Source organism: Rhinopithecus roxellana, chromosome 1, assembly GCF_007565055.1.
Source record: "Rhinopithecus roxellana isolate Shanxi Qingling chromosome 1, ASM756505v1, whole genome shotgun sequence".
In the NCBI taxonomy this organism is placed as follows: Eukaryota; Metazoa; Chordata; class Mammalia; order Primates; family Cercopithecidae; genus Rhinopithecus; species Rhinopithecus roxellana.
Window position 1 is genome coordinate 197,240,791 of NC_044549.1, and position 72,089 is coordinate 197,312,879.

The 72,089-nt window shown below is 42.3% G+C and overlaps 1 protein-coding gene across 2 annotated transcripts; it reads left to right on the forward strand.

The window, feature by feature from the left end:
- The first annotated feature begins 3,303 nt into the window (after positions 1-3,303).
- On the forward strand, positions 3,304-33,560 carry ABHD5 (abhydrolase domain containing 5). Of its 2 annotated transcripts, XM_010374344.2 has the most exons (7): positions 3,305-3,469; positions 11,499-11,584; positions 14,463-14,835; positions 24,569-24,723; positions 28,699-28,810; positions 31,352-31,538; positions 32,135-33,556. In XM_010374344.2, exons 1-7 carry the CDS (start codon positions 3,423-3,425, stop codon positions 32,222-32,224), a joined length of 1,050 nt encoding a protein of 349 aa, XP_010372646.1. In that variant the 5' UTR covers positions 3,305-3,422; the 3' UTR covers positions 32,225-33,556. The 2 variants fall into 2 exon arrangements, with proteins under 2 accessions (XP_030791580.1, XP_010372646.1); XM_030935720.1 differs by lacking the exon at positions 31,352-31,538 and having other exon boundaries at positions 3,304-3,469; positions 32,135-33,560.
- Positions 33,561-72,089: the final 38,529 nt, after the last annotated feature.

The window sequence follows — 72,089 nt, forward strand, 5'->3', positions numbered from 1 at the left end:
TGGCAACACCCAGGGGATAGGTGGATAGTCAATTCTAGCTTGGATTTCTTGCCATTGTCGAAGATGACTCTTCATCAGTAGCAAGGTGAAGCCTGGGCCAGAGCTACTCCCAGAGTTGAGGAAGATCATGAAGTCCTATAGTCCTATGCACTGCTTGTCAGTTTCTGCATAAACTCTAGCATTGGATCAATGATCTCTTTCTTTTTTTCTTTCTTTTCTTTTTTCGTGACTGTGCAGCAGGCTCCAGGTCCATAAAGACCAAAGTGTTGCAGGAGTTGCTGCAAAATCCTAGGGTTTTATTACTGGACTCAGTACCACTGGGCTTAGACTGTGTTCCAGGCAGTAGGGTCTTCAACAAACACTCTGAGAGGTGCGATTGTAGGGGATCAGTTTCTGCAGATATACTACAAATGTCTGACAACATTCTTGTGGAGGCTAAAGTAACTCCATCTTGGATGCTAATCCACAATGTTGATTTCTGAGTAACCCTAGTTTTGGGAAGGCCTCCAAGTTTTCTACTTTATCTATTTTCCTTTTATAAGAGCATGTGACAGCTGTTCTTACATTGTTAAAAAGAAATACGGTTGGGTACAGTGGCTCACACCTGTAATCCCACCACTTTGGGAGGCAGAGGAGGGAGGATCATTTGAGGTCACGAGTTCAAGACCAGCCTGGCCAACATGGTAAAACGCTGTCTCTACTAAAAATACAAAAAATTAGCCCGGCGTGGCAGCAGGTGCCTGTAATCCCAGTGACTCAGGAGGCTGAGGCAGGAGAATTGCTTGAACCCGGGAGGTGGAGGTTGCAGTGAGCCAAGATCACACCACTGCACTCCAGCCTGGGCAACAGAACAAAACTCCATCTTAGAAAAAAAAACAAAAACACAAACAAACAAACAACAACAACAAAAAAAAACAAGAAATATCTGGGACTGGGTAATTTATAAAGAAAAGAAGTTAATTGGCTCATGGTTCTGCAGGCTGTACAGGTGCTGGTATCTGCTTGGCTTCTGGGAAGGCCACAGGGAACATTTACTCATGGCAGAGGGCAAAGCGGGAGCAGGTATCTTACATGGCTAGAGCAGGAGCAAGAGAGTGAGGAGTAGGGGCCATATACTTTTAAACGACCAGATCTCACAGGAACTTACTATTGCAAGGACAACATTAAGGGGATAGTGCCAAACCGTTCATGAAAATTCACCCCCAGGATCTAATCACCACCCATCAAACCCCACCTCTAACTCCAGCCTGGACTGGAGTTGTGGAAGTCACAATTCAACATGAGATTTAGAGAGGACAACATCCAAATTATATCAGAGCACATACTTACCTACCTGCCCTTAGGTCTAAACAACCTTGGTCTGGGAGGGTAACAGCACAGAGATTTACCTGTCTTGCTGCTGTCCAAGACCACGCTTCTGTCCATAAGTTCCCTAATAAACCTCCTTTTACTGACAAGCTGGATTTGTCTGCTTCATTCTTTAGTTTCTCAGCTCCTTCTGCATTTGGAGGTCACTTTGCATATATGGCCCTTTCATAAAACAACCAGAAATTCCTGTAAAAATGTTTTTTATATGTTCTGGTCTTCCCTAAAATATTTTATGAATTAGATCAAACACAATAAAAAATTTATTAGTTATTACTATGCCTAAGAGATTATAAGTGGCTTTCCCCCCTCTAAATTACAGAAGACACCATTCCTATCCTAGAGGACTTTCTCGTGTAGTTGGAAAGATATTCAATAATGTTTATTAAAAAGCTGTAACAATTACACAAGGCCGAGAATCTGAGAGCTAGATGGTCGATAAAGACACATTTACAGTGGGGCTCAGAGGAGACAAAAAGAGGGAGGAAAGTCAGGGAAGGAGAGCAATGAACTGAGTCTAACATAAAGGTTAATGTATTAGCATAGGATCTATCAAAACAGGAGCCACATTTCAACCGTTTGTTTTCAAGCACCTAGAACCAAGTGAGCCCATAGTAGATACACATGAAACACAAATGAATGAGCAGTAGTGGGTGGTAGAATTACAAAAGCAGGTTGCACCTGATGGTTAAAAGGCTTGAAAACAGGTCAAGAAATACTGCTATTTAGGTTAGTCATTTCCCCTCAATAACTCTAACTCTAAGTACTTTTTTTTTTTTTTTTTTTTTTTTTTTTGAGACGGAGTCTCGCTCTGTCACCCAGGCTGGAATGCAGTGGCCGGATCTCAGCTCACTGCAAGCTCCGCCTCCCGGGTTCACGCCATTCTCCTGTCTCAGCCTCCCGGGTAGCTGGGACTATAGGCGCCGCCACGTCGCCCGGCTAGTTTTTTGTAGTTTTTAGTAGAGACGGGGTTTCACCGTGTTAGCCAGGATGGTCTCGATCTCTTGACCTCGTGATCCGCCCGTCTCGGCCTCCCAAAGTGCTGGGATTACAGGCTTGAGCCACCGCGCCCGGCCTAACTCTAAGTACCTAAACATCGATTTTTTTTTTTTTTTTTTTTTTTTTTTTTTTTTTTTTTTTGAGACGGAGTTTCCTTCTTGTTGCCCAGGCTGGAGTGCAGTGGCCGTGATCTCGGCTCACCGCAACCTCCGCCTCCCGGGTTCAAGCGATTCTCCTGCCTCAGTCTCCCGAGTAGCTGGGATTACAGGCATGTGCCACCACGCTCGGCTAATGTTGTATTTTTAGTAGAGACAGGGTTTCTCCATGTTGGTCAGGCTGGTCTCGAACTCCCGACCTCAGGTCATCCGCTCGCCTGGGCCGCCCAAAGTGCTGGAATTACAGGCGTGAGCCACCGCGCCCGGCCGACACCTACTCTTTTCACCCTCCCAGGTATCTAGAGAGTTGGGTGGGAGGGAAATTGCTGGTTTGGGCCACTACAGTAACACCAATACCTAGAACAGTGTTCAACTGCCTGAAGGCTCCTGAGAGTCGCCCTCTCCCCCCGGCCCCTCAACCCGCAGGGAAGGGCTGGTGGGAGGCCCGGGAGGCCACACAGCACCTCGATTACGGCATTTCATTCGCCACTGCACCATCTATCGGACACTAGCTATGCTCTTCCAGGACCCGAAGCACCTCCGTCCCCAAGGTGCCACCTGACAGCCAACACTGACGGGATGATGCATGAATACAGTCATTATTCAAATTAGCTATCACCTAACTCAGTCGGGTGAGTCTCACCAGTTCTTCTGGGCTGACTGTACCGCCCCGCACTCACAACCCGGGGGCGTCGGGCGGGAGAACGCGTGCGCGCTGACTGGGGATGGCGGAGGCAAGGCCGGGCACGCGCAAACGCCGGCGCGCCGCCGGGCCGTGCTAGGGCGCGGAAGACGCATGCGCGGGCGGCCCGCGCGGCCTTAAGTGCAGCGCCGACCTAGGGCCGCCCAGTCGGCCTGTCAGCCGGCTCCGAGGTAAGTCCCGGCGCTTGCGCGGCGGCGGCTATGGCGGCGGAGGAGGAGGAGGTGGACTCCGCCGACACCGGAGAGAGGTAAGCGCAGCCGGCAGAGGGCAGGGGGCTTCTATGTGTCTCCGGCGCGCATTCTCCGCGCGGGCCGGGTTAGGGCCCAGCGGGCAGCACCAAGGACTCGCCGCCCGCCTGTCGATGACCGGCCGCTTCCTCGACCCTCCCCAGCATGACTCCGCGCGGAGCCCCGAGGCGTCCCGGCGCCGCTCTGCTCGGGATAGGCTCCCCTCAGCGCTGGGGCCGCGAGGTGTCTGAGCCGGACTCCGGCCGCGCTGGGAGGCCGCCTTGACCCCGCGCGGAGTGTCCGCCCCGTTGTTGTGTAAGCCGCCCCGCGGGCCGGCGACGGAGCTGGCCGCGGCGGCCGCACTGGCTCGGGCTCTGCCAAGGGACCCGGCCTGCCCCAGTGAGGCCGGCGGGCGGTGCCCGGCAGACCCTGCACCTGACTGCGAGGCGCGGGAAATGACCGGGTCTCTCTGTCAGCCTCCCAGCGCGGCTTCCGTCTACAGGTACTACCTGTGCTCTGTCCAGCCTCGGCCGCTGGGCGATCCTTCCCGTAGCCATGGGAAGAGGCGGCGCTTCCTTGGGGGGGTTATTAGAGGCCCGAATTCGCCCGGGAAGCGGCGGGAGGGCGGGGGTGCCGAGAAGGAGGGAGGGGAGAAGTTAGGGAAGTGGGTGTCTGGCTGTGGGTTTCAGATACTTCATAGAAAGAAAGTTAGCCCTTAAGATAGAGATACCACGTTCAAATGTGATAATTCATCTTTCGAATAAAGGTCTTTGGCTTGCAAGCTCCACTGTCCCTTATTTGTTTGCGCTTCTGAGGTTATTCTGGCTTTACTGGCGAAGTGTGTGTTGCATGTGCCTTAGAAGAACACACATAATGTATAGGAAACTGGAAGTTGGAGGGCAGATGTCTAATCTGAAACTTTTTGATATACAGGTGTAGTGAGTTTATTCTTTTCTACATCTAAATGACTTCTTGCATTTGTTAGTAGAAGAATAGTAGTTAATGAGTGGAGTAATTGTTACGAAGATTATTGCCTTGTTTCTCAAGACCTGTCATTTGTATTGGAAAGTAAACTTCCCCCATATATATTTAATTTTTTGACATCGGTTCTACTTCAGACCTCTGGAGAAATTTGCCTAGGAAGCATAACCTAAATGATAGAATATGGAGTACCATGAAGACAGGGATATTTGGAAAGATGTCATGGGGAAAAATTGTGAAATATTAGAAACGAAGTTATTCTCTTGAGATTTGTTTATTTGTTGAGGTTTGTTGATGAACTTCCTTGTTGCATTGAGGTGAAATGTTGAATGTTATGTGGACGCAAGTAGGAACCTGATTGGTAGGTTGTGTTCTCATCTGGTTTGTTACAACATTTTTGATTCTTGACACTACTTTCAGGTGGACTCTTTGGTTTTGATGTAGTGGGGCCTGGGAGTCCAGGACACAATCGTGAAAGGGTTTTATGGCTTGCAGTGATGGTTGGAGGTCATTGGAGGTAGATGATTAAAAAATCCTTAGCAGCTGATCAGCCATAGTTTCTAGACAGAAGTGGGCTTCCCTGGTATTCTTGGCAATATGCTTTAGCGGTGTCTAGGGACTATCCCTAGAAGTGATCCTGTGAAGTCCAAGGTTGACCCTGTGTGCTGGATATTATTGTTCCCATTTTGCAGTTGAAACTACCACTGGAAGGGCTACTGCCAGTCTGCCAGCAAGTAGCAGGGCTGGAGTGGAACCCTTTGAGGTGTCTGGATTTAATCTAAGATGCTTACCCTGTATCTCTGCTGCCTGTCACTGGAATTGGGACTCGTGGGATGTCTGACTCTTGTTTTGAATACAGTTCCCTAACCTTAAAACATTTGAGGTTTAGATAGGGAGATGGCATTAACAAAGGAAAGTTATAAAATGGTCATCTGATGGCTTTTTGAATATGATTCTTGTCCTTTACTTTGTGGCACTTAGTGAAGACAGGCATACTGGGATCCATTTTGCTTTCAACATCCAACCCCTTTCAGCTGCAGAACAGTTGAGAAAGCTAAAAGTAATGAGAGTAGAGTAGACGTCTGTGAATTGCTTTAAGTTATCCTAGAGAATGATTAAGTGACAATTGAGTTGAGAGGAAAGCTGTCACAGAATTGCCCAGTTGCAGGGTAGACCATAAAAGAGGTGATTTGCAGTTGTGTGCTGGAGTTGATTTGTACCAGCAAGCCATTGCTAAATTTAGGAATTTTGCCAACCGTTGGCAGCTTGAAATTGGCCATAGTGGGAGTATTTACGCCACGGAAATCATCAAATGCTATAAATAAAGTATAAATAAGGGATTTTTCTCTCCCCTCCCTGCTTCAGTCTGTTTGCTAGCTCCTCACTGGGTTTACATTAGACTGTGAATGTAGGTCTTTGCCTTGGAGATAGGAGAGTGGATTTCTCTATCTAATCTTTTTAAAAACTGGCAAGATATGTGCCTTTCTCTCTGCTGCCTTCTCTCCTTCCCAAACCTTTGCCACCTGACATCTTAAAAATCACAAAACTTTTCACTGCCACATCCCAGTGGCCTAGTTTTTTCAGTACTTCTTGGGTCCTCTTTGGTGTTTGTTATTGTAATGATAGCTACTACTATTTGAAACTCTTATTAGACATTCTAGCTCTTAATGACATTTTGCCTTTTATCTTACCTAAGAGCAACAATACTTTTATTAGTTTCTCCCTTTTTTTTTCATTCTCTAAATGTAGTCATTTTCCAGGATTCTGTCATCACCCTTGTTTTTATTTTTTGTCTTGTTTACTTAAACTCCTTGAACTATCTCGTCTGTGGAGATGACTCAGATCTCATTTTCTTCCTAGAGTCCTCTTCTGTACTCTGGTAATGTTTCTAATTGTCAGATGTTTGTGCCTGATTCCTCAAATTTAACATGTCCAGACCATGATCTTATTTTTACCTTCCTGCTCCTAAACGATATAAAAAGCTCAGTTCTTCCTCTTGAAACATTATATTGGCTTAAACATTGCCTTGACTAATTGTTAGGTTATTAGTCTAATCTCATGGTTCTGTAATTCCCACTCCTGATTGTGAGTTATTAAAAAAAAATCATGTAGTGAGATGATTCACTAAAACTGATTGTTCAGTTTGAGACCTAGGATTTTTAGTTTTATTCTCTTTATTATCTAGTGAATGAACTTATTTTAGAACTGATGCAAAGAAATGTAACTCACTTGTTAAGTAGACTACACATGAGGCTTCTTCAAGTGTGTTTGACAATGAGGTCATATAAGTGACTCTAAAATAGTTTGTTTACTGTGTGAAGGAAGGTAGGAAACAATGGGGAGATAAGTGTTACCAGCACATGACTTGTCTAAAACAGTTATACTACCACTCTGAGTCTTTAAAAGTTACAGGTTAGAAATGGGTGGGGGGGCAGTTAAAAGAGTATTAATGTAAAAAAAAAAAAAAAAAAAAAAAAAAAAAAAAAAGAGTATTAATGTGTTAACATATATTAGAGGGCATGGGTTGTCGTTGATAATTTGAATCACTTAAGTATCATTTATCCAAAATAAAATGGCATGTTAGTCACTTAAATTGTAGCTGTATGAGACCATATTCTTTTTTTTTTTTTTTTTTTTTTTTTTTTTTTTTTTTTCTGGAGACAAGTTCTTGCTCTGTCGCCCAGGCTGGAGTGCAGTGACACAATCATGGCTCACTGCAGCCTCAACCTCCTGGGCTCAAGCAATCCTAGCATCTCAGCAACTTGCCCTCCAGCCCCCGTATTCCCCCTCCAGATTGCTGGGACTACAAGCATGTGCCAGGCGGCTGGTCTTGACCTCCTGACTGAGCTCAAGCAATCCTCCCACCTTAACCTCCCAAAGTCCTCTTTTTTCTTTTCTTTTTCTTTTTCCCAAGAATAGAATTTAAAAAGTCAATTCCCAAGAAAGGTCTTTATTTACCCAGGTGTTACAATTTCCAATTTGGAAGTTTTTAGTCATTGGTTGAGGAAGTATCTCAGATAAATGTAAGTGTAAATATAAATAAATATATATATTCATACCTGTAATTAATTTGGATATTTATAATAAAAATCAAAGCCTCATGGTTTCTTTAAATGAGGTAGAATACTGTGCTTAGATTAGTTTATCAAGAGTAATAGTAAGTTTATATGATTTTTCTGTCTCAACTGTACTAGAATAGGAATGGAGGCCATTTTAAACAAAATTTTAATATAATGAAATCCTTTTTACTTATAACCTAATTAGAAATGTTATTTAAGTGGCCAAGAGTGTGTGGAAACTGGCCAGATTTCTGCATATTTTCTTCAGAATACTTTGAAACCTCTTTCACTGTTTCATAATATTTATAGATTGTGCAATTCAGGTTTGGTAATAGTATAGATAGTCAGATATGTTAAAGAACAAAACAGAGATTACCAGGAATCTTAAGTGTTGATGGTATAGGGTATAAGTACAATGTAATTTTTTTAAAACAGATTAGGTAAAAAGTTAATGGAAAAAGTGGTGTCTGTCTCTCACTCAGGATACTTAAAGTCAGATTCTTAGGTAAAATATACTCTATTAAAATATGTTAAGCATATCTTACTTGGCTTTCCTAAAAATTGTCACCTCTGATGTGATCTTTTATAACTTACTCAAAAGTCTGCTCACTAAAAAGATTCTCAGTTTACACTACAATGGTTATAAAACAAGAATCCTTTTTTTTTGTTTGTTTGTTTTTGTTTCTGTGATTAGATAGATGCTTTAGGGCTTGTATTCTTTGCCTTGCTAATAAGGTAAGTGCCCAACTGATGGGGCTGTGTAGAAAACTTTTTGGCTTGCATTGGTCAGCTTTCCCCATTTCATAGATGCTTACTATTAGAAAGCTATAGTTCCTGTGGTGAATGGCTTTTCTTTGTGTTATAGTTGACACTTTGGTCACTGTTGAATTTAGGCCTCAGTGATGGATGATAGTGTTTATTGCTTATCTCCTTAAATAAAATAGAGAAGTTAGGTTTTGCTTTTCTATTTATTTTCCAAAGCTATGAGGAAGAGGCATTGAATCTAGTTTATTGTTTTATAGGTGGTCTGTGTGAATTTAGTTTTTACCTTGAATTTTGTGACCTCAGAAGAATGGCAGGATATCTGACAAGCTTCAGTCGTGTGTCCTTAGTTCCAGTCTTCTATATATTTAAACCTAGGAATGCTGAACAACACTGAATGACATAGGATACCACTGGGAAGGGGGCAAAGGGTCTCTTTGAAGGTGAGATTAATTTACCCCAAAGACAGGAGGTAGAGTTGGATGAGTAAGTTTTAGAGGATTGAAGCAATAGAAGTTGCAAGGTAAGGTATGGGACCTTTGAACAAACAGGAATCAACTAAAGGATGGAAACGATAGGCCCTTGCTTTTTACTCATTGGAAGTGTTCCTTGGAGCCTATTATATGTATAACACCCAATCCTGTAGAGTGTCTCAAAGAAGTAGAGGATAGTTTCTGTAAAACATTTAACCATCTGGTTAAAGTAAAACTGGACAGAAACATTATCAGGGCTTAGGGGACGAGTGCTGTCTTTACAGTTCCGTTAAGGGTGAGAATATATTGCTATGTTTTGTTAAAGGTATATTTTTCTGTTAGAAAAAAACCCACTTTAAAAAAATCACCTGTTTTGATGAAGATGCTTCTTTGAAAACCTGAAAAGAGTTGGTGCCTCTTCTTATGGTTGAAGATCCCTACTTTTTAATGTAAGCTTACAAACATGAAAACATGTTTTGCCCCTTCTCTGAGTTGAGCTCGTCACTAAGAGGGAAATCCATGGACAGTCCCATTGTTTGAAAGCTGGTTTTGTGGTTAGTGGTAAGTTGATGGAGGTAGGCATGATTCTTCCATTACAGGATGGTATATAACTTTTTAAATTCTGGTGCTTTGTACATAGTAGGTATTCAGTGTCTGAATTATTTTTTGAATGTTGTTTCTTAAAAAAAGCATCCTTTTTTAATGCAAAGAATGCATTTGTTTTTTCTTTGCCCCAATTTGTCTGTGATATCAATTGGAGCAATAGTAGATTATACTTCATTTCACTGTAATTTTTTTTTGATTAACCTCTGATTCTCTCTGGCAAATAATTGTGGTATGGTTTGAGAGATGTTCGTTTAAGACAATGGATGAGATTGAGTTGTAAGTAATTTCATGTTGGTACTAGTTCATATTTTTATGGTTAAATATAGACCTAATGGCTGGTCAAGAACAAAAGAGCTTCACCTTAATGATAGTTTATTGTTTTTAACCTCTAAAAATCATGAGTTCTTTTATTTTTAGTGGCCTGTGTATTAGTCCATTCTCATGCTGCTATAAGGAACTACTTGAGACTGGGTAATTTACAAGAGCTGTGCAAAGCCATAGAGACACATAATCATGTGAAATTTTGGGAGCTATGAGGTACTGGAAAAAGTACAATGTATAAAGGAAAAGAAAAGATGGGATGGAGGTAGGCTGTGGATGGATTGCAAAGTACCTTCTGTGCAGGTCCAAGAAAATATAGACTTATCCTGTAGGTAATGGGCAACTCTTCAGACATTTTAAGGAAAGTAGTCATTTGAGAAAAAAGCACTTTGGAGTGGCTCAGAATCAAACTCAAATCTCTGCTTGTGTCACTTACTTACTAGCTGTATACCCTTGGACTTGGTGCTTAACATTTCTGAACTTCAGTTTTTACATCTATGAAACGGGGATAATTTGGACTGAGAATCTCCTGGATTGTGAGTGACTTAATCATTCAGCAAACATTATTTATTGAGTACCTGTTATACATAATATCCAGATAAATTCTACAGGGAAGGGAAGTATTGTAGGATGAATGTACAAAGGTTAGAAAGCTGGGTGTTGGATCACAACACTTCCAAAACTTAACATATTTTCCTACTCACACCTATTCTAACTCTTGTGTTGTCTGTCATTATAGTGGTACCCTAAGAGAGACCCCTGGGAATCCTTATTATACCTTCTTTATATCCAACCAATTATCAAATCCAACCTGTTTTCCTTTTAAATATTCTGTGACTACATGTGACTACATCTTCTTATCTCTATCCCTGTTGCCAAAGCCTTGTATTGGGCCCTTACCTCTCATCTGGACTCTGCAGTAGTTTACTTTTCCTCTTCTAATTCATTTCTTTTTCATCAGAGAGTTCTCATTTTAAATAATACCAGCCATGTACCCAGCCCTTGCTAACTGTCAAATGACTGCTGAAGCTCTACATTATGTCAGGTTATTACAATAAGCTTTTGGTTTGTAGCTGCCAGGCCAGGAGTTGAGGTTCACCCTCTCCTTTGTTGGCTACAAACAAAGTATGTCAGCTGCAGTCCCCCCAAGCCTTTCTTCACTAGTTGCCTCAGATCTGCATCCTTGTTTTTTGTTGTGCTGTCTTCCGATGGATGCTTTGGTCATTCTATTCATCTACTGTTTGCTGAAACCCAAAGCTTTTTTGTATTTCTATTAACAGTTAACCAGTACACCCCAAGGAGATTGTACACAGTCCAGCCCTTGACATTTGTGTTAGGGGTATGTTACTACTCATATGAGATTTGAAGCCTTTTTTCCCCCAAAAAATGATAGATCTCAGATTTTAATAAGGCGTCTCTTTTCTCAACCCCTATAGAGGTACCTTTTATATTCACTGTGAAACTATCATTCAAATGAATCTATTCCTGGTCTTTAACTTTTTTTGCACTTCTACTCCAATAAGAGGCTGTCTTGCAGTGGGGAGGAATGTATTTTTTGTGTTTTCTTGTTCTGCCCATTTTATCCTCTTTTTGTTTATTTGGAATCTGACTATCCATGAATAAGATAGACTTTGAGATCTACTTGTAAGTACACAGGCTGAAGTTGAATATCTGTATCCCAGTACTTACCACCATGTTTTGTGCATGTTAGGTCACTTTTGTCACACATAGCTTCACCATCACACAGGTAGTAAATTTCCTGTGCTGCCTTTCTTCTGTGCGTGTGACAATTGGTAGTTGAGAAGAGCATGAACTCACCTATTTGTATTTTGTTTTTGGTGCTCTAGGTCAGGATGGCTAACTGGCTGGCTCCCTACATGGTGCCCTACGTCTACATTACACCTTAAAGAAGCTGAAGAGAAGATGTTAAAATGTAAGGCTTTCTTCTTGTAAGTTAAATGAACTGTGTACTAAGATAGGTCCGATATATCTCATTGCCCTGAAACTAGAGATAAGATTTTGTGGTGTGTTCATTGTTAGCAAGATAACTTTTTTTCCTTTTCCTTGTCATTAGAAAGTACAGAAATGAATGTTGGGGGCTGGCAGGTAGGAGTTCTAAAACTTTTTGGTCTTGGGCCCCTGTTATACTCTTGAATTAGTAAGGACCCCAAGGAGATTTTTTTATGGGCTTATTATCAATATTTACCATTTCTAATTCAATTAGAAATTAAAATTGAATAATCAAAAATGTTAATTTATTAATTTCTTTAAAAATAATGGTAACAAACCCATTACAGATTAAAATAAAGTTTCTACCAAAAAAAAAAATACTTTCCAAAAAATATGTAATGAGAAGAGTAACAATGTTTACATGTTTACAAATCTCTTTTATGTCTAGCTTGACATAAGGTTGCTGCTTCTGCTTTCAGTCTGATGGGTAATCACATATGTGACTTCTGGACGATGGTATACCTACTAGAGAATGAGAGTGAAAAATACAAAGTCTTAGTATTATAAGTATTATGATGAAAATAGTTTTGACTTCCTGGATCCCCTCAAAGAGTCTCAGGGACACCCCCCTGACTATGCTTGAGACTATGCTTTCAGAACAGATTCTAGGTGTTTCAGAGCATGCAGCCTTGTATAGTGAAAGTACTGGACTGGACCCAGGTAACTTGGTCTAGGCCCAGATCTGCCACAAAATCTTGGACAAGTCACTTTGCTCAGCTTCTTATTTCTTGTAAAATGAAGGGGTAGGATTCTTGTAAAATGAAGGGGTCTTTAGAATTCCTTCTAGTTCTAGCATTCTAGGATTCTATATTTATGGTTGTGTGGAAGCCTTTTTTTTTTTCCTTCTTATGATCACTAAAATTTATCCAAACTTGTACCATCAGGGCATTCCAAGGTATCTGTGGGTATAGTTCTAAGCAGTGGTATTTATTGTGCAATTTTGTTCTGCTGATTCTACTTAAAGGAGTGGATTAAGGAGTACCGTTCACATTCATGTGTTATTTTTGTATGTAGGTGCAGATGTTTGTACATGTCTGTTTTTTGTTCTCTTTACCACTAATGAATTTGTTTGTGCATTTGAATGATTCAGGAGTCAGTGACCATAACTATATATATATCCTTAGGAAGGGATAATTAGCCATCTTACATGAATTTCTTTTTTTTTTTTTTTTTGAGATGGAGCCTTGCTCTGTTACCCAAGCTGGAGTGCAGTGGTACAATTTCAGCTCACTGCAACCTCTGCCTCCTGGGTTCAAGCAGTTCTCCTGCCTCAGCCTCCCGAGTAGCTGGGATTACAGGCACCTGCTACCATACCCGGCTAATTTTTGTATTTTTAGTAAAGACGGGATTTCGCCATGTTGGCCAGGCTAGTCTCGAACTCCTGACCTCAGGTGATCCACCCGCCTCTGCCTCCCAAAGTGCTGGGATTACAGGCGTGAGCTACCACACCTGGTTATTACACAGATTTTTAACATAATGAACTTTTATTCCATGTGCTTGGGTAAACTTGCTCTCTACAAAACTGAGAAAGTTGTCATTGTGATATACCAAAATAAAAAAATTCTTGTCAGGAGATAAAAAGAGGTGCTAGACTCTCAATTCATGCATCTAACAAACATGTTGATTCCCTTCCTTTTGGTTCTAGGGATGCAAATAGGAATGTGAATTTGTCTCTGCTTATCAGACATGAAAGTAAGCTACTGTGGAATGAGTTATCTGATAGTTTTACAGATGGTTTTTATGGGAATACACAAGACGTATGTGTTCAAAATGCTTAAGTGGTTTGGCTTGGTACTGAAGCCAAAGCAGCCCCTTTTCTAAACTAATGGTATTTCCCCCAACTTGAGGGCATGTGCTCTGTTAATAATCTGAATGAATGTTAGGTTTCTTCTTTGCTGCCACTATATGGATATAAAACCTGAGATTATTTCTTTGGTTAAAAGGCAGAAACTCCTGTTTCTTCAGTGTTTTGTCTACTGTATATGAATATGCATAAATAATTAAGGGGTATATCTGAAATGCAGCTATTCAGTTGATAGTTAAATATAAGTGAATTTCAAATTTAATTTCATTTTTAGGCAATTTTTGGGAGTGTTTAAAGTATTTAGTCCCACAGCATTGAAGGTAAAAAAGAGCTTTGATCTTTAAAATTGTGACTATTTGCTTTTTCTGGGAGATTACTAGAGTTGGACCCAAGTTACCTGGTGTGTCATGCTGAGGAGTTCCTACAATACTTCGTCAACTTTTTTTCTACTAAACTTTGAAATGACTTAATATTTCACTTATGTGTTTAATATAGATACCATTAATCCTTCCCTAAGTTCATGATTACTTTTAAAGGAAAAATGATGCCTTTGAGTCTGACTTCAATTCAAAGTTAACAAAAGAATACCACCTTGAAATTGTAGGACACCTGACAGTATTCTACAAAATGTCTGCAAAGCTAGAGACCTTAAAATAATGGATTCGGTAGCCACTAAGTTCCTGTTCACTTCTAGGAGTATAATACCCTCATTTGATAGACGTGGAAAGAAGTTAGAAGGTAATATGACTTGCCAAAGACCTTGACCGCAGGTTAGTTGAGTTTTGTCTGAGGTAGGTCTTCCGCCTTAGGTTTAAAACATAGTCATTTAGAATGATTTACTTCAATAAAATGTGTACTTTTAAAAAATAGCTGACAATAAAAGCTAAAATCATGAGATTGGATACTAGATGGTTTGTAATTTTTGATTGCTCTGAGAATACTTCCCTTCTCAGAAGTAATAAAATGAAACAGAATTTCTTTTTTATGTTTTCATTAGGTGTCCCTTGCACATACAAAAAAGAACCTGTTCGTATATCTAATGGAAATAAAATATGGACACTGAAGTTCTCTCATAATATTTCAAATAAGACTCCACTTGTCCTTCTACATGGTTTTGGAGGAGGTCTTGGTCTCTGGGCACTGAATTTTGGAGATCTTTGCACCAACAGACCTGTCTATGCTTTTGACCTATTGGGTTTTGGACGAAGTAGTAGACCCAGGTTTGACAGTGACGCAGAAGAAGTGGAGAATCAGTTTGTGGAATCCATTGAAGAGTGGAGATGTGCCCTAGGATTGGACAAAATGATCTTGCTTGGGCACAACCTAGGTGGATTCTTGGCTGCTGCTTACTCGCTGAAGTACCCATCAAGGTAAGTGGTAGTGACAGAAGAGTGGGATTAAAACTGTGCTTCCAAGTACCAGACTCTAGTTCTCATCTTTGGTGGTTTTAGTGTCTGAACCTTACAAGGCAGACATTCTCTTAAAGGACCCTATAGACCACACCACAACTGATGACCAATATAGTAGTTGAAATAATCATGTCAGATCTTCCTATTACATGTACTACACATTCATAGGCTTGGGAAAGGGCTTTCTATTTGTTAAACTTAGAACTGTAGAAACTTTAATGTGTAATTTTAAGCCACAAGTAAAAATTATTTGTTACTATTATCATTAAAATCTGGCCGGGCGCGGTGGCTCAAGCCTGTAATCCCAGCACTTTGGAAGGCCGAGACGGGCGAATCACGAGGTCAGGAGATCGAAACCATCCTGGCTAACACGGTGAAACCCCGTCTCTACTAAAAATACAAAAAAATTAGCTGGGCGAGGTGGCGGGCGCCTGTAGTCCCAGCTACTCGGGAGGCTGAGGCAGGAGAATGGCGTGAACCCGGGAGGCGGAGCTTGCAGTGAGCTGAGATCTGGCCACTGCACTCCAGCCTGGGGGCAGAGCAAGACTCTGTCTCAAAAAAAAAAAAAAAAAAAAAAAAAAAATCTATGGATCCAGCAGGCTTTGTCTAATGTTTTCTAAGTTATAGTAAGCTGTAAGGGGAAACCAGAAGATTAGAAGATGTAGGTACTAGTGCTAGCTTTATGACTTAGAGCAAATCACTTAACATCTAACCTTTAGTTTTCTTTTATCTAAACTATAGAAAATATAACTTCATAGCATATATCCCAGAGTTTTTTTATTATACCATACCCTAACCTTTCTCATTATAAAACATTGAATTAATGAATATTTGCTTCAAAGTCTTTCTAGCATCATCTCCTTTCTTTGTCTTTTTTTTTTTTTTAAGAGAGAGAATCTCGCTCTGTCACCGAGGCTGGAGTGCAGTGGCGTGATCTTGGCTCACTGCAACCTCTACCTCCCAGGCCCAAGCGATTCTTCTGCCTCAGCCTCTCGAGTAGCTGTGACTACAAGTGCATGCCACCACACTCAGCTAATTTTTGTAGTTATAGTAGAGATGGGGTTTTGCCATGTTGGCCGGGCTGGTCTTGAACTCCTGACCTCAAGTGATCCACCCCACTCGGCCTCCCCTCTGTGCTCTGGGATGACAGACCTGAGCCACTGCACCCAGCCTCTTTACCTTATTTTTAAATGCTATTTTCTGTTATTCATGTTACTACTGTGAGAGAAGGTCACATTTAAGTGCTAAGAAAACAGGAGAAACACTCATCTTTTGGAAAGAAACAACAAAAAATGAATACAGCATTTTCGTGTTGCCAGTGTAGTTTTCCATTGGACTGATTTTTAAATCCAAAATTGCAACTGATTTTGACTTTGAGGTCTGTGAGTGAGACATGGGATGATGGTTGTTTCAGAGTCCCTGTATATACCTATAAGATCGCCCCATTGCGTAACTCTGGGTGTGTGTTCAACACAGAATTTGATGGGTGAAGCAGCAGCCCTCTGTACCTGAGGTTCTCTTCCTCTGGAACAGCCACTTTTTCTCTATAGACTCTTTAAACTTTAGCATTTACACCTGATTTTTCTGATCTCATGGTCCTATATGTGTTAGACAGTAATAGTCCTGTCAACTGGTGGACCGGTTCTTTAAAAAGAAACGCAAATTTTCTTCTCCTGGTTGGCATTTTGGGGTTACTTTCTTTCTTTTCTTTTCTTTTCGAGCCAGTCTCACTCTGTCACCCAGGCTGGAGTGCGGTGGTGTGGTATCTCGGCTCACCACAACCTCCATCTCCCAGGTTCAAGCAATTCTCCTGCCTCAGCCTCCCGAGTAGCTGGGATTACAGGAGCCTGCCACCATGCCAGCTAATTTTTGTATTTTTAGTAGAGACAGGGTTCTACCATGTTGGCCAGGCTGGTCTCAAACTCCTGACCTCAGGAGATCCGCCTGCCTTGGCCTCCCAAAGTATTGGGATTACAGGCATGAGCCACCGCACCCGGCTGGGGTTACTTTCTTTTATTGTGTCTTACTGTTAGTGACAAACACCTATCTGCATTTATGGTGAAAGGAGAAGGAAGTAGATGCCTTTCTGGTACAAGTCAACAGGGCTATTTGTGGGAGTTGAACTTCCTTTGTTTTTTATCAGGTGTGTATTATGTCTGTGTCTGTCTTGTGGTATTTATTCTCTAGAGATGTGACATGGAACTCTGCAGGCTAGACCTTGGTCTTTAAACCCTAAGTCTTAGAATCCTGACCCTTCATAGCTCTCTACTGATAAAGTCAGTTGGTAAGAGTTTCATTTTCAATTGTGAACTGCTCTAAAGAAATAGGGGGTGAAGCCTCAGGATTCAGAATTGAATCAACACTTTAAAAACATCTATAAAAGAGAATAGCAAAAGGTATCTAAAAACAAAGCTAGTGATTCCTGCATTGGATTGATTATATTTTAGAAAATGGTTTTTGAATGTTTGTGTCTAATGCTAGAAATAAAACTAGAGTACTGTGTCAGGACCAAGAATCATAAGTAGTAGCAGTAGATGGATATGAGAATGCTTGAAATAATTAGCCTGTCTAAATTTGGCTGGTTGCCAACAAAATTTTGAACTGTACAGAGTGTGTTGAATATTCAAGTTTATATTCTGCATAAAACTTAAATTATTAAATACAGGTTAATTTCAAAATAATGATGTTTTCTGGATTTTCAGATATCTCCAGTCATGATTATGGCCAGTCAGTCAGAACACCACGGTTGGCACATAGTGGCTGCCTAGTAAATATTTCTTGAATAGGTGATTTTGAAAAAGAGAATTATAAGCTAAGTTCACCTTTTAGCTTATAATTTTTTGTTCTTTTCTCTGTTCTTCTCTTTCCATTTTGCACAGAAGTATCAAGAGATAAGAGCTGGTCATGTCATATCTTTCTAATTTATTTTTGGGAGAAAAATTAGTTTCAGATATGCAAGCATAAACAGGCAGAGATTTCAGTTTTATGCCTTTTGCCCAGTTAATCTACATCTTAAGTTACTATGTCATAAAAACAGAATACAGTGGAAATAAAGAGATCATTCTACATGTATGTGTGAGAAAAAGGTATTAGAATGTTTCTTCTAACATTTACACACACATATATATGTATATATAACATACATGAATATTTTACAGAATTAAACAAATTGACCAGCCATTTAAACCAACAACTTTAGTTAGTTTAGAAGTGTGTTAAATCTACTAAATAAAAGTAAAATTTTATAGTTTATTTTTTCCCTATTCTAATAGACCAGATTAATACCCCATTGTAGCATATAATATAGGAAGACTGGAATTAACAATCTCACGTGCTTCCCCTTCTCCCTAGCTTTTTTCCTTCGTTGCTTTTCAGTATGGCTTTCCTGGAAAGCACTTCTCTTTAAATGGAGAGGACAGGGAAAAATGAATATCTCTTGTCTTTTCTGCAAGGTGCATGGTCTCCTTTGGTGCCCTTTGGTCTTGCTGTCCACATGTTTATTCATATTACTAATAATGTTGCTTGTATTTGTTAACTTTTTATTAAAAGGAATTTTTTTCTCTTGATCCTGGTTGGGCAAATTTGTACAAATTTACATAGATGATCTGATAGTTAATAGTTCAGTAGACTCACGGATCCAAACATTAAACGGGATTAAACAGGACTGAGTACTATAAGTGTTCACCATTATAGCAAACCTCATATTAAGTGATGTTTAGTGTTTGGTGTGCCTTGAAGTTGGCATTCCCACTAAGCAGATGGGTAGTTGTCAGGGTTGCCTTCTGTGTGATCTGGAATGTTTCACCTGAGCTGGAGAAGCTTCTTTGCAGCACACACATGCTTTCTCTGGTGCAACAGAGCAGTCCGCTTGGTATCAACAAACAGGTACTGAACTACATACTCAGTGCTCATCCAGCTTGCTTTTGATCCAGTAGCATTTTTATTATGCTGTCATGAGATTGAAGTGAATCTTTGAGTTTCAGAAAGACTTTTGGTGGGACTGGGGGGAGCGCTAAGAGGAGGGGAAAAGTGGTCTGGAGATCAAATGAAATTCAGATCATTTCTTATACTCACTGTGCCTCTTTTGTCTCTCTTTTTTTTCGAAAGTGGACTTTGAGAATGTTACTTTTTTTTTTTTTTTGGAGATAGGGTCTTACTCTGTTGCACAGTCTAGAGTGCAGTGGCACAATCATGGCTCACTGCAGTCTTGACCTCCTAGGCTCAACAATCCTCCCATGTGGCTAGTACTACAGGTGTGCCACCATGCCTGGGTAATTTTTTAAATTTTATGTAGAGATGGGGGGGTCTCACTATGTTGCCCAGGCCGGTGTCAAACTCCTGGCCTTGAGTGATCCTCCGGCCTCCAAAACTGCCAGGATTACAGGCATGAGCCACTGCACCCAGCTGATAATGTTATTTTATTCTTTGCTTCCTCAGGTGTTGCAAATGTAATCTTTATTTTTTTCTTTTAAGTAAAATGACAGCTCCTTACTTTCTGTGTAATGCATGGAGGGAAAAAACACAAAAACAACGTTGTTTTATTTTTTGGGACTTAGTGTTCCAAGCCATACCTACTTCAGTCTTTGTCTTTTATGGGCAGCTCCATTCTTCCATTTGTTATTTTTATAGGATAGTTTGAGGAGAAGAATGAAAATGCCTAGTTTAATGCACTTGTTTAAGAAGGATTCTTACTCTAAAGAACAAATAAAAGCTGATCAGTTTTTGCCAACATTTGGATTACAGGCGTGAGCCACTGCACCCGGTCCAGTTTTTCTCTTTTAATTTTCCTTTCCTTCTGGCCCCTGCTGCTCAGGACCCCATTAAAAAGACTATCTATATTTTGAAGATATTTGTTATAAACTAAGGAAAAGGAGATTATAGAAACTTTAACTTAGAAAGTGTTTAGCAAAGAGATCTATTCCAAGTTAGATTAGAGTAAGTTTTGACTAGTCTTTATTTCTCTAGTGAAAAGATTTTAAATAATTTTATCTCGAATACTTTTCTTTTGCCTGGCTCTGTCTTCTGATTGTACAGAACGGAGTTGAGCAATTTTTGTTGGCCCTCTGCTGTTCTAGGAAAAGCTGTTCTACTTGATTTGAAGTTGAAGGTATTTATTTAGTTTGTTGTTCTCCAGGCCTTCCCTTTTCTCTCTCTGGTGGCTTGGAGCCAATGGGAAGTACCTGGGGCTAACTTCATTTTGCAAATGCTTCTTTGTGCAATGACTAGAATTCTTTCTGATTATTTTCCTTAAATTCCTTTATACACTTTGATCCTAGGTCTGATTGTTCTCCTTTCTTTGCTTCTTCCCGCCCCCCCCCCCCTCCCCCGAGACAATGTCTTGCTCTGTTGCCCTGGCTGCAGTGCAGTGGCACGATCTCGGCTCACTGCAACCTCCACCTCCTGGGTTCAAGCAATTCTCGTGCCTCAGCTTCCCAAGTAGCTGGGATTATAGGCGTGCACCACCACGTCTGGCTATTTTTTTTGTATTTTTTGTAGAGACGGGTTTTCACCATGTTGGCCAGGCTGATATTGAACCCCTTGCCTCAAGTGATCCTCCTAACTCAGCCTCCCAAAGTGTTGGGATTACAAGCATGAGCCACCATGCCTGACCTGACTGTTGTTCTTGTTGCATTATTTCCAGTTGGTGGCTGTCTTTAAATCTCATGAAGGTCAGGCTTATCTACCCTTGTTAGCATTTAGACCAAGTGAAATCAGGTCCCAGTGTGTTGGTACAGGTGTTGTCCACTGCTTTGCCCTTAAGGATGTACTCTGCTCACCATCTTCAAACTTAAGGCCAATTCTAATGACTAACGTTAAGAAGAATGCCTTTTTATATTTCAAAACTGATGAGCTGTTCTGTTGTTCCTGCTCTGCTGGTTCTTTATTTTTCTTGTGGTTTAAACCAGTCTCTGGTTCTTGACAAGGATGTCTAATAGGATGACTCAAATGTGCTGTCTGGTTGGACCCATTCTTTACCCTAACTGTGAACTAACATTCCCAGCAGGGAACCCTCTCTGGAATATTAAAGAGTAGGGTTTAGCTAATTATAGTTTAGATGTACATTAAAACCCAGTAACTCCTATCAAGTGAGGAGATAATATTTTTACTAGAAGTAGAGGTTAGAAGATAGCCTGGGACCTTGGTCTGGTGCAACGTTGTAGTCACCTGTGATCAAGCTCTTCTGAAGAATAAATACCTGTCTTTCCATGTTCCCTGGAATAAATTCTACTCTTGTAGTCTTCCTATTCTTGCTACTGTAACTATCTTACATTTACTGAATATTTACCTTTTGATAGCCACTAACCTGAGTGCTTTGCTTGGTCTATCTTATTTAAAATTCCTAAAACCAAAAATAAGGGGTTTTTACATGTAGTAGAAGCAGATGATATATAACTACAGTTAACTACAATTTAGATGTTGTAGAGTTTTAAAAAATGATGTTCAAACTTTTTTTACTATAGCCCTTCTATATTGTTTGGATTAGAAAAATACAATTGTATCACCCCACAAAACTTGTTTCAGACACCCATGCACACATATATTAATATAATTTTGTGGCCAATATTCAATGCTTATGATTTATTTTTCTGTTCCAGACAGTATAATTTTATTTAGAAAAGACTAGACTGGTTGTTGACTATCTAAATGGATTTTGTTACTGAATAATGAGATTAATAAATAGGAGTGATGTTCTGATGTCATCTGGGGGACCAGAAAAATCAAGTTGGATATGCTTATGCTATGATTATACTTTATAAAATTTGTATATGCTTAATAGACTAGGACCAAAAGAAAACGTGGAAAAGCATATTAATCCAAATGTTTACCAAGCATCTATCACGTGCTAAGCCTCATGCTAGGTTATGAAGACATAGAACTGATCAATTGTAGGGACAGTAGAACTGAGCAATTGTAGGGACATTCACTCCTTTTCAAAAAGGAACTGAAAGGTCATCTGCCTTAGTATATATACTTTGCATACTTTGTTAAACTGGCATTTTCACCTAGGGATGAAATTTTGAAGATCATATTTAAAAGGCAAACCAGAACTAAGGCAAAAATAGTCACCTAGAGACAGATGAGACTTCTGTCAAGTTTTCCTTTGTCCTCCTGTTTTTGGGTTGGCAGGTCAGAAAGAGTTTAGAGCAGACTGAGCAAGATCCATTAACAAATTTGTGATAAAAATTTAACAGTTGTTTAGGGTAGGGTATGTTTTAATGAAGAGTTCATTTTTCTCTTTGGGAAGTAAGTCAGTAGTGAATAATAGTGGCTGTTTCTTAACATGAATCTTTGCTGCTTTCAACTAGGTGGCTGTCTCGTTAGTTCCACTCATACCCCTGTTAGGCCTCTTCCTTCCCCTACCCCACATCTTATTGTGGGCTGTAATTAAAGGAATTTAGGGCCAGGTGCAGTGGCTCAGGCCCATAATCCCAGCACTTTGGGAGGCCAAGGTGGGCGGATCATGAGGTCAGGAGTTTGAGACCAGCCTGAGCAACATGGTAAAACCCCGTCTCTACTAAAAATACAAAAATTAGCTGGGTGTGGTGGTGCATGCCTGTAATCCCAGCTACTCAGGAGACTGAGGTAGGAGAATCACTTGAACCTAGGAGGCAGAGGTTGAAGTGAGCTGAGATTGCGTCACTGCGCTCCAGCCTGGGCAACAGAGTGAGACTCCATCTCAAAAAATAAAAATAAAAAGGAATTTAGGAAGTGGTCAGAATATAAGAGATAGTCTTTGCCATTAAAAAACAAAGCAGAACACTCATTTCCAACCTCTTTCTGATACACTATTAGAAAATGTTCTCATATGAAATTTTTAGGCTGTGAAGGCATACTTCATAATTATATGAAACTCATTTATCATATATCGTCATACATCTTTATGGTTATAGTCTACATATGTTCTCAATGCTGTAAAATCTAGAGTATACTATTAGGACCGGCCTTGAGAGTTAATAAAGGTTAAGTTTTACCTTTACTAATATGTCTATCTTACTTACGTTGATTAGCCTATTTTTAGAAAACAAAGCCTTCTGCCCGATTCCTTATCAGCATCTGTTAGTATGCTGGAGTAGAGAAATGTGGGTTTCAGCCCTAGTTCTGTGTTAACTAATGTTATATACCAGAACAGGTCGTGTAGTACATCTCAGCTTCCTTCTTATCTAAGATGAAAGATTGCACCCAATATTCTCCAAGGGACCATAGAGCTCTGTGCTCTAAAGCTTTCTGTCTGAAAAAAAGCAGTCACAGTATGGCCCTGTTACTGACTCATTCTTATGCATGCTGACAACAATAATAGAATGGATTTTATATGAGGAATAGTACCATCTGTGCCCATGTTTTAGTTTCTTTACCTTTCTGTTTCAGTTATAACTTAGGAAAGGGACTTTAGAGTCATTGTCAGTTTATCCTTGGGAGATTTTTGGCGGGCATTTCTTGGCTGGTTTGGTTACAGTTGAACATTGTATTGTTTCAGAAGGATCTTTGTACTTTGTTTAGAATCTTTATGATGTGTAAAGTATGATGCAGCTACATGGAAGTACTGCTGATAGTTCTGTTTTTCCTTCATTGGGAAGAAGTTTCATAAGATGGAAGAATTAAAATGATTAACAATAAGAAATAATTGTATATGAAGTTGTACTAAAGATTTTCTGTCTCTTGGTCAGTGAAAAAGAAAATTGGGAAAGAATTGGGAACAGAATCTAATGTTAGTATAGCATGAAATCATGGATAAGGTAGATAGACGTGTTCCTTTTCAACAGTTCTAGAATCCCAAACTAAGGAGTGTTTTCAGTCCACAGTACGTTCTCCTCATGTTTATGAAAAGTTAATTTAAAGTACTTTTGAACCCACTTTAAGTCCTTAACTTCACTTAAATTTTTAGGATGGTTGATTCATAGGAGATAACTATTGTTGGTATCTGAGGCTATTTCATAAGAATGTGATATTGGGCCGGGCGCAGTGGCTCACGCCTATAATCCCAGCCCTTTGGGAGGCCGAGGCAGGCGGATCACGAGGTCAGGAGATCAAGACCATCCTGGCTAACATGGTGAAACCCCATCTCTACTAAAAATACAAAAAATTAGCCGGGCATGGTGGTGGGCATCTGTCGTCCCAGCTACTCAGGAGGCTGAGGCATGAGAATGGCATGAACCCCGGAGGCAGAGGTTGCAGTGAGCCGAGATTGCACCACTGCACTCCAGCCTGGGTAACAGAGCGAGACTCTGTCTCAAAATAAAATAAGATAAAATAAAATATAAAACATAAATAAAAAAGAATGAGATATTGATCTTTGGCCATTTTTGCAGTGTCAGCCATGATATAAATGGAACCATTGGATTTTTCTGAGTGGCCAGTGATCTACATCATCTCCCAGATTGTAACTTAAATAACAAACGCCCTTTTTTCTTTTTCTCAGTAAACACACAGTTGTATACTCTATACATCTTTTATTATCCACATTTAGATATATTAAAAATAAAGCCCTCTTTCTACCATACACCGCTTAGACCCTACTGAATCTCAAAAGTTTACACAGGATAAGAGTATGATACGACCTGTACCGCCATTAGTCTTTAACGTGAAGGTTTTTGAAGGTGGTTCATTCTACCTTTATTTTATAAATCATGTTAGCTCTTTATAGTCTTAGAGTGATTTTACCAAATGAACTTAAATCTGTTCTTTCCTCCAACAGGGTTAATCATCTCATTTTAGTGGAACCTTGGGGCTTCCCTGAACGACCAGACCTTGCTGATCAAGACAGACCAATTCCAGTTTGGATCAGAGCCTTGGGAGCAGCATTGACTCCCTTTAACCCTTTAGCTGGCCTAAGGATTGCAGGACCCTTTGGTGAGTGCTTATGTTCTAGGAAAGCAAGGTGTTTGTAGATTATCAGAAGAGAGTTCACTATCGTTAGTCAAAATCTTAAAAAAAATTCTCAACCCTTACTTTTTCTCCTCTTCCTCTAATAAGTACCATGTCTTACACAAAGACGAATGCAACTAGGCTCTTCTCCTCAAAGGGGACTCTTTATGTTGTAAACATTACAAATAATTAGCAAAGCAGAAAAGGAGGGAAATGCTGAGGATGAGGTTAGTTAGTCCTCAACACTCTAAAAAAAGCCAGACAAGCAGAGTGTTTTGGGGAGGATATAAGGACGTCTGCTAGTCCAGGGCCTGGGAGAAGTGTAGCATGTTGCCCTGTTGGCGAGCATTGGAGAGCATTTCGCCAATTGATGATACCATTTGGTAGATCATAAAACCTGATTTGATTTACCCTGGGGATAACAGGTACCACCACACTCACAGATTCTTCCCTCATCTATGTCAGAATGTTGGAAAGATAAAGTTTTTTTTTTTTTTTTGAGACGGAGTCTCGCTCTGTGGCCCGGGCGGGAGTGCAGTGGCCGGATCTCAGCTCACTGCAAGCTCCGCCTCCCGGGTTCACGCCATTCTCCTGCCTCAGTCTCCCGAGTAGCTGGGACTACAGGCGCCAGCCACCTCGCCCGGCTAGTTTTTTGTATTTTTTAGTAGAGACAGGGTTTCACCATGTTAGCCAGGATGACCTGACCTCGTGATCCGCCTGCCTCAGCCTCCCAAAGTGCTGGGATTACAGGCTTGAGCCACCGCACCCGGCCGATAAAGTTATTTTTTCCACAACATTTTGGGGACTCCTGATGTATATTTCTGGCCATATTTTGAGGCACCAATGTTTAGTCCCTGACTGAATTTTATTTGATTCTCAGCAGTTCTCTCTCAGCCCTACAGCCATAGGAATTTCCTTCCCTCATTGTCACAGATAATGATGTTCCAAACTTCTGCCTTTCCCCTGTACAACTTGTATGAGTTTGGAGTACTTTTAGTTGTAAGTAACTGAATACCCAAGTGGCTTAAATTATAAGGCCTTTTATTATTTCCTTAATAAGCAAACTGGAGATAGGTTTTAGCACTTGTTCTGGTTGCTTGCTCATTGATGTTAGGGTTTGGGTCTGTGTCTGTGATTTTCTTGACTTTTTTCCTCACGGGGGTTTGATGCCTGCCATGGCATTAAGCATCATCTCACAAATCAGCACCCTGATTTGTGAGCAAAAAGAAAGAAAAGCATGGAAAATGGTCCTTGTCTCCATAATGCTTTGTCAGGGAAGAAAGTCCTCTCTGGAAGGCTCCAGCCAACCTCCCCTTATGACTGCGCACTCCTAGTCCTTCCACCAGCAAAGAAGAAATTTCTGTGATGGACCAATCATGACTTGTTCCCAGGGCCTGCTTTCCTGAGCACACTGCTGCCTAATTGATACTATAGAAAAGATGTGTTCTAACCGGGTGCTGTGGCTCACACCTGTAAGTAATCCCAGCACTTTGGGAGGCTGAGGTGGGCAGATCACTTGAGGCCAGGGTTCGAGACCAGCCTGGCCAACATGACAAATCCCCATCTCTACTAAAAATACAAAAAAACTAGCCAGGCATGGTGACACACATCTGTAATCCCAGCTACTCAGGAGAGGATGCTGAGGCACAAGAATTACTCAAACCTGGGAGGTAGATGGAGGTTGTGGTGAGCCAAGATTGTGCCACTGTACTCCAGCCTAGGCAACAGTGCAAGACCCTGTCAAAAAAAAAAAGAAAGAAAGAAAGGAAAGATGGGTTCTTCTGTTAGCAAGAAAACAGAAGAGGCATGGGGGTGTGGAGGAGGGTGTGGGATTAACTGTCATGCAGGTTATTGTAAATGCTGTTCCCTTTTGCCCACCCCTGGCCCTCCTTGCCCTAGTGCCTTCTCTTTGGATGGGGAGAGCAGTGGGACTGCAGGACTTAGAGGAGGGTATGGGGGTTGAATTGGTGACCACACTTTACTCAGTGCTCCTTTTTTTTTTTTTTTTTTTTTTTTTTGAGACGGAGTCTCGCTCTGCTGTCCAGGCTGGAGTGCAGTGGTGCGGTCTCGGCTCACTGCAAGCTCCGCCTCCCAAGTTCACGCCATTCTCCTGCCTCAGCCTCCCAAGTAGCTGGGACTACAGGCGCCTGCCACTACACTCAGCTAATTTTTTTGTATTTTTAGTAGAGACGGGGTTTCACTGTGTTAGCCAGGATGATCTCGATCTCCTGACCTCATGATCTGCCCGCCTCGGCCTCCCAAAGTGCTGGGATTACAGGCGTGAGCCACCGCGCCCGGCCTCAGTGCTCTTACAGAAGGCACATTTTGCCTACCTGCAGTCTTTCAGCCCTCCCCAGTAGAGCCACTCCTTAGTATGCTTGGTCCTCCTCTGGTAAACTACTTAAGAGCTTCGTTTAATCTTTATAGCCCTGAAATAGAAATAGATTTTACTAGATCACAGGTACACAAATAACAATTATGGGAAAAGTAAAGTATGAAGAGAAATTAGGAGAAGTGACGGGCAAGGGAAGACACCTAGGAGAGGCTCTTTAAAGCCATGCCCTCAGCCTCCTATTATTGCTTGCACTTGCGGGTGGGAAGGTGATGTAGAATCAACTGCATGACAGAATTTCTTGGTGGAGCTGTATAATTCATCACAGATGGAAAGAGAGGACCAGTAGAGAAGTAAAGCCTTGCTGGAGTTAATGGGGTAGTGGTACCAGAAAGGGAGACCAGTCAGTCTCTGGGGCCTCAGAATGGAAAAATGTGACTAGAGGAAAGCTTCTGCTTTTCATCCTCTTTCCCTTGTGGGCCTTGCCCTGGGCTTTTTCTTTTTTTCTTTTTCTTTTTTTGAGACAGAGTCTTGCTCTGTCGCCCAGGCTGGAGTGCAGTGGCGCGATCGCTGCTCACTGCATGCTCTGCCTCCTGGGTTCATTCCATTCTCCTGCCTCAACCTCCCAAGTAGCTGGGACTACAGGCGCCGGCCACCACGCCCGGCTAATTTTTTTGTATTTTTAGTAGAGACAGGGTTTCACTGTGTTAGCCAGGAAGGTCTTGATCTCCTGATCTCGTGATCTGCCTGCCTCGGCCTCCCAAAGTGCTGGGATTACAGGCATGAGCCACAGCGCCCATCCTTTTCTTTTTTTTTTTTTTGAGACGGAGTCTCACTCTGTCACCCAGGCTAGAGTGCAGTGGCGCGATCTCGGCTCACTACAACCTCCACCTCCCAGGTTCAAGTGATTCTCCTGCCTCAGCCTCCTGAGTAGCTAGGATTACAGGTGCACGCCACCACCCCCGGCTAATTTTTGTATTTTCAGTACAAATACAAAATGGGGGTTTCACCATGTTGGTTAGGCTAGTCTCAAACTCCTGACCTTGTGATCCGCCCGCCTCGGCCTCCCAAAGTGCTGGGATTACAGGCGTGAGCCACTGCTCCCGGGTGCCCTCGGCTTTTTCTAGAGTGGGGCTATGTGCACCACTAGGGATAACCTTAGCAGGGGGTCTTGCTAGTGTCCCAAGAAAAAACTGAATTCATTTTCACACAGAAATAATTATATATGCTAGTTTACTTCATTTGGATGTTAATGTGGTATAATTATGGAAGAAATACAAGTTAACATTAATTTTATGTATGAGCTACTCACTGGCCACATTTAAAGAATTTATTTACCTACAAAAGTGCCTTCTAACTTACACGTTTTTGAGGCCCTAAAGCACATCTGCAAGTCAAAATACAATACTCTTTAATTCTTATATTAATATTTCCTTGGGGAACTTTAGGAGGACAGCTATAAGAATGTGTGCTTTTTACCACCTACAATATATATATGAATACATATATATATGTGTGTGTGCACATAACAGTCATTACACAGACAAGCACTAAAACTTTCTGTATTATTTAGTTGATAAGTTAATTATAATTTAAAACATGCATTTTTTAAATTTCCTGTTAAATAGGTTTAAGTCTAGTGCAGCGTTTAAGGCCTGATTTCAAACGGAAGTATTCTTCAATGTTCGAAGACGATACTGTGACAGAATACATCTACCACTGTAATGTACAGACTCCAAGGTGAGGGTTAGGTTTCTCAATTCACTGTGTGTGTGTGTTTTAGACTATTTTTTTTTGTTGTTAATATTTGTTTATTTATTTGAGATGGAATTTTGCTCTTGTCGCCCAGGGTGAAGGGCGATGGCGCCATCTTGGCTCACTGCAACGTCTGCGTCCCGTGTTCAAGCGATTCTCCTGCCTTAACCTCCGAAGTAGCTGGGATTACAGGCATGCGCTGCCATGCCCAGCTAATTTTTTTGTATTTTTATTAGAGACGGGGTTTCTCCATGTTGGTCAGGCTGGTCTTGAGCTTCTGACCCCAGGTGATCCGCCCACCTCGGCCTCCCAAAGTGGCATGAGCCACTGTTCCCGGCCTTTTTAAAAAATATATCAGTGGTCCAGAAGATTTTTATCAGTAGTTAAATTACTGAATTTAAAAGGACATGTTTCTAATACATTTTATTTTACTCATCTAAGAGTACCCACTGTATAAAACATTGTGCTGAGTTCTGATGGCAGATTAAAAAGTGAGATGTTCACTCTTCCCTCAAAGTTCTTATGAATAAGTTGAAGAAGTCTTGGTCTTGGGCATCTCCAAGAGATGGTTTGAGTTGAGAGTTGAAGAATTTCACATGAAGTATTTCCCAAACTGAGTATGAATGTTTCATCAAAAAAAGAAAAAAGGGTGCCAGATTAAACAAAAGTAAATAGTTGTCTGTACTATGAATTATCCTTTACTATACCGAAAGGTATTGAATTTCCCAAGTGAATGGGAGAGGCTGTGTAGTATTTTTCAAGTCTATTTGATGATTGTACTCCTGAACAACTCTAAACATCTGTAGGTCAGCCTTAGAAATGCAGCTGCAGAGAGTGAGGAGGAAGTGGGGGATTCTGCATGTATTTTGACAGTGATTAGAAGGAGAGAGACAGAATGGGGCATAGTAGCAGAGGGAGCAAGAGGGCCAAATGTATTTTGTACAAATACTACTTATGGATGTTGGGTGAAAAGTACCAGTGGAGAAAACATAGCCTGACGACAGTGGTGAACTAGGAGGAGGCCAAACGATAAGGCCCTAGAGTTTCTAGGAGGAGCATCAAGAAGAGAATGCAAAGATGAGAGCTACAGTTCTCATGCTATGTCATGTACTGAAATTATTGGGGGTGCTTGTTAAAATGTGACTCCTGAGGCTTATTTCTAAGACTGAGACTAGCATTTCTGGGCTGCATCTCTAACAAATACTCTGGTGATTCTGCATAGGTGGGTCATGGAGCACACTTTAAGACAGAGAAGTGGTATCTCATCCTTTCTAAGACTGAGGTTTGGATGAAAGGCTAAGAGGTGAGATGCAGAGGCAGCCTCCCTTCCTTTTATTTCCTCCCTCGCTTTTGGCAGATAATATGTACACCTACTTTATTAAAAAGATTGAGGCCATGGTAGTTATTTATAGGTGTAGCTGTAGCCTCAGTCTTTTTAATAAAGTAGGTTAGAGGTTCTCTGCCAAGAGTGAGGGAGACTAGAGGTTTAAGGTCCTCAAGAGATTGAGGTTTTGTGACTTGCTAGGCAGTCAGATCTTGTGCATTAGGTGAACACATTGATTGACTTGCTCCAACAGCTGTTTTTAGGGGTCTGCCCCAGGAACATCATTCCTTTCCTGCATGGTCTAAGTTTTACTCTTCACGTCCTCTTATTTCATGATTACATGTGTTCATGTAGTCCTAGTTTGTTACCTTTCTTGTGGTGAGACTTGAATTCTTCATAAAAGGCAAGTTAGAATTTTCTCTAGTTCTGTAAGAATAGCAGAAGTGGCCGGGCGCGGTGACTCACGCCTGTAATCCCAGCACTTTGGGAGGCCGAGGCGGGCAGATCACAAGGTCAGGGGTTTGAGACCAGCTTGACGAACATGGTGAAACCCCGTCTCCACTGAAAATACAAAATTTAGTTATGCGTGCCTGTAATCCCAGCTACTCAGGAGGCTGGGGCAGGAAAATTGCTTGAACCCGGGAGGCAGAGGTTGCAGTGAGCCAAGATTGTGTAGCTGTACTCCAGCCTAGGCAACAGAGCGAGACTCCATCTCAAAAAAAAAAAAAAAAAAAAAAAAAATGAATAGCAGAAGTGACAGCAAATAGACCTATCCTGAGAGTTTGCAAGAATATATTATCTGAGTTTCTTAACTTGGTAATGGTTTTGGCATTGCAGGTGAAATGCTGGTGCCGTGAACCTGGGGATAAGCTACCTTCTACATCAGTTTAAATAAGGGTGAAAAAACATATTTTTAACTATCTCCACAATAAATAATTTAATGACAGAAAATTAAGGTTGTACATTTTGGTTTACAAGAAAACTTTTAAAAATCAGCTGAAGTATACAGCAGCCTTGCTTATCTAACAGTGATCTGTGAGATTTGTTCTTTACACTATCTCATAAATTATTATCCATTTAAGCTGAGGTTTTTCTTAAGTGCTGGAAAAGCTAAATATGAATGTGTTTTGATAGAAGTGACAGTGCAATGCATACTCATTCCCAAAAGTCATACATTGTGATTTTCTCCTTGCTGTTAAAAGTGGTGAGACAGCTTTCAAGAATATGACTATTCCTTATGGATGGGCAAAAAGGCCAATGCTCCAGCGAATTGGTAAAATGCACCCTGACATTCCAGTTTCAGTGATCTTTGGCGCCCGCTCCTGCATAGATGGCAATTCTGGCACCAGCATCCAGTCCTTACGACCACATTCATATGTGAAGACAATAGTAAGTGTGTGACTTGATTTGGGTTTTTAGGTATAAGTGAAGTCTGTTTTATTATCTCCCTTAAAAGAGGTTTTAGGTCATCCTGGTGTTACAGGTCATCTAAGCTATACCTGCAGCCTCAGGTATCAGTCAGGGACTTGATACCACATGTGTTGGGTGCAGGGTTTGGCCTGCATACATCTTCATGTCCAAACCATGAACCACCTTTCTGAGTGACTTTTCCTGTCCCTAGAGCCACAGCATTAGGAGAGACGGGCAGAGGGACTGGTCCAGTAGCTCTTAAAGTAATTCCCACCTCACAAGGCAGCACAGTCTCACTGTTTTCAGTTTCTCTGTTGGCACTTTTATTAGTGGTCAATTTAGTGTTTTTTGCATATTAAAATTGTATGTAGATTCAATTCAGTAGATTTTTCTATTCTCAGATCCTTTTAATGGATATACTTAATAGTCACTATAGATTATTGTTATTTTTTATCATGTGTTTTATTTAAATATAGTGGCTCTCACTTTTATTACTAAGTGTCTTTGCTTATATATTATTGTGTTTTATTAAATGCTTTTACTCACTAACCTTCTGAATGCTTTTCCTTATCCAGGCTATTCTTGGGGCAGGACATTATGTATATGCAGATCAACCAGAAGAATTCAACCAGAAAGTAAAGGAGATCTGTGACACTGTGGACTGAACACACTGAAGCTCTGATGGGAAAACCTGGTTACTGATACAGTTGTTCAGCAATAATTCGTAGTATATGCTGAAGAGTAATGAATACAACACAAGAACCAGGCAACCTTCTTGACTATACTTTGCACATGTTTTCTTGAGGAATTCACTTGCACATTTAAACCAGTTAGTGCCTTCTAGAAGAATGGCTTTCCTTTCTCCTACACAAAATTAAAATATACAAGTCTCTAAATTTAATACCTTTAAATAAAAGGTTATTTGTCCCTCTCATGTACTGAAAAACTAATTTTTCAGCTGAAAAATTTTTAATCTAATTTTGCTAATCAGTTACTTTTTATATTGCAATTTATATTGCCAATTTAGGAAGTGATTTCTGAGTCTCTTACACTGTAAAGGTGCACTTTATTTTCTTTGTCTTCCCCATCATGTATTTATTATGTCTGATGACTGATATTAATCTAAATTCATTGTGTTTTTATGTAAAAAAATCTGTCCGTTGTTTAGAATATTTCACTTTGTTTTTGAAATGGAGCGACAAGGCAGAGTTTTGGTTAAAGGATGGGAGTTGATCACTATCATTACTTTTTCTAGTTTACCTCTTTTTTATATTTAAGGCTGCTAAGCCATGGTCAGCATTTTAAATGTGGTCTATCCTGACATACACAGTGTATAACAACATAACTCCTTGGAACCTCCTATGTGTGGTATGATTCTACACTTCCAAGGAACATGACTTCAATACTTCAGTGATTCAGGTACTGAAAAGCCTTAGCTAAAAGGGTGTTCTTTGTTTCTCCCTTTCATACTATTCTTTTCCATGACCCAGGATGCAGCAAATGAAACAAATTTCTTCACTTAAGGGGATATTAAGACTGTTACTTCCTAGTAAGCCGAGTAATGTCATATTTTTATTAACATCTAACTTTTGTAGATGGGTGCTAAAAATGCATACATTTTAACCACTAAAATAGAAAAACAAGTGGTGCTATTATGTCTCATGGCACCAGAAATGAGCTACCACTTGGGTTTGTTGTTGTTATTGTTTATTAAGAGTATTGTGTTAATTAAATCATTACATACTTGAAGTTATATTACAAAAATTCTAAAAGGTTGATTGAACTATTTTTTTAGGAACTACCATCAAGTGTAGAATTTTCTTGCAGTTTTAAAATGAGGAAAACTTCTTTGAAACTGTGGTCACTGGCTGCTGAGAAAACCCTTCACCGAAAAAATAAATAAAAATTGAATAGGACTGTCATCAAGAAGGCATCTTTGGCTAACATTGCTTGTCCAGGAGAAAGGTAGCTATGTAAATAAAAACAGTGAACTAGAGCAAATAGTGGTTTAATGGCTTTGTTATTGCATTTTTAAAACGGTTAATTAGGGAATTTGTAGTTGTTAGGAAATGTAAGGTTGTATCTATCACTGTTGATTAACTGCCAGAAAGACTGAATGTTCTGTTTTCAACATTTCTCCCCTACAAAAAGAGTAGACAAATTATACTGAAGCATGATATAAACATCTTCCCAATGAATAATTTGTCTCACTTGTCAGATTAACTAGGTTAGTGTAGGAAGGCAACATGAGCACCAAGATGTATTGTCTGATTTCTCTACCTTAAGAACAATAATAGTCTTTTTTTTTTTTTTGAAATGGAGTCTCGCTCTGTCGCCCAGGCTGGAGTGCAGTGGCACAATCTCGGCTCACTGCATGCTCCGCCTCCCAGGTTCATGCCATTTTCCTGCCTCACCCTCCTGAGTAGCTGGAACTATAGGCACCCGCCACCACCACGCCCAGCTAATTTTTTTGTATTTTTAATAGAGATAGGGTTTCACCATGTTAGCCAGGATGGTCTCGATCTCCTGACCTTGTGATCCTCCCGCCTTGGCCCCCCGAAGTGCTGGAATTACAGGCTCACTGAGCCACCACACCCAGCCAATAGTAGTCTTTTTAGTTAGTATCTTGGATGGCCAAGTTTCAAACCCGTATGTGGTACAAATAATTTGGGTAATATTTTTGTTTTTTTGTTTTACACACTCTCTAATCTCAATTATCCTTTGCTGGGAGAATGACAGGTTTCACTTATACAGGCAGGTTTTTGCACAGGAAATTTGGTCCCAGCCCTTGGAAGGAAGAAGTTCCTTGGTTTACTTAATGAATGGAGTTTCTGGCCACAGATGTGCCAAATGATTCAAGAAAAAGATATACCCGAATATCAAGTGATACTTTATTTTCCTACAGACTGAATTTGCTTTATTTGAAAGATATTGTAACTCTTTTTAAAGTTAGATTTTACCCTGAGGTGTAGTATATGTGATTTTGTGAAGATTGAGCTAGAAGGGAAGTTCACAATCCTCATATTTCAAAAAATATATTGGGTGCTAAATGTTTTCTTAAAAATCTATTACAGCATTTGATCTTTGCCTACTTATGCGCAGCATACTTTTGTTTTATTTTACAGAATAAATTTTCCTGTGATAGTCACTACAAGACAGCTGTGTATTTTCTTAAGTCTTTTGTATGGACCAGTCTCTGTGTAATAGTTAACTACAGGACCATGGATCCAGTGAATGTTCAGTAAATGCTGCTGCTGTTCTTAGGGAAGGCTACTCTGGGTGTTGTGGCCGCCATACATGGCTTTATCTGTGTCCATGCATTCCCTTGAGATGATTTCTGTTTTCTTCTTTTTTTTTTCTAAGACTAATATTCCAAAAAAAAGTTGCCTAAAGTTGGTTTTAGAATATGATTTGCAGAACACTTTTGAAATGTCGTCATTCATATATATAATATATATTTATATTTAAAGAGCCATACCTGATTTCAATAAAACAAGAAGTTTTTCCTTATACCAAGGTACTGGAAGAATAAACAAAAATAGCTGGGAGATGCCTAGAAAGGAACAATGTGGAAGGAGGGATAACTCTATTAAATATTATAACATGTTTACAATATGAGAAAGTCTAGGAATTTAGTACATGATAAAGGAAGCATCTCATTCAGAGAAAAAGGCTTTAAAAATGGTGTTGAGACAAGTGTGGTTAACCATCTGGGAAAAAAAATAAAATTGATTCGATTTCTCACAGGGTACACAGGATAAAATCTGAATAGATCAAAGACCCAGTTTTTAAAATGAAACCCTCTTTCTAACTAGAAGAAAACATAGATGAATTGTTGTATAATCTGACAGAAAAACTTTCTTAGGACTGAAAATTCAGAAGCAATAAAAAGAAAAGTCTATAGAAGAATTTTCAGCCAGATGCAGTGGCTCATGCCTGTAATTCCAGCATTTTGGGAGGCTGCGGCAGAAGGACTGCTTGAGACCAGGAATTCAGAACCAACCTGGGCAACCTAGTAGGACTGGCTCTACAAAAAAGAAAAAGAAAAAAGAAAAAGAAAATTTAAGTACCTGGGCTGGTTTCCACCTACTTGGGAGGCTGAGGTGGGAGGATTGTGAGCCCAGGAGTTTGAGGATGCAGTAAGCCACTGCACTTCAGCCTGGGTGGCAGAGAAGAAGAAAGATTTTTTTGGATAGCTGAAAATATTTGCAGCATTTATCACAGAGGGCTAATTGTAGCCCCACATATGAAGAATTTTAAACTTTGAGAAGAACCTGAAGATTAGGCAAAAAGATATGAACAGACAGTTCACAGAAAATAAAATGCAAATGGCCTTTAAACATATGAGGATATGCGTAAAAAGACAAATACAAAATAAAATAAAATAATGGAAATACCTTTCTTACCTGTCAGATTGGGGAAAATCCAAGTTAGGCAATGCACTCTGTTGAGTCAGTAGGGAAACAGGCACTCCAAAAAGTACAAATCCCTATGGATGGTATTCGTTACCTAGCAAACGAGTATATCCTTCAACCTGGCAGACCCAGTTCTAAGAATCCATACGAGATGCACTTGCAAGAATATGAAATGGTATATGCACAAAGATCTTGATTACAGCACTGTTTCTAATGGCTACAGACTGGAAGCCAACCAAATCTCCATTGATAGGGAATTGATGGAAGGAACTAGGATATATCTATACAATGGAATACTACACAGCTGTAGAAAGGACTGTGAACTATTTTTGTAGTTTTGGTCTGGAGAAATCTCCAGAATATTGGAAATGAAAAATGTAAAGTACAGAAGATAATGTATGGTGTGCTATCTGTTGTATAACGAAGAGACAAATGGAAAAAATATATATATATTTGCTTTTCTTGTAAAACAATAGAAGGATTAGTTATACCAATAACTAATAAAATAATCCCCTTATTAGTAGTGGTAGGGAGCTAGACAAGGATGGGAACTATTTCTGTATCTTACATACCTTTTACTTTGAGGCCCTGTCAATGTTTTATATAATAAACATTTTTTGAAAAGGCAACTCTTAAAACTAAAACAAACTTATTAACAGTCTGTCAAGTTGGTGGTATAGACCCACAGAAGAATTACTTCAAGTGACTTGAAAGCCTAGTATTTTGTCTATACTTTGCTAGTGAAATATATCCTATAGACCAAACAACCACAAATAAATCTTAAACTGCATTCAATAGTTGTTTGTTTTTCTTTTTTAGCAATGATATTGGTAGTATCATTTGGGTATTTATATGTGTTAAAGCAAATATTTACTTGTGTCATTGGAATCAAGGGCCAAGATTTTCAGCGGAGGAGAAAAGAGACACAAGAATATAATAAAGAATCATGATTTTATTTCTGAAAAATACCTATTGCATAGCTTTATTCACTGAAAAGGCCTAGAAATAATCACAGCTCAATAGTGAGACCCACCCTCGCACCCAGACTGTCCCACTAAAAGGCGGCAGGCAAAGGACAAGATGAGTCTGGAATATTTTGTGTCAGAAAGCAAGGCAGCAGTCAGAGTACGGTCGTGTCAAAAGGACCCAGGAGCTAACTTGAAGGGGTTTCCATTGGCCAAAGATGAATTAATGTGAGCATCGGAAAGAGTAATGAGTTGAAACATGAAATATATAAAATGGCCATGAGATCATAATGCTATTTAAAAAACGAACTGGTCACTTTTGGAGGTTTCTAGGGCACCAATTCAATATTTTGAAAATTGCTCATGGGAAAAATGAATCATTTATCCCAACTTCTTTGTGTATCAAGTTACCCTGATAAGGGAAACTTATTCATGTAAGAATCATAGGTAAATAGGAGAGGAATGATAAGATTAGGAAATCACCATTTTGCCACCTCTAATGAAGTAACAGATCCAGCTGCGAAAAACATGAAATAAAAAGTTGATGAGAAGCATTTATTGGATGGCTCAGGTTCATAACATCTGAACCCGATGTTCAATCTTAGTATTACTGAAAAAGGAACAATGAGACATGCTTCTGTTGTGTTGCAATAGCAAGAACCCAACATACCATGTTGAATTATGATGAATTACTGCCTAAAACAAATGAAATTGAACCTGAATCTAATCAAGCCTCTACATCTAATGATAAATAAAAACACACAGGAGATTGAAAAGCACATTAATATGCTAAATCTAGAATGTGGGAAATGCCATGGGACAAAAATTCCAGTTTCTTCAGCAAATTGAAGCTGCAAAATAAAAGTGTTAGTAGGACTTTAAGACTTAGAGAAACTTAAAGGACCTTGTTTGGATACTTATTTGAACAAAAAAAACCTTAAAAAGACATTTTTGAAGTAATTAGAGAAGAGTTTATAATGGACTGGGTAACAGATGATATTAAAGAATTATTAATTTTGTTGGGTGAAAGTATAGCGACTTTTATTTAAAAAAAAAAAAACAACCCTTACCTTTAGAGGTACATGGTGTAGTATTCATGGTTGAGATTTTAACTAGGATTTACCTGGAAATACTCCAGGAGAAAAAGTCAGTTGTCAGAAAATAGATAAAATGAGCAGAATGTTATGTTGATGCTGGGTGACACACACATAGGAGCTTATGTAGGGTCTATTCTATTTCCTCTACTTTTATACATGTTTAGAATTTCCATAGTAGAAACTTAAAGAATAAAAAATAGGAAAAGAGATTGGATAATGCCAGTATGGATAACTCTAGGCATAAAGAAAACAGAAAGTAGGTAATAGCTGGAGGGAACCCTTGTGAATAACCCAGCAGAAAGAGGGGGAAAACATGGTGCAGGAGAGCTCGGTTGGGGTGATGTTATCAGCAAGGCTAAGGAAAAATAGGAACTCTCATATACTGTCAGTGGGCTGTAATAGGTACAACCCCTTTGACAAGTCTTTTCACAATACTGTATATGGCAAAATTGTAAGTGCTTCACACCACTAACAGCAATTTTGTTTCCAAGTTTCTATCCCACAGATACTCCAGCTTCAATATGCAAAGGCATCCACAAGATGTTCATTGCAATATGGTAGTATTAGAAGTCACCAATCAAACATATAACTGATTAAATTATGCTACATTCATATGCTGGAGTACTATGCAGCCTTAAAGATTGAGGTAGATCTCTATATAAGTGGCAATGTGGAAAATTTCCAAAATATCTTTAATGGAAAACAAAACTACCAAAATACAGAATATTCTTGTATACACACACATGTAAATATATACATGCATACAGAATAGTGCGTCTGCAAAGTTATATAAAGATGTACTTATACACACGCCCATATATATGTATAGACATTTTGAGGAGGATAAATATGTGCATGAGTTTGTCAATAGTGGTTAGCTTTGGAGAAGGACAATTCTTCCTGTTGGATATGCTTTTGTAAATGTTGGATCCTTACATATTCATTATATTTTAATGAAAACTAAAATATAGAAAAATCTTGGGTATGAAATAGGTAGGAAAATAACTAAAAGGTCTTACTGTGCTGTTGTCTGTGTGTCGATGTGCAGATCCAGATTAGGGGAAGTGGGACAGGTGTTGAATGTATGGCAGGTTGTGAGTCTCCGTAATTTAAGTACTGGAAATAGAGCTATAAAGCTGTAACTGGTCTGTCTCTTCTCCCTAACTAAGAAACACAGTCCCAATACAAAACTGCCCTTTTTATTTGTCCTTTTTCTTGTTGAAAGGGGCAACTGAATTAGAATATATACTTCTCTATATCTCTCTGTATATTAAGCTCTGCCTCTCTATTTCTTGCCATCTCATATGCACCATTATATCTCTTCTGCTGTTTTCTCTAAAATCATTCCTTAATTTTTAAAAATATTATATTAAGTTAGAAGTAGTTAGCGTTTATTTGCCTGTTTGTTGTCTGTAGCTTGGCTTAATTAGATTAGCTCCAAGATTTAAAAATTTAAAACATTCTTACCAAGTAGTTTTCTAAGTGACATGAATAAGGAATGTTATTCTACCATGTATTTTAATCCTTAAAAAAATGTTCTGTATGTTCACTTAAAGATTAAAAGATTTCCATGAGGTACCTGTTGTTTGAAAATTTAGAATAACCCAATCCTACTTTTTAAAAAATCAAAATATTGTATTCATCTGAGAGAGGAGTCACTTGGCTAACAGATGTGAAGGCTGAGAGTTCTTAAGCTGGTTTGCCACATTGTATGATTCTGGACAGTGTCTCCAGGACAGATCTGAAAACCTGAATAACTGGCCTGTCTCCTCCTCCAAAGAAATAGAAATATTAGTCACAATGACCAGGGTGGGAAACAAGTGCATTGTTTGTCAGGTTCATTAAGGGCTGTTTCCTAGTTTTTAACTTGTGAATGTTTTTATAATTGGAAATCATAGCAATGGAAATGATGAAATGTTAAGACCAAGATACCAGACACGAATGACTGGTATTTCACCTTCCTGTGCCAACCATCTTACTGTATTTCTGTTGGGACTTACGAATGTCCCAACGATCTTTAACATACATCTGTTCAAGACTTGAAAATACTGTTTTCCATGGGGTGGGAGGGGCACCAGGGTCAGGGGGTATGGAGAGAAAAAGATGGCAGAGGAGGGAAGCCAGGCATTGAGGATAACACCATGAAAGGACTGGACTCTCGTGCTGGCCTGCAGGAGACTGCTGAGGGACAGCTGTCCTGTCTGGATGGCCTCTTCCTTATCAAAGTTTCAGTGATGACCTGAAGGAGGGAGCATCTTTGTGTTGCAGAATGACCTCTTAGCTTCATTTGGCCAACACCAAAGATGCCAGCAACTGACAGCCATTCAGAACACCGCGCCCTCAAGTGCAGCCTGTTTTGGCAAACATCTGAGCATGAGATGTGGATTGTGCCAACTCACAGAGCACTGAGGCTCAAACTCTAGTGTGCCTGAGTCATCAAGGCTGCTTGTTGCAAATGCGGACTTGAGGCACTACCCCCCAAGAGATTCTAATTCTGCAGCTCTGTGGGTGGGGCCTGGGAATCTACATTTTAACAAGCACTCCCACCCTCAATATCTGACACAGGAGTGTTCAATTTTTTTGTTTTGTGGTTTATCGGGCAGTTCATTTGCTTGGACGTTAACTACATATGCTGTCTTTTGGTGGCACTTGAACTCTCAGTTTAATTATTAATACTTTAGCTGCAGAAATTTGGGGAGAGATAATATCCAGATTTTGGGGTGCCCTCTCTGGTTCTCCTTTCCAGGACTCCTCCCTCATTTTGCAGTGGTTGTGGCTGCCCTGAACTCTGCATTCTGGTTCTTGAAGCCAGAAGGGCTGTTGGTTTTCTGCCACAACTCTCCCCACCTTGAAACCCTGAGTTGCCTTCCCTCAGACTGAAAGCTGTGAAAATGCTGGTCTCTATTTCAAATGTGAACTCGCTTCCTGAATCTCTTTGCTTGTGTTCATTCTCTAGTGTCTTCAGGTGGTTGTTTCTTGATATTGGCCACTTTATAGTTACCAGCAGGTGGGTTAGTCCCCACTGGACCTTATTCCACTGTACTGGAAGCAGAACTCTTGGATCACAGACTTTGAGAATCTCTTTTCCCAGTGCCCCTCAAGATTTGGCTAGTTGGAAGTTTACCATGCTGAAAGAATGCTTACATTTTATTTCTGTACTTTACCCTACCATCAACCTTCTGTGGCCACATCTAGCAATCTATAGATATTTCACTTTACTCTAGAAATGTAAATGAGAATTAGCCAATGCAGGAAAAAATGGTGTTGTATTTGTACTACTATTTTTTTTTTGAGACAGAGTTTCACTCTTGTTGGCCAGCCTAGAGTGCAGTGCGCAATCTCGGCTCACTGCAACCTCCGGCTCCCGGGTTCAAGCAGTTCTGCTTCCGCCTCCCTAGTAGCTGGGATTACAGGCATGCGCCACCATGCCTGGCTAATTTTTGTATTTTTGGTAGAAACAGGGTTTCGCCATGTTGGTCAGGCTGGTCTTGAACTCCTGACCTCAGGTCATCAGCCCGCCTTGGCCTCCCAAAGTGCTGGTACTACAGGCGTGAGCCACCGCACCCAGTCATATTTGTACTACTTTTAAAGAATGAGGCCCCAAATGTGGCTGGAATGAAAATGTTGTTTGCTATCAGCATCTTGTCTGGAAACCACCATTTCTGTCTCATCTATGAAACAGCTTCCTTGTAAGCCCTTCTCTGACTTTTGCTGACCTCACAGTCCTTGCTCTGCCCACCAGTGGCTCTAGAGCTTGCAACGTTTTGTTGGCCCGTTGTTCCTGAGGGCTCTGTCCTCTCTGGGATTGAATTCATATTTATGGTTGGAGCCATGCTGGTTCACTGTAATCTAACAGCCCTAGTGCTGTGCTGAGAAAAAGCAACATGGCAAAGTTCTTGAAAAATGCCAAATTCTCTTAAATTGGGAAAATTAGTGTTCTAACAAATTCAGATAGTAAAGTACCCTAATATTCTGCATCATTCAAAACACCAGGGCACCAACTACAGGATAAGAGTGATGAACAAGTCAGCAACAGTCTTGAGTGATGAGTGTTTTTAAACTTCCTCATTGCTGATGAAAACTATTCATGGTTCCCTAAAGCTAACCCATAAATAACTCTTTAAGAGGTGATGTTCCTGATACGCTTCCTCCACACCTCTGCTCTCCAAAAAATGATAAAGGAGGAATTTGGTAATAATGAGATGACATGAGTAAGGGACTTATTTACTACCCAGAGACTGATGAAGTGGGACCTGGAATTCTGAGCATCACTGTTCTGTGACTGTTAGTTACCGCTGCGATGTCTGCCTCATCGTTCATTACTCCTTGACTGTGGGGACAGGAGCCAACCATTAAGTAAATCAGGTATCACACACATACCTATTAAGCAACCTCCACTAACAGATCTGAGAACTAAGGAAGAAAGAACAAGGCCTGAGCGCCCAGAGTGGACACCAGCGAGCCTTACACGTAAAGCCTGCGCACTTCCTGGGTGCCAGAAAGATTCAGAGGCCCTCCCTCAGCAATTAATCACTGCACTTACAAATTGCTCTTTTTAATCTGCTGAGCGGATTAGAATCCCGTGTAAAAGTAAGGATTTCCTGTTTTCTAACATGTTTGCTGGCAGAGAGACTTAGCAAGGAGTAACAAATAATAAGCTGGTGTATTTTCAAATATGAACTTTTAAAGTGTTTGTGGTGACTCTAACCATAACAGCCTGAGACAGAGCTCCCAGGAGATCCATCCTTGTGGAAAAACAGTAGTTCTCCTCCCCAATAAGGGGAGGAAAGCAGTAGTTCTCCTCCCCAAAAGGATGCATAACAGTAGCGACCTCGTGGTGAGGTTGAGAATATACGACGGGAAGCTTGATGTGTGAGAAGTGGAAAGGAGGTCATCTTGGATGATTGGAGGACAACGACATCCCGCAGATGACGACAGGGAAATCACAGCACTTTTACAAAAGGTGCCACAAATATTTCATCCTTACCATCTGTTCTTTGTGCCTTAAAAGATTTTGGATTTCGTCCTAAGGGTAACATGCATTTATGGGGAGAGTGAGGGATAGGACTGAGTAGATTTGAGATACATCTCCAAAAACCATCTTCATTTTACCAAAGAGTAAAATGAAGCCCAGAGAGGTTAAGTGACTTGCCTAGGATCATACAGCTAATGAGTAGTCAGCCAGGACACTGGAACCAAAATATTCCCTTTAGAGTTCTTTTTATTTGTATTTCTTTCTTCATAGTGTTGCCAAATGTCAATAATAGTGTAGGGTTGGCCTGCCATGTGTTGGAGTGGGCAGGATCTTCGGCTGACAAAGGTAGATAATTTGTCTAGCCAAATTTTGAGATATCACAAAGCTACCAGTGCCTTAGCCAGACAGAAGATATGTTCAGAATGATTACAAGTTGCTGTATGACAGAGGTGCTCAAATAAATGTTAGTATAGGCCAGCACTGTATTCCATGCTACAGGGATTCCAGAAATGAAAATCAGTAAGGTGTAGACTCCTTTCTACTGGATCATAAGCTATTTAGGAGTCTATTTCTGTCTATAGTTCCTTTGTGTGCTCTTGTTAACTATACTGCAAAGTAAACATATTGTATTGTTGCAGAGGGAGAGAGATTGCATCTGGCCTGGGAGATCAGGAAAGCTGAAGCAGGAGGTGGCATTTGAAATGAAAGACTTAGAAGCTGGTGATTAAATTCTGTTCATCTTTTATAAGAAATGACATTTATGGAACACTTATTGCATGCTTGGAGCTTTGGAACAATCTTTCATTTAATCCTTCTAAAACCTCAATGGGAAAGGTACACTTATTTCACAGAGGAGGAACCGAAGGCTCAGTTAACTTATTGGAGCAATGCTGTTGGTGCCCCACCTGGATGACCTTTGCTGGGCCAGCTTCTCTTGGTGTTGGCTGCTAACTAGTTCACACCAGCCTTCTCCTAAGGAATACTCTTGGCTGATGAGAGCAGTCATACCTGGAGAGGTAATCTGGAAGGGAAAGTCAAGGAAACCTTGCTGACTAAGTAGAAAATATGCAAAACACTAGTGAGAGACTTTGGACTTCCTGGATCTATCTTCCATCTAATAGATAGTCCAGAAAGAGAGACTTTAAGATTTTTTTGTTTTGATTTGTTTTAATGGAGAATAGAAAATAATAATCCTTTTATTTTATTTATTTATTTTTATTTTTATTTTTTTTCTCTGAGGCTGGAATACAGTGGTGCGATCAAAGCTCACTGCAGCCTTGAACTCCTAGACTCATCATTCAATCTTCCCTCAGCCTCCTGAGTAGCTAGGATTACAGGTGCGTGCCATCATGCCTGGCTAATTTTTTGTATTTTTAGTAGAGACAGGGTTTCACCGTGTTAGCCAGGATGGTCTCAATCTCCTGACCTCGTGATCCACCCACCTTGGCCTCCCAAAGTGCTGGGATGACAGGCGTGAGCCACCGCACCCAGCCCTAATCCATTTTTTTTAAGTGAATTTCCTTGTGGCCCCAGGTGGTGAGCAGCAATAGTGGGAGAAAGTTCATACACAGATATCACCTAGTATAATTTCAACCTCTTAAGAATTCCAAGGATCCTTCGCTAAAGCTAAGGTGAAAATTCTACATATTGCCAGAGGAGACATAGAAAGTTTCAACAGACTGGCACTCAACAGTTTATCTTCCAAATGAGAACTGTCTACAAAGTTCTAAATTTGTATGAAGGAAAATGATTTTGAATTTAGAATTCTATATTCTGTTTATCATTAAGAGTGAGAACAAAATAACAGTGTTCTTGAACATGCAAACACTCAGACGTAGCTGGGCATGGTGGCACATGCTTGTAATCCCAGCTACTCAGGAGGCTGAGGCAGGAGAATCACTTGAACTCGGGAGGCGGAGGTTGTGGTGAGCTGAGATTGCGCCATTGCACTCCAGCCTGGGCAACGAGTGAAACTCCGTCTCAAAAAAAAAATTAAGAATTTCAAGATGGCAACTGCAGAGCATTAAAATAAGTGTGGAACCCCTCTGAATGCAGAACCCTGTGCAGTTGCACAACCCACGTGCCCAGGTAGCTGAGAAGACTCTCCACTCGTGAACTTTTCTGGAAAAAAGAAAGCATTCAATTCAATAAAAGGGGTGGGTGCAAGACAAAACAAAAAATGATCCCAGTAAAACATTAAAAAAAATTGTCTTTAATATTCTTTATGAAGCTTAATAATTTTTGGAATACCATTAAGAATAGAGGGGAGGGCTTGGCACGGTGGCTCATGCTTGTAATTCCAGCACTATGGAAGTCCGAGGTGGGTGGATGAATTGAGGTCAGGAGTTCAAGACCAGCCTGGCCAACATGATAAAACCTTGTCTCTACTAAAAATACAAAAATTAGGCAAGGTGGCATGGGCCTGTAATTCCAGTTACTTGGGAGGCTGAGGTAGGAGAATCGCTTGAACCAGGGAGGTGGAGGTTGCAGTGAGCTGAGATTGCATCACTGCACTCTAGCCTGGGCAAGGAAGCAAAATCTGTGTCTTAAACAAACAAAAAGAATACAGGGGAGATGTGTACTTAAAAATCATACACATTAAAATTTTATAATTTCAGCAACATAAAAGAGATGGTCAAGAGGTAAGAGAAAAGTAAAATGCAAGCTTAAAGTCTTGTTAGACTGAGGGGCAGGGGATGTTTAAATACTGATTGATTAGAACAAATTATTTTTTTTAATGGATTTAAATATGTAAAGGTAAGCACAATATTTAAAGGTAATTGCAAAATTAGTGACTTACGGCAACACTCATTTATAATCTCATGGTTTCTGCGGATCAAGAATTCAAGCATGGCTGAGCTAGGTCCTCTGCTTCAAGATCTTTGCATGGCTGCAGTCAAGATGGTAGCCAGGGCTGGGGTCTCAAGGCTGGAGCCAAGGCGATGGTCAGGGCTGCTGGGCTTCCTCATTGAGTGAGGAAGGACATGCTTTCCAAGCTTATGTGGTTGTTGGTGGGATTTGTTCCCTCCAGCCTGATGGATTGAGGTCCTCAGTTCGTAGCTGTCCATCTGCTGAAGGCCACCTTCAGTTTGTTTCCATGTGAACCTCCTCAGCATGGCCACTTCCTTTATCAAAGCATGTAAACCAACAAGACAGCAGTTACAACCTTGTGCAGTGTAATCATGGAAGTGACATCCCGTGGTCTTTGCTGGATTCTGATGGTTAGAAGGAAGTCACAGGTGTCATCCACACTCAGGGGTAGGGGAACTCACAAGGGTGTGAGCACCAGGAGGCTGGGATCCCTGGGGGGGCCGTCTTAGAGCTTACTACCACACTCATTCATAATAAGGCCTGTCAGACGAGGGAGACTTGGTCATACGTCTGAGCTATATAAAGCCTCATCCAGCCTCCCTATGGTTGACAAGGTGTCTTGCTCATAAGCGTCAGTACCTGGTGTCAGGTGCTCTCATATAATCAATCACTATTTGTTGAATGAACATATGAATTGCTACAAATAAAAGCAGTTTTGAAAAAACAGTTTGGCGCCATTAACAGGTTGTTTTTAATTTGCATTGTAAAATGGGTTTGGCAGTTTTGCATATTAAAAGGTCAAAATGTCGTGTCATGAAAGATAAAACAACAGCTTAAACATTCCAGAAGAAAATTTTCCACAGGACGCCCTTGTGTTTGCCTTTTACATCTGGATTGTTGTCATAGTCCTGCCATCAGCAGCAATTTACATTTGAGTCACATTTCTCTCTTGAGGAGTAAATATAGTACAGTACTTCCCTTTAAATGTCCTTTACTCAAGGAAAAAACCGTATTTGGGGTACATATTTTCACAACCATCCTGGCATAAATTTTAAAATCTGTGTGCACATGGGTGGTGATTACATCATGTTAGGTCCCTCAGAGAATGTCTTTAAGATGACATGATTGAGAATCAATTCATTAACACTGTTACTATTTTTTCGGGGCTCATTCCGCAAAACCACGTCTGAGAGCCAGGAAGTCTGGATTCTTGTCCCAGTGCCCCAACCAATGAGCTGAGTGGCCTTGGCAAGTCACCCAGTCTGCACCAGTTTCCTTGTCTGTGGAATGCTGGGCTTGGATGAATAGTAATTCAGGGATCTCTCCCTCTGCAGTATGCTTTCTGATGACCATGAATGGGTGCTGTCAGTAGATGCCTTGGTGCTCTTTACGGGGCTGGTGCAACTACCCACAACTGTTAGGAAGGTGTCCCCTAGTGGCTCATAGCTGTTTCCTCTGCAGAATTGCCCTTGGCCAAACAGGCGCTTCCTCACCTGGGAGATCACACCCCTGCAGCTGACCATTGACTGACACGTGGGTGTAAAAAGCCTGCCCTCTTGCCTCCACGTGGGACCCAGTCTCTGGTGCAATTCATGTTCCTGGGCACCTGTGGGACTGGCCTAAGTTAGACTCCAGATGAAATTACATCCTTACTTAGCTGTTTCCCTCACTCCAGCCTATTTCTCTCTCCTCGCTTTTCTTGAGAGCCCCCAAAACCCAATATACAAGAATTCTTGTCTTAGGCGCTACTACTAGAGACCCTGATCCAAGAAAGTCACCTTATAAGGAAGGGCTTATGGGTATGGGATTTCTTGAATTTTCTGGAGGATGTAGGTCATCATGAAAATGGGGGATGGTAGGCCGGGCGCGGTGGCTCAAGCCTGTAATCCCAGCACTTTGGGAGGCCGAGACGGGCGAATCACGAGGTCAGGAGTTCGAGACCATCCTGGCTAACACGGTGAAACCCCGTCTCCACTAAAAAATACAAAAAGCTAGCCGGGCGAGGTGGCTGGCACCTGTAGTCCCAGCTACTCGGGAGGCTGAGGCAGGAGAATGGCGTAAACCTGGGAGGCGGAGCTTGCAGTGAGCTGAGATCCCGCCACTGCACTCCAGGCCGGGCGACAGAGCGAGACTCCGTCTCAAAAAAAAAAAAAAAAGAAAAGAAAGAAAATGGGGGATGGTGAGGTGTGAAAGCAGAGAGGAAGCCTTAAACCAGGGATGTTCAATCTTTTGGCTTCCCTGGGCCACACATAAAATACACTAACACGAACGATAGCTGATGAACTAAAAGAAAAATGCAAAAAAATCTAATAATGCTTTAAGAAGGTTTACAAATTTGTTTTGGGCTGTATTCAAAGTCATCCTGGGCTGAATGTGGCCTGCAGGCCATGGGTTGGACAAGCTTGTCTTAAACTAAAGCACTGGATATATTTGAATAAATGTGCAGTGTTTAGTTTCTAGAAAATCTAGTTTGCATTTGATGTGATGCTGAAACCTCTAAGTAGAAACACCTGCTCATGTCCGGCTCAGCATGAATACTCACTGAATAATTATTGAACCAAATCATGCTGAATTTCTCAAATGAGGCCTAGAATTCCTGAAGATGTTTGATTGTAGGAGAGAAGAGTTTGGGGGCACAAAGGAGAGAAAGTATTAGGTTGGTGCAAAAGTAAATGCAGTTTTGGCCATTGAAAGTAATGGCCACAATTGTTTATATACTATAAAGAGAAGTCTGGGCTGAGGGCTCACTCTGTCCCAGCTCCTCTAGGAAGTATGATGGAGATCAGGACCCGGGGAAGGCAATGATCCGAGGTCAGTCTTAGCAGGTATGTCTAGACTGCCGGTGCCAGCATTCTGGTAGGTTTGGAAACCCCTCTTCTGTACCCCCAGCCACCTCCCACCATGCTGGTAAACTTGACAGAGGAGGCAGCGCCCTGCTCTCAGCAGCTCTCCTGGGTCCAGCTCCCTGCCTTTCTCAGTGTCTGGGGAATGAGAGCAGGTGCTGTCATTGTCCCATAGGGACAAGGCCAGGGCTTTGCTAACCTGGTACCTGGTGTGCTGGGATTTATGGTTCAAAATGAAACACTCTGCATTCCCCTCCCCTCCCCTCCACTGCTTCATCCATACCCAACCTTCTCAGTGGTTTTCCTCCCACCTGACTTTTGGACCTTGTAGTTATTTTGTGTGTCCTTATCCTCTCACTACTGAGTGGTCAGATAAAGCTCAGAGGGGTTAGTTCTGGATTTTTCAGAACAAGGGATAGGAGCCATGGCAAGGAATTGAGATGCTGGGCCAAAGAACAGAAGTCCCCACCCCTACGCCAGCCCTGGGTGTTCTGTGGACTTGAGATGAGCTGTGGCCCGTCCTGAGCTGGAGGCTTTTCCCTGAGGGGCCCCATGGGCAGAGAAGCTCATCACCTGAGTAAAGGTGACACAGTTAGAGGGAGGCAGGGCCTGCAGTGGAGAATGTGGCCTCCCAGGCCTGGCCACTCCTTCAGAAGTGCGAGGGTTTTCCAGGGTGAGAGTTGATGTTCCTAACTTCAGCCTTCGGCCATCGGGGAGACCTTTATGACCACAAACATCTGTCAAAAATGCCCTGTCCACCTCCCAAGCCTGTCAGGGATCCCTAGCCTCATCCTCACACTGGGATGGAGAGAAGGCTTGATGGTAAGTTGGGAGAAGGGAAAGGAGAGAGGAAGAAGATAAAGAAAGGAAACAAAGACATCGATCACCGAGTGGGTGATGGCTGCATGCCACCTGCATTCTCGTGACCCCTCTCCTCTGACCTGCTCAACAACCCTGGGAGTCAGAAATCACCTCTCAGACCTCAGTTTCCCCACACATAAGATGTACTGAATAACCAGCTGAGGGTCTCATAGGCCATTTCGCTGATCCTCACAACACCCCATGAGGGGTGCTGTTATCCCCATGAGGAGACAGAGCCTGGAAAGGTTGATTTGCAAAGAGATGAAAGCCTATCACAAATCTAGGTGTGTCTGACTTCCTTGGTGATTTTGGAGCTTGGGGAGGCCCTAGGCCAGATGGAACAGGTTGGGGCTTTGGACAACTAGATAAAAGAATAAAGATGCTGGATCCCTTCCATTTAGAGCTGGGGTTGGCCCACATTTTCTATAAAAGGCCAGATAGTAAGTATTTCAGGCTTTGCAGACCATAGGGACCCTGATGGAACTACTCAACTCTGCTGTTTTAGTGTAAAAGCAGCCAGATGTAAATGAATGGGTGTGGCTTTATGCCAATAAAAGCTTATTTACAAAACCATGTGGCCAGCCTGTAAGTCAGACTTTGCTGACCTATGGTACAGACACATGACGTAAATGAGTCAGAAGAGTTTGGGGTGAGACAAGAAATGAGAAGGATTAAGGTTATCAGAGCACTGCATCATTTATCTCAGTCTGTATAAATGGTGTCACCCTGGAATGGTGCAGTATACAGACTGCAAAATCATACGTTGTAGTCTTGAGGGTGAGATAAAAAGAAAGCAAGTCTTACAACCTAGACTGTCCTCTCTGGGAATGGGTAAGTGCTAGGACTCTGGTTTTTGATGGGGTGACAGATTGAGAAATAACTTCAGAAAGGAAAGTGGGAGGGCCACTTGCCTGCCCAAAGGTATCATGCTCCAGGATAACCAGCTTCTCGGTGGTTATCAGGAGAATGCAGGGTCATGTGATATCCTATTCCCAGAGGGTGAGGAAGGGAGACCACCTAAAGACCTGGCCCCATGGAATTTGGCCTCCCTGCTTCGTGGCACCTATTCAGCAGTGCTCCACCGTGGAAGCAGGGTGTGGCTGTGTCTGGTATTAAGTAATGACAGCCCTCTGGGGCAGAACCACACATCTAAGAATTGACTAAGCCAGTCACAAGTCTCACTTCCTTCGAACTCCATTCCAGGTTCCTAGAGCAGTTGGGAACACCGTTCTGTAATCAAACTGAGTTCACCTTTGGGCACCAGCTGCTCCCACAGACCAAGGGCAGGACAAAGTACAGAAAAGAGATCGAAGAAGGTGCTGCTTTCTGTGAATTTGATCCGGACTAGAAAAAAAAAAAGATGGAAAAGTAATTTCTCTGACAAGCTCTATCTGTTGGCAAAAACCATCATCAGAAGTTCTTCTCTGGACAGGGGAGCTTGCCCAGCAAATACTGGGACATGAGTGCCATGCTCCAAAGTTGGGCACTAAATGAGGCAAGGCTGGAGAAATGAACTTGGAATCAGAAGGGATATGTCAGTGAGAGCCTAAGGGAGGTATCAGTGGGATATGTAAAAAGCCACTGCTTTGGGAGAGTCTGGCCTACTCAGCTGGGTCATGTGCATCACCTATCAAAATACCCAGGCCTAGGTCCAGTGAATACAGCAGCATCTCCACCTGCTGCTTTAAAAATTCCTGGGGACCCATTATACCACAATAACATTCACACTGCTCACCCAGAAACTTAAGCACACTTCTCGTCTCTTGTTGTGACTCCAGCCTCTGAATGGGGCTGTAGTATTCTTAGGAGCTGAATGCATAAGTTTGTGAATTGAATCCCACCAGGGAAGAGTAACCAAAGATAATTTTTCAAAAAAAAAAAAAAAAAAAAATCTCCTGGGAGGCAGAGGTTGCAGTGAGCAGAGATCGCGCCATTGCACTCCAGCCTGGTGACAGAGCAAGACTCCATCTCAAAAAAAAAAGAAAAAAAATCTATAGAAAAAGAAGCCCTTTTGCAGGTTCTGAGACCTGTTCAGGTAGCCTGCTCAGGTAGCTTCCTCAGACGGAGGAATGCAGTGGATTGCAGGTTTCTAAAACTGGTAATGTAGCAGAACGACATTTGAGACCTTGTTAAAACTTCTGAGGTCCCGTCTTCTGAATTAGACTCTCTTGGACCAAAGGCCAGGAATCTGTATTTGACAAGTTTCCTGGGTGACCTGGATACACAGCCTGGTTTGGGAACCCTGGCCTGGGGACCTCCCAAGATTTTTGTTGGCCCTAGGGCAGAGCTAATGTAACGATTGCTCCAAATCATGCCCAGGTTTCTGTTTGTTTTGTTTTGTTTTTTTGCTTGGCTGTGCTAAAGCCCAGAGAGGGAGACAGGGAGCTCAGGATTAGGACACGGCTTCTGCCTTCACAGATCCCAAGTGCAATGTTTAAATCATGGTACCAGTTATGATTTAGGGCAACCATGGTGCCCTCCATAGACACATATAGATTGTTAGAGAAACCAGCCCTTGAATGGTAAAGCAGGAGAGTGACTAAGAGTTGTACTAGTGACTTTTTTAACTTTTATTTATTTTTTTTCTGAGACGGAGTCTCGCTCTCTTGCCCAGGCTGGAGTACAGTGGCGCTATCTCAGTTCACTGCAACCTCCACCTCCCAGGTTCAAGCAATTCTCCTGCCTCAGCCTCCTGAGTATCTAGGATTACAGGCGTGTACCACCGCGCCTGGTAATTTTTGTATTTTTAGTAGAGATGGGATTTCACCATATTGACCAGGCTGGTCTCAAACTCCTGACCTCATAATCTGCCTGCCTCAGCCTCCCAAAGTGCTGGGATTACAGGCATGAGCTGCTGCGCCCGGCCTGTACTAGTGACTTTTTAAAAAAAAGTTGATGCTGGTGAAAATTCAACAGAGCTGCACTTGCCACTCTCAAACTAAATTGGTATAATGGCTCATTTGTTTATTTCTGTATGTGTTTCAAACTCTATCAGCAAAGTCACAAAATATACAGAGAAAGATATGGAAAAGAAAAATAAAGCTTCAAATGGAAGAATAAGGAAATATGCTGAAATATGAAGTGAATTTGGTGCTTAAGTAAGAAGTGTGCAAGGCTAAAATGATTGTAACCCATATTCTAGTGGTCAGTACTGGGATCATATGAAATACATAAGTAGACATACAAACTAGAAATATATTTTAGTTTACAATGAAAAATGTGTGGTAATGGAAAGAGAAGATTAGATCTACAACAAAGGAGTCAAGTCACTCAGGTGGAGCATTTTTAAAAAACTAAGCTATAGGACTATTCAATGTTTGATAGAATTATCCCCTGAGACCATCTGGGCCTGCAAGATTTCTTCTTGGGGAACTTTTAAGTTACAAATTCAACTTCTTTAATGGTTAAATAGTCCTATAACCATTAAATAAATTTTATTCAAATTTGAAAACCTCCTGAAAAATAAATCTCTTCTGGTTTCAACTCTGACCTGTAAAGAACTTGGAAATTGTTACTCCTGTCCTCAAAGAAGATAAAAGCCCCTTCCCCCTAAAAATCCTAAAAATCAATGACTTTTCTTGGACCCACTGAAGAACTGAGGTCACAGGGCTAACTGCCACTTCAAAATCTGGAGAGGTAGGCAAATCCACAGATCTTAGCTGAGGTCTGCTTCCCTGGAGCAGAAGCTGCTGGAGCGACTCTGGTAGGAATGCTTACATGGAAATTTAAAGGAATTGCCGGAGGCTGAGTGTGGGCAAGCATGAGAGTGGCAAATTCTTGGGGGCTGCAGTTTTAGATGGGGGGCCATAGTTCTGTGGGTTTTACCTTTAGGGACCCCATCATCTCATGATGAAGAATCAAGAAAGATCCCACCCATTCTGGCTCTGGTAAGGGGAAGGAAAAGTAACCATTGTGGAATACACCCAGTGTGTTCTCCATAACAAAGGAGAGTACTGCAGGAAAAACTTCACCAGAGCCTTAGCTCACCTGGAGGATGGGGCCTTTCCCTAACTCAGCACACACTGGCTTTCCCAACTCCCCTAAGGGCCTAAGGGCAGGGTGGGGTGGGGTGGGGGAAGCAGGTGTTAAAAATCACTTGTGAAGGTTACATCCATAGAATATGTTCCCTCCCCAATACCTTATAACCACACTAGCAGTTTCCAGTATAATAATAATAATAATAGTAGTAGTAGTAGTAGTAGTAGTAGTAGTAGTAGTAGTAGTAGTAGTAGATTACAGCTGAAAGGGTCACAAGACAGACTCTGTCTAGAGAGTGGTCCTTAGGAAAGCCAAAAGACAACAGGGGAGTCAAGACATTGGAGAAGCAAAGCCTCTGGCCCCTCTGGCTTATCTGTGAAGTCCTGTTCCCAAAGTGAGAAAACTGGCTCCCATCACCCATCATCCATCCACTTAACCATTCAGTTCCAATACAGATGTAAAGCAGTATCAGCATTGTTAACCTGCATGGTCTGGAGTGAAAGGATCAAGGTTGGTTAGATTCCTGTGCTCAAGAATTTGAACTGAGAAATGGAAAGAATGACACAGTTGATGGAAGCTGAAGGTGAAAGAAGCCAAGAGGTAGGATGGAGGCCATGATGGGTCAGATGGGCCTCTCAAGTTACAAGTAAAGAAGAGTCCTTGTGTAGACTAGTGATGTGATTGCAGAGGGAAAGTGTGAGCCAGTTATGCTCAGAGGCCAGGGCAGACTCAGGGAGAGATTGAGTCCTTTTGATGGCAGATTGCTGGTGTGAAGGGGTGGGTTCTTTCTGCTGAGGTGCCCCAAGCTGCTGTGACTGGAGCAGGACTGAGTGACCTCGAGAACTTGTCTGGGCTCTGGTCTTCCCTGCACTCTTGCAAGGTGCTTGTTACTACGATGGCTACGGTGCATGTTTATAATACACTCCCCTACACACACACACATACACACACACACACATACACACACACACACACACACCACCCTCGAAGAAACTCAACCCAAACTCTGAGCCTGTAAACCAGCCAGAAAAGTTCTGATGGAATAGGTGACACATGCAATTTTGGAAAGATTGATTTTGAGATGTCTCTTTACACAGGACATAGGGAGGCAGTTGGTCAGGAACTAAGGAAAGAGGCGTGGGCTGGATGTCAAGACCTGGGCATCATTAGGAAGAGGGTGGCAGTGACACACAGCAGGAGGGAAGGCCACAGCACAGGGAGCAGCATAGATCGACGGGAGCTGAGGTCCAGGCTAGAGCCCCAGGGAGCCTCCATACTTGGTGGCCAGCTTTGGAAATGGAAGAGCAGTGGAGATGGAAGCATTTTATTCAGCGAGAACTGGGAGAAACCACAGAAAGGGAGAATTTCAAGAGCAGGGGTATCCACTGTTGTCAAATAGCAACACTAGCACACAACAAAATATAATCCATGATAAAGATAGCAATAAATTGGCCGGGCACAGTGGCTCACACCTGCAACCCCAGCACTTTGGGAGGCCAAGGTGTATAGATCACCTGAGGTCAGCAGTTCAACACCAGCCTGGCCAATATGGTGAACTCCTGTCTCTACTAAAAATGCAAAATTAGCCGGGCATGGTGGCGCATGCCTGCAATCCCAGCTACTCGGGACTGAGATGGGAGAATCGCTTGACCGCGGGAGGCGGCAGTTGCAGTGCGTCATTGCATTCCAGCCTGGGCGACAAGAGCAAAATTCCGTCTCAATAAATAAATAAATAAATAACAGACAATAAATCACTGTGGAAATTAAACTATTGTTCAACGAATGGTGTTAGCTATTAGCTATTTGAGGAAAAAAGCCAATTGAGAGTTTCCACTTTCTGCTGTATACCAAAGCACATTTCAAGTGAGTCAGAAAATTAAATGGTCACCGGTTTCGTCTTGCCTGTTTTTGGTTCTTTATATTTTTATGTTTACTTTTTACTTTTTATTTATTTTTTTAGGGACAGCCTTGCTCTGTCACACTGGGTGGAGTGCAGTGGTGTGGTCATAGCTCACCGCAGCCTCTAACTCCTGGGTTCGAGCAGTCTTCCTGCCTCAGCCTCCCAAGTGGCTGGGACTATAGGCATGCACCACCAAGCCTGGCTCGTTTTTTAACTTTTTGTAGGGACAGTGTCTTGCTGTGTTCCCTAGGCTGACCTCAATCTCCTGGGCTCCTCTTGCCTTGGTCTCCCAAAGTGCTGGGATTACAGGTGTGAGCCACATGACCACGTGGTTCTTTATATTTCAAATTGAAGTTTTGGGTTATGTTTTTACATGGACTGTTGTTGTTTGGCTTATTTCAACTGAAAGGAAAAGATCAATAGATAAAACTACGTAAACTACTGTCCATGCACCAAAAGCATCATATGCAAAATTAAGAGGCAAAAGACAAACCGGAGCAAAACGCTTTTCATATGTAGAATAGATGAAGGGCTATGTGCTTAGTAAATAAAGGGCTCATATCCACAAGCTGGGAGTAACAGTGAGAATCCGGAGATAATGTGTGCTTAGTAAATAAAGGGCTCATATCCACAAGCTGGGAGTAACAGTGAGAATCCGGAGATAATGTGTGCTTAGTAAATAAAGGGCTCATATCCACAAGCTGGGAGTAACAGTGAGAATCCGGAGATAATGTGTGCTTAGTAAATAAAGGGCTCATATCCACAAGCTGGGAGTAACAGTGAGAATCCGGAGATAATGTGGGCTTAGTAAATAAAGGGCTCATATCCACAAGCTGGGAGTAACAGTGAGAATCCGGAGATAATGTGTGCTTAGTAAATAAAGGGCTCATATCCACAAGCTGGGAGTAACAGTGAGAATCCGGAGATAATGTGGGCTTAGTAAATAAAGGGCTCATATCCACAAGCTGGGAGTAACAGTGAGAATCCGGAGATAATGTGGGCTTAGTAAATAAAGGGCTCATATCCACAAGCTGGGAGTAACAGTGAGAATCCGGAGATAATGTGTGCTTAGTAAATAAAGGGCTCATATCCACAAGCTGGGAGTAACAGTGAGAATCCGGAGATAATGTGTGCTTAGTAAATAAAGGGCTCATATCCACAAGCTGGGAGTAACAGTGAGAATCCGGAGATAATGTGTGCTTAGTAAATAAAGGGCTCATATCCACAAGCTGGGAGTAACAGTGAGAATCCGGAGATAATGTGTGCTTAGTAAATAAAGGGCTCATATCCACAAGCTGGGAGTAACAGTGAGAATCCGGAGATAATGTGTGCTTAGTAAATAAAGGGCTCATATCCACAAGCTGGGAGTAACAGTGAGAATCCGGAGATAATGTGTGCTTAGTAAATAAAGGGCTCATATCCACAAGCTGGGAGTAACAGTGAGAATCCGGAGATAATGTGTGCTTAGTAAATAAAGGGCTCATATCCACAAGCTGGGAGTAACAGTGAGAATCCGGAGATAATGTGTGCTTAGTAAATAAAGGGCTCATATCCACAAGCTGGGAGTAACAGTGAGAATCCGGAGATAATGTGTGCTTAGTAAATAAAGGGCTCATATCCACAAGCTGGAAGTAACAGTGAGAATCCGGAGATAATGTGGGCAAAGAATACAAACAGGCAAAAATAGACATGAAAATGCTCAAGACAGTTGGGGGAGAATGTTCAAGTTCACGAGCGATCAGAGAAAAGCAAATTAAACCAATGAACTAGATTTTCTAAATTCTTGCCAAACTGACTGGCGCACAGACACTCTGGTGGCCACATGACACTGTTACATCCTTTCTAGAAGGCAATTTGGCAGCTGATATCAAGAAACTTAAAAACTTGTATGCCCTTTCACTCAGTAACACAGGGCAGTTTCAATTCTAGGAAACTTCCCTAAGAAAATAAACATCATTGGGGTCAAAGATTCATAGGCCAAGATGTTTGTCTCAGCAGTACAGTAATAGGGAAAGAATAGAACATGCTAAATGTCGAGGAGTGGAGACAATTTATGGTACACGTGTTAAAATCAGTGTTAAAGGTTCGTTAACACTGCATAGGAAGAGTTTTCACTGGTGTGATAAAATGCTTGTGATGCAATGTTAAGGGGAAAAAAGAATACACATTTCTATAAATCACATGTTTTCACCTCTGCTTTAAGAAAAAGATCAAAAGGAAATATACAAACCATTAAGAGTTTATGTCTAGGTGGTAGCTGGTAGGGTGATTGGAAAATACAGATAAATATTTCTACAACTAGAATTTCAACAACATTCATTTCTATATTGGTGACTTCTAAAAATCTTTTCTGAGCTTAAAAATCTTTGTTTCTATAAAAGTAAATCAACTCAATGAAAGTTAATTAACTTGAACAATGTGTTGAAATAATTAAATTGATAAGAAAACTCATTGAATTTTTAAAAAGCACTAAGTCTGCTGTGATTATATAAATTCTATGTACAGAGAAAATTATTTTAGTGATGGGAGGAAAAGGAGACAGGAATGGACAATTAGCCTACGTAGAAACGTGTGTGTGTGTGTGTGTGTGTGTGTGTGTGTGTGTGCATGAGAGAGAGAGAGAATTAGTGTGATTCCTTTATGAATACATTATCAGAAAACAATACTTTCTCCATTTTTCTATTCTTTTAAAAAGATTTTAAACGCAGAAAAATTTAGAGATTTGCAGAATTATATAACCCATTCCTAGATTTAATAAATGTTAGCATTCTGTCATATTCAGTTTATTTTTTAGGAAATAAACATTATAGAAACATTTGAATTCCCTGCTCACCCCCACGCCTCCCCCCACAACCAGTTGGTTCTCTCCTCCCCCGCCTCCTGCCATATCACACCTCCTTTGTTGGTTCACTGAGTTTGAACTTATGAGAGGAAAAGCTGTCAGAGCTCCTTGCATTTGTGCGTGCAGCACAGCAGGGCCTTCAGAGCTGCCCTCCCGACACACGGCCTGTCCAGGCAGACTCAGCCTGGCCTGGCAGGTCCCGCATTCACTAAGGTTAGCGGGATTCCCTGACGATGGCCCTCCAAAGGCACCTCCACCCACCCAGGGGTCCTGGGAACTCTCCCTGCTCCGCCCCATAGGCTGGGTAGCCTGGAAGAGTCTTGCCACCGGGCAGTCTCTTCTTTGGTACCAGAGGCCTTGACTGTGAACCATGGTCCCTTCTGGCTTGAGATTAGTATGGTAGGTGACATCTCCCGGACCCCTCCCACCACCCCTGTAGCCTGTTATTCTAACCTTCCCCCCAACCCTTTTTTTTTTTTTTTTTGTCTTTCACAGCCAACTCTGAGAAGTGTTTTGCCATATTTCTTCCTTTGGGAATTGAAAGCATTGGGGAAGCACAGGCATGAGGAACAGTGAAGAACAGGAGCTCTTACAGTCTGTCTGCTGGGGGTTTAATTCACTATCTCCTGCCAGGCTCATTCGTTCATTTATCAAATACTTAATGAACCTCCACTCTATGGGAAGCACTGCTGTGGGCTTGGATGATACCATGTTGAGCAGACACAGACTCAGTTCCTGTCTGTATTAGTTTTCCTTTACTTCTGTAACAAATTACTACAAACTTGAGGCTCACAAAAACACAAATTTATTGTCTTACAATTCTGGAGGCCAGATGTCTAAAATCAAGGTGCGGCTGGTTCCTTCTGGAGGCTTCAGAGAAAGATTTGTTTCTTGGCCTCTTCCAGCTTCTGGAGGCCACCTGCATCCCTCGGCTTGCAGCCCCTTCCTTCATTTTCAATGTGCCTCACTCCAACCTCTGATTCTGCCATGTCTCTTTTTTCTAATGTCTGACTCTCTTGTGTGCCACCTATAAGGCCCCTTATGATTACAGTGGGCCCACTGAGATAATCCAGGAAAATCTCCGCATTTTAAGATCCTTCACTTAATGCCACCTGCAAAGTCCCTTTTGCATGGAAGGTAGCATATTCACTAGTTCTGGGGATTTGGACCTGGACACTTTTGAGGGTGCATTACTCTGCCTATGACACCATCCCCACAGCAGTTTTCACTTACGTGATTAGTTGTTAAACAAGTCACTGCAAATGCAAGAAGGAGAGGCAGCAGCTTGGCAGAGAGCTCAGAGGCTGCCCCCAGGAAGTGACTTGCTCAGGACCTGGAGGCTGAGGAAGATGTGACAGACGGAGAGGGAAGAGAGGGGTAATTCACACAGTGGGCACAGCAGGTGGCAGGACAGGGAAGGCAGGTGGTAGGACAGGACCAGGTGAGGACAGGGACTCTCTGACATTTGTGGGTTGGGAGGAAAGACAGGAGGAAAGAGGGGCCTGAAATGAGGCAATGGAAAGGCAGAGGCCAGAGAGCCCAGACCTAGGTAATTTGGTTCCGGATTCTTTTCTTAACGTCAATCAGAGAGTGTAATAAGGGATCACAGACTGACTTGCTTTTTGAAAGTTTCTTCCAGCTGCATTGTGTGAAGAAGACCCTGGCGAAGGGATTCTGACCATGGCCAGAATGACAGAGTAACTTCCCCCCAAAGATGTCCAGGTCTGAATCTCTGCAGCCTGTGCCTGTTATGTTACATGGTAAGGGAGAATTCAGAGAGCAGAAGGAGTTAAGGTTTCTAACCAGCTGACCCTAACAGGGATAGTATCCTGGATAATCTAGGTTGGCCAGTGTAATCACAAGGGGCCTTAAATGTGGAAGAGAAAGGTAGGAGAATCAATGTCACATTGATGTGATATGAGAAAGACCTGACAGGTTATTGCTGGCTTTGAAGATGGAGGGGGCCCGTAAGCCAAGGAGTGCAGGCAGTCTCTAGAACAGCTGTCCCCATCCTTTTTGGCACCAGGGATCAGTTCTGTGGAAGACAATTTTTCCATGGATGGTGTGGGGAGGGGAATGGTTTTGGGATGATTCAAGAGTATTATATTTACTGTATGCTTTATTTTTATAATTATTACATTATAATATATAATGAAGTAATTATACAAGTCACCATAATGTAGAATCAGTGGGAACCCTGAGTTTGTTTTCCTTCAACTAGATGGTCCCATCTGGGGGTGATGGGAGACAGTGACAGGTCATCAGGCATTAGTTTTCCATAAGGAGCACCCAACCTAGATCCTTCTGCATGCACAGTTCACAATAGGGTTCATGCTCCTATGAGAATCTAATGCCCCACTAATCTGAAAGGAGGTGGAGCTCAGGCAGGAATGCAAGTGATGGGGAGTGGCTGTAAATACAGTTGAAGCTTCTCTTGGTTGCCTGCTGTTCACCACCTGCTGTGCAGCCTGGTCCTAATAGGCCGTGGACCAGTACCTGTCTGTGTGGGGACTGGGGACCCCTGCTCTAGAAGCTGGAAAAGATAAGGAAACAGGTTCTCTCCTTGAGCCTCCGGAAAGGAACAGAGCCCTGTGAATGCTTTGATTTTAGTCCCATGAGATCCGTTGTGGACTTCTTAACTCCAGCACTATAAGATGATGAATTCATGTTGCTGTGCTCATTTGTTACAGCAGCAATAAGAAATTTACCAGCTTGGAAGTTCAGGGGGCCACTGGGAATATAAATGGAGCAGGAAGCAGAGGTAGGGAGACTTGGCCAATTGCTCTTTTAGAGATCTTGCCCCTGGGATGTGGGGAGCTGGACAGATGCTTTGAAAAAGGGGTCTTTGGCCGGGCGCAGTGGCTCACACCTGTAATCCCAGCACTTTGGGAGGCCGAGGTGGGCAGATCACGAGGTCAGGAGTTCGAGACAAGCCTGGCCAACATAGTGAAACCCCATCTCTACTAAAAATAAAAAAAAATTAGCTGGGTATGGTGGTGTGTGCCTGCAATCCCAGCTACTTGGGAGACTGAAGCAGGAGAATTGCTTGAACCTGGGAGGCAGAGGTTGCAGTAGCCGAGATCCTGCCATTGTGATCCAGCCCAGGCAACTGTGCGAGACTCTATCTCAAAAAAAAAAAAGAAAAGAAAAGAAAAGAAAAGAAAAAAGAAAAAGGGGGCTCTGCCAAAAAGCCCTAGGTGAGGGAGAAGCTGGGCCCTGGGGAGCTGAGAGAAATGAGGGTAAACAATGTGCATTTATAGGCTGGGCGCGGTGGCTCAAGCCTGTAATCCCAGCACTTTGGGAGGCCGAGACGGGCAGATCACGAGGTCAGGAGATCGAGACCATCCTGGCTAACACGGTGAAACCCCGTCTCTACTAAAAATACAAGAAAAAACTAGCGGGGCGAGGTGGCGGGCGCCTGTAGTCCCAGCTACTCGGGAGGCTGAGGCAGGAGAATGGCGTAAACCCGGGAGGCGGAGCTTGCAGTGAGCTGAGATCTGGCCACTGCACTCCAGCCTGGGCGACAGAGCGAGACTTCGTCTCAACAACAAAAAAAAAAAAAAAAAAAAAAAAAAGAATGTGCATTTATAGAGAATAAAGAAGGTGGGTCTTGGCCACCTCACGGAAGGTGGGGACGAGAGGCAGGAGAGGGGGAGAAAGGCATGCACCATATCCAGGGCCTGCTATGTCCTCAGTTTATGGAGTCTTTATGTCTCATTTCACAGACGAGGAAATAGAGGCTTAGAAGCAGAAATCAAGTGACAAGCTCAGGCCATAGGGCTGAACAACAATGATGTGAATATTCAAGCTCCTGTTGGTTTGGAGAGGCAAATACAGCCCTGCGGAGACTGTCAGCTCCTGAGGTAGTGTCAAAACATTATGAGTTTGTGTGGTGGACATGGAGCTGTACTGCCCAGATCCCCTTTAGGAAGGCATAGTGGCCAGCTACAGGTGTGCGGTCAGCTGCTGGCTGCAAACTCTTTCCTGTTTACCTCGCCCAAGGTTGCACCCCAGGGAATCTGTATTCAACCCCTTAGGAGCCAGGGTGTGAGCGTTTGGCCACTTGGGCCAAATGATACTGCCAGGCGAGCTTGCTGCAGGCCCTTGGCCGACCATAGCTATGTGGGGCCTGCGTCACAGATTGGCCTGCGTCACAGATTGGTCTTCCTCAGCTCATCCTGCCCCTCCAGGATTGACCCCTAATAAACTCAGCCTCTGCTTCAGAGAACCTAACCTGCAAGAGGAGCAGAGCAAGTCTTTGGACAGGCAAGACAGTCTTTGGAGAGAAGGAGGCTCAGTGGAGGGCTGAGGGGGCTCTGCTTTGCATTCTAGGTAATGTTTTCTCCAGGCTCTTTTGTTTTTAGTACAGAAAAATGAGACAGGGTCCTCCCCATATTTAAAGTTTCTTTTGGTTTTCATTTTCTCTCCTTTGGAGCTGAGATGTGGGTGCTTGCATGTGTCTGGCTGAGGGGGAAGCGGTGCTCCTGAGCCTGATGGCCGGGAATCTCTGGGAACTTGGTGTCCTCCTCCTCCGGCTGAGACACACCCAGGTTCACCTTCAGCTCTGGCTGGCTATGCAACTCACCTCCCTCACCCTCCAGCCCCCAACCGCCTGCATGTCATAGTGAAACCAGCAGAGGGCTGGCAGAGGATACCACGTGGCTGCCTGATTCCTTTCCAAGAGGGAAACCGACATTATCCATTCAAAGGGCAGAGGGAGCCATTGCTTACAGGAGCCTTTCCTCCCCACCCTTTCCGCCTCCGTCCTGGCTTCACCTTCTAGGGAAAGTGGGGACGCTCCATCTGCACAGCAGCTTGTGGTAGGGTGGAGGTGGCGTGGTAGCCACAGTGGACCCCCACAAGCCCTCAACCAAGGACCACGTGACAACAGAGATATGCACATTAACCCAAATTATTTGTCTACTTCAGTCCCTGAACACTTTGTATATCAGAAATTCTCTTAAATATAAAGCAAGGAACGTTCTTCTGCTTGTCTTTTTATTAACAGAGGTCAGAATGCAGGAGAGAAGAGGGATGGGGAGCCAGTCAGGGAAAGGAGCGCAGGCCTTCTCTACCCAGCCCAACCTGCAGGCTCCTCAGTGATCCTGGTTATACCGCTTGTATGTGCGTATGTAGTTGTGTGCTAGGAAGTGGCTGGAGCCTCTGTTGTGTAGTCTCTGCTGATTTCTGTGTTGTAAACACTTCCCCCGCAACTGATATCAGGCTGTCCAGGAGACGTCACTGAGCACAGAGTTAGGAGGAGCTGGGCAGTAGACCCCCATCAGGGAGGATTCCACCATCAAAACACAATAGATACGAGACCCTTAAGAACATAGAAGACAGTAAGATGCATTAAAATAATTAAGAAGTGATGAGTTGGGGTATTCATTATCTTTGTTTTTAATATAATTTATTTAATTGTAAGTTTATGAAATTTAATTTTACAATGGCTGTGTTTAACCCCTGGTTCACAACATTTCTGATCATTTAATAAGTAGCTTTCATGGGCCAGTGATGAGCCTACAGCACTGCACTCCAGCCACTCAGCAACTCCAAGTCCCCTCATATCTATCATCCTAAATGCCATGAGGGGTGAGTCTGTGGGCTCAGATACAGTGTGGCTTCCCTTACCTCCACCCTCTGCTCCCAGCCTACCTTCTCTTTCGCAGTGTCTCTGAGGGAACTGCAGATGAACTTTACTTCCTGGAGGGAGTGAGCATAATGTAGTGGAAAGGGTTTTTCAAGTCTTCCATTCACTTAGAATGACGTTGGGTGAGTTACTTGACTACTCTGAGCCTCAGTCTCTCAATCTTTAAAATGGGGTAATAGGAGTTACTTCATAGGGTTACTATGCTTTTGATAGGGATTGTTAACTATATCCCAATATCTATGCCTCCCCCCGCCCCACCATTTACAGAGCAGTAGAATTTTTAGCTGAACAAATACTGTCTGAATTAAAGACTGTACCTCCCAGCCTCTATGGCAGCTAGAGAAATAAATTCTTTTTTTTTTTTTTTTTTTTTTTTTGAGATGGAGTGTCACTCTTTCACTTAGGCTGGAGTGTAATAGTGTGATCTTGGCTCAAAGCACCTTCCACCTCCTGGGCTCAAGAGATTCTCCCACATCAGCCTCCCAAGTAGCTGGGACCACAGGCATGCACCACCATGACTGGCTAATTAGATAAATAAATAAATTCTGCTTATTGGTATAAAAGTGGAAGTGATATGTGTAATACCCAGGCTGTACCCTTGAAAGGTAAGAACATGTCTCCCTTTCTGATGTTCTCTCTTCCTGCTGGCTGGAATGCTGAGAGTAGAAGTTGCTATCTGGGCTGGGCACAGTGGCTCATGCCTGTAATCCCAGCACTTTTGGATGCCAGGGCAGGAGGATCACTTGAAGTCAGGAGTTCAAGACCAGCCTGGCTGACATGGTGAAACCGTATCTCTACTAAAAATACAAAAATTAGCTGGGCATGGTGGTGAGTACCTCTAGTCCCAGTTACTTAGGAGGCTGAGGCAGGAGAGTTGCTTGAACCCAGGAGGCAGAGGCTGCAGTGAGCCGAGATCGTGCCACTGCACTCCAACCTGGGTGACATAGGGAGATTCCATCTCAAAAAAAAAAAAAAAAAAAAAAAAAAGAAAGAAAGAAAAAAAAAAAAGAGAGAAGTTGCCATCTGGACCACAAGGGAGAAGCCTCATGTTGAGCGACAGAGGAACCAGGTACTAGGAGCCTTGGTCTGATAATCATGGGGTTATCTTACCGGGCCTGGTCCACCTACTCAGCTTTTTATGAGTGACAGAAATGGTATTAAGCCTTCGTAATTTTCAGTCTTTTTTTTCATTTTTTTATTGTAGTGAAATACGCATGACACAAAATTCACATTTTTAAGCATTTTTTAAGTGTGCAATTCAGTAGAACTAAGTACATTTACAATGTTGTGTGACCACCATCATGATCTGTTTCCAGAATAGGTTTTTCCCATCTCAAACAGAAACTCTGTATCCATTAAACAACAACTCCTCATTTCCCCCTCTTCCAGCCCCAGATAATCCCTGTCTTACTTTCTGTCTCTATGAATTTGACTATTTTAGGTACCTCATACAAGTGGAATCATACAATTTTTGTCCTTTGTGACTGGCTTCTTTCATTTAGCATGATGCCTTCATGGTTCACCCTGTTGTAGCATGCATCAGAATCGCCTTCCTTTTTAAGACTGAATAATATTCCATTGTATGAATATATCACATTTGCTTATCCATTCATTGGTCAATGGACACTTGGGTTGTTTCCACATCTTTGACTACTGCGAATAATGCTGCTATGAGCATTGGTGTACAGGTGATTTTGAGTCTTTTTGTTAAAGCAGTGGAACAAATATACTAACACCAGTCTTAAATAATGCACACAGTGTCATTGCAGTGCCTGGCATTTATTTCCTCTCTTTGCTATTTTTTTTTTTTTTTTTTTCTGGAGAGTAAATCAAGGGGTGTGGTAAAGAAAAGTTTGGGATGAAACCAGTGACTGGCTCAGACTAGCTCACAAAAGCCAATGGTTACACTTTCAGTAAATTTGTGAGCTGGGTGTTAAGCTCATGTTGACTTGCAACTGGCCATGGTGGGGGTATTTACACTATGGTAATTGGCAAACAGTATAGATCGGGGCTTTTCTGGTTTCTGAGAGAGCTGGTTGTTAAACATTATGAGCACGTCCCTGGAGAAAAACCCTCTTTTGCTGGAGGCCCACAATACTTTGTTATAATTCCATCTTAGGTGGAGGAGGCTGTGAAAATTTTGTTAATTATATTGTTTGTGAGTGATCATTGTTGTGTGTGAGGTTTGTGAAGCAGACATTTATTTGTGCATGTATGTATATATCCTTTCTGAAAATTGCCTAAGGTCATGGCAGACAGGACAGTAGCTAGACATGTTTGCCGTGTGTTGGGGGCTAGGAGAGTGCTTCATATTGAGATGGCTGCTGATAAGTGGAACCTCCATCAGCCTGGGGACCCCTGAATGATAAGAATTCATAGAAGCCCCAGCTGCCCTGTGGTGGACGGGTAGCACAAACAAGAAATGCGCCTTTGTTATTTTAAGCCAGTGAGGTGTTGAAGTTGTTTGTTCTGCATCATAATCTAGTTTATCCTAACAGATACATCCCCCAAGTGGAGATGTCTGGTAGGTAGCTGCATATATAAAAAGAGTGTACTAGACTGCATGTAAACGGCATTTAAATCCATGGGATTAGTTGAGCTCTATAAATGGAAAAGAAAAGCGGTCCAAAGACAGAGCTCTGGGGGTTCATCTATGTGTAAATGTTAGAGGGATGAGGAGGAACCAGAGAAAGAGTGAGAAGGGGTAATTGGCTAGTGGGAGGGGGAAGGCCAAGAATGTGGGGTGCTGGAAGCTGAGTGAAGAAAGGATCAGACAGGAGGAAGGAGAAATTTACAGAATGGTTAGGAGTGTAAGTTAAGGCCTGAGAGTCATCTTGGCACCAGCAAAGGGGAGGTTTCTGGGGACCTGCGAGGGGCCAGGGTACAGGCTGACTGGCATTAACTTACTGATACTCTCAGCCATTCTGTACATTTACAAAAGATACGGAGGAGGAGAGCTAGAGAGAGGGCACACAGGCCTTCCTAGGACCCTGATGCAAAGGAATGACAGAGGAGGCAACACCTGGAGAAGGACGTGCGGGCAACAGAGGGCTTGGGGAGAATTGCTGGAGCTGTTGAGCGAGAGGAAATATGGGGCCTAGGGCAAAGGAGTTTCCCGTAGCCGGCAAGGTCCGTCTCCAGGAACAGGAGCGAGGGGAGAGCTGAGACACAGAGCTCAGAGGATGGGGGAAAGGGGGTGGGCGCCTGCGCAATGCCTACTCCATGTAATGGGAAGCTCGTCACCAGAGGGAGGCTAGGAGGCTCTGAGGGAAGAGAGAGACAGCAAAGGCAGAAAGCCTCTGGACCAGGAGGGGCCTGCTGCCCGTGCTGTGCTCCCACTTCCCCCACGGGCAGCTATCCAGCTGCTTTCTGCCCCACCAGCCTCAGGGGAAGAAGGTCTCAGAAGGCACAAAGGCAAGGGTAGTGGGTTAACACTGGCCTGGAAATCCTTCCCTGCTGGCTGGCTGCCGACAGGTAGAAGTAGCCCACCTGTCCACCAGCCAGTCAGCGAGCAGACTTCCATCTTCTTTAGTAAACACCTTCTAAGCTCCCTACACTGAATGGTTGCTGGGGATATTAAAGTACTCTCTTTCCTACTAGACTCACTGCTATGTCATGTGACTGGAGCTCAGTTGGCAATGAGACTCTGAAGGGGGAGCAAGTAAGTCTTTCTGCCCAAAATGTGAAGGCAGAGCTTTGTAGGAGTTGGCATTAACAAGTCAGCAGTTTTTTTCTTTTTTTCTTTTTTGTTGAGACAGAGTCTCGCTTTGTCACCCAGGCTAGAGTGCAGTGGTGCGATCACAGCTCACTGCAATCTCTGCCTCCCAGGTTCAAGTGATTCTCATGCCTCAGCCTCCCAAGTAGCTGAGATTACAGGTGTGCGCCACCATACTCAGCTAATTTTTTGTATTTTTAGTAGAGATGGGATTTCACCATGTTGGCCAGGCTGGTCTTGAACTCCTGGCCTCAAGCAATCCACGCACCTCAGCCTCCCAAAGTTCTGGGTTACAGGCATGAGCCACTATGCCCTGCACAAGTCAGCAGTTTTTCATTTTGTTTTGTTTTTCTCAGAAGGATGGGAAGGGCATTCCTGCAGAGAATAGCATTGGCCAAGGCACCCAGGTGTGAGGGGTTCAGCCTGCTGGCCTTACCTGCTGTAGAAGAGGCTCCCAGTGCAAATAAGTCTTTGTGGCTGTCAGGAGAAGGTTTCTGTGGGGAAGAATATTATTCAGGAAGCCTAAGGGGGCTTGATGGACAAGGACACAGGGAAGTGTCCCAGGGTGAGAGGAAGACCAGCAAATGGACCCTTCGATTATGGTAGGCCCATGTTCACTGAACTGGATTGTTCAGAATCCAACTCTAAAGTCTGTGACGGGGACCCTGCAGGGGCACCCTCCTTTAAGTCAGCAGTCAGAGGCTGAGCTTAGTCACTAAACTGGGGGTGTCACGTCTGGAAGGGACAGCTGTAGTATTTAAGTCACATGTGAGCCATCACATTCCTGAGTTATTCAATCACAAGAAGATTGATATCTCAAATCTGCAGAGGAGGGGAAAGGAGCTAATATTTCTTGGGGGCTGCTCTGTGATTTCTTTGAAACAGCAGATAACATACTAAGTACTTTGGCATTTTCTCCCGTAAGCCAACACCATCCCTTCTTGTAGATGTTGTATCTATTAAGAAATAGGGGCTCAGAGATGTGCTGCACAACTGACACAGAGCCAAGGTGGCCAACTAAGAAACCTGTGCTCATTCCCAAATGGCATGAACCCAAACATCTGTGGGGGCCAAGCGAACATCAGCTCAGGTGTGATGATAAAGGGCAACTGAGCCTCCTGTTAATTAGAGGGAGTGACAGGGGGACTGTGTGCCACGTGAGAGTATAAGCCCAATCTTTCTGTACCTTTTAGCTTTTCCAAAGAAGCCAGAAATCTGGGTTTTGAATGAAGTTTCCCATGTCTGAAATATCATTACTGAAAATACTGTGCTGCCCAAACAAAACACTTCGATGGGTCAGCCCTCAACTGTGAGTTGCCGTTTTCCAAGTGTCCTAGTTGGGAATGCGTTTAGCTGTGTGTAACACATTCCTGCTAGGGTAGTGCAAGCACACAGGAATTTGTCTTCTCCCCTAACGAGAGGTCTCAGGAGGTAGTACAGGGCTGACGTGAGCTCTGCAATGCTGCTGTCGTTGTCCCAGCTGCGTTCATCTTTCTGCTCCATTCTCTTAAGTGGGAACAGCAAACAAAATACAGTTAGCCATCTGTGTCCATGGGCTCTGCATCCACAAATTCAACCAGGATAAAAAATATTTGGAAAAAAATAATGCAAATAAAAAACCAATAGAATATAAAAACTCTTCAAATAGTATTTACATTGTATTAGGTACGACTGTAAGTTATTTAGAGATGATTTAATGTACAGGAGAGGATGTGTGTAGGGTATCTGCAAATACTATGCTATTTTCTATCAGGGACTTGAGGAGAAATCTGCAGATTTTAGTTTTCAAGGAAGTTCTGGAACCAATCTCCTGCAGATATCGAGGGAGGACTATACTCAGCGTGTGTAAGCAAGGCAAGATCTGGGATCTGTCTGGTTGAAGTTTGCTTGCATTGCTCTCGGTGCAGACCTCCACCAGTGAAGTAAATCTGTAGAGGTACGTGCTGTGGGAGGAAGTCATTGTCCCCTCTGAGGGGTGCTTTCTTCTGAGTTGGCATGAGCAAAGAGGAACTTAGAACCTGGCTTTGGCTCTGCAAGGGAAAATTTCCTCCAAGTAAAATAAGAAATAATCTACATTCTTCTCTTACTGAAGACAATCCTGATCTTCCCTCCCCTGATCTCTAGCTCATCTCACCCAGGTGCAACCTTCACATCCTCTCCATAAAAATTCTCTGGATTGATAAAAAGTCAATCTACCTGAGCTGGATGAGAGATGAAACCGTCTCTTGATGTAGAGATGGTTTGAAGTAGAAGGAAAACCTCCCTGTGCAGGGGTGAGACTGGGTTGGAAGACAGTTGGAGGCTAGGGAAGTGTTGAGTGAAGGTCATTCCTGGGACTCACGGACTTCAGCATTTCCAGGGAGACAAGGTGAGTGGACTTTCAGGTATACCCTAGAGTGCGTTCTTTGCTACCTGCAATATTCATGAACAAGAACACTATATTATTTTTCCTATTCTAGGAAAATTTCTCCCAAATGGTGATAGGGAGAAAAGCCCTCCTCCTCCCTCTGGCCTCCACCCAGGCTCAGGCTTTTTGTTTCAGCTGCAAGGGCTGTGGCTGGTATCTTTTCCCCTTCTCTAGGTGAGTGGGAGAAGCTGCGGAATATGTTAATTCACACACATCGAAGACGAACAAAGACCCAAATGACTGCAGAAAAGAGAACAACAGGATGCACAGAGCCTTAGACTAATCAGTTAACTTACATTCTTTGCATAGAGGTTTGGAAGAAAAAATAATTACCAGGCTAAGGAAAGCCTTCCTAGCTTCCAAAATTCCAATGACTTTCTCTACCAGGATTATGCTGGCATGTGGCAGAGGGCACACCAGAGTCTGTAGGGCTTCCACGCAGGATATTCAAGTCTCAGGTGGTCAGCAGGCACAGCCTTCACAGCCAGGCCTTGCTTGGGACCCAGCTCCCGAGCTTGGTGAGAATTCTATTTAGGTCTTCCGTCTTTGCAGGTTTATTATTACTGGTTCTGGTGGGGTAGTTCTCTTTGAGGCAGTTTACACCGTGAACCTGAGTTGAACTCAGGCTCTGGTACTTACAACCAAGTGACCTCACAGGTCTGTTTTCCCAAAAGCAGACCACCAGATAAACCTTTGCATGAAAGTGTTTCACTGCAGAATACTCCTGGGAAAATACAGTAGGGGGACAGGAGAGTGGGGCCAGGAAGGGAAGGAGGCCAGGCAGGGGTACAAAGGGGCAGCATCGAACACAGTCCCATGGAAGGAGGAGGAAAGGCTCCCACTTGGCTCAATTCCACTGGAGCTCTAGGGTCAGTGGAGACCACACCTGAGTGTGCCTATCAAAGACAAGGGAGCTAGAAACATTTATACCCCTGCAACCAACAGTCTGAGGTTCAGGGTTTCCCTGGTACACCTAAATTCCCAGGCACCCCAGACTCTTGTGGGTAAGCAAAGTAGACCCTGGTAGTCAGAGGCAGCTGTTCTCAAAAGTGACAGAAACCAGCCACTTGGGAGTTGTTGTTCATAACACTTGGGTAGTGGCTGAATCTGCTACAAGTGACCTCAAGCAGTTGACTTAGTCCGTGAGACCCATGTGAAAAATGGGGATTATAATGTACCCTCTTCACAGGATTGGCATAAGATCCAATGATGATACATAAATGTAAAGCACCCTGACAATTACTGCTCAGACATGGTGAACTCTCACTAAATAATACTATGATTATGCTGAACAATGGCACAAACTTAACTTCTGGATCTGTAGCCTATTAAGCCACCTTTCTCCTGTTCCCATGAAAGGCATGACTACTCCATCCCGAAGGACCCTTGCCTTGTCATCCTTGTTGGGGCTGAAATCCTGGTAGCCATCATCAATCTACCTGAGCTGGTTGGGAGATGAAACCATTTACCTGCTCTGAAGTGGAAGGAAGCCCTCCCTGTGCAGGTGACCCCGTTCCTGTTCCCTGAGCCCTTCAGTTCCTACCTGCCAGTGTGGCTCCTTCAAAGAGTTCCGTGCTGGGAGGCTGGCTGCTCATTTTGAAGATGTGGATACCACTCAGATATTATTGGAACTTGACTTTGAAGCCTGTCTAGTTCATGGAACAGCAAAGTCAATCACTTTTTACTAAGCAGGTACTACGTGCCACACATTCTACCAAAGGCTTGCTAGGCAATAGTTACTTAATGTTCACAGTACCCTGGGAAGTAGGTGCCACTATCTCCATTTAAAGATTTCCCCTCAGGAATACTGAATTTGGAGGTCTTAAGAAGCTTCCTTAAAGTCACGCAGTCAGGAAGAGGCATCTAGTCTACCTCCTTAGCCCACTTTTGGAGTCATGTGCAATTAATCCACTCACTCCTTAAAATAAACCTATGCATTCCCATTTGTGCATATCGAATTTTAGAATTATTTCTTATCTGCCTCTAAGATTTAATAGAGATTAAGCTTTCTGTGTGAGCCGCCGCTGCTGCTGCTGCTGCTGCTGCTGCTGCTTCTTCTTCTTCTTCTTCT

Coding starts and splice junctions, on each gene's coding strand:
- ABHD5 (XM_010374344.2), top strand. CDS start 3,423: ATGGCGGCGGAGGAGGAGGAGGTGGACTCCGCCGACACCGGAGAGAG. Junction 14,836..24,568: donor TCGCTGAAGTACCCATCAAG/GTAAGTGGTAGT, acceptor TTCCTCCAACAG/GGTTAATCATCTCATTTTAG. Junction 24,724..28,698: donor AAGGATTGCAGGACCCTTTG/GTGAGTGCTTAT, acceptor CCTGTTAAATAG/GTTTAAGTCTAGTGCAGCGT.